General features: G+C 37.6%; 3 protein-coding genes across 3 annotated transcripts; 2 read left to right on the top strand and 1 right to left on the bottom strand.

The window, feature by feature from the left end:
- Nucleotides 1–5335: 5335 nt before the first annotated feature.
- On the top strand, nucleotides 5336–19430 carry LOC139730586 (3-hydroxyisobutyrate dehydrogenase, mitochondrial-like). The gene is made up of 7 exons (XM_071641442.1): nucleotides 5336–5345; nucleotides 12225–12507; nucleotides 13636–13757; nucleotides 14640–14773; nucleotides 15433–15509; nucleotides 16737–16893; nucleotides 19272–19430. Exons 1-7 carry the CDS (start codon nucleotides 5336–5338, stop codon nucleotides 19428–19430), a joined length of 942 nt encoding a protein of 313 aa, XP_071497543.1.
- Nucleotides 19431–22221: 2791 nt separating this feature from the next.
- Nucleotides 22222–30381, bottom strand: LOC139730585 (immunoglobulin-binding protein 1-like). Its single transcript, XM_071641441.1, has 8 exons — nucleotides 30316–30381; nucleotides 28873–28985; nucleotides 27312–27450; nucleotides 26259–26456; nucleotides 25387–25569; nucleotides 24005–24144; nucleotides 23202–23326; nucleotides 22222–22656 (listed from the first exon to the last, which is right to left on the bottom strand). Exons 1-8 carry the CDS (start codon nucleotides 30379–30381, stop codon nucleotides 22616–22618), a joined length of 1005 nt encoding a protein of 334 aa, XP_071497542.1. The 3' UTR covers nucleotides 22222–22615.
- Nucleotides 30382–30965: 584 nt separating this feature from the next.
- Nucleotides 30966–67188, top strand: LOC139730570 (uncharacterized). Its single transcript, XM_071641421.1, has 15 exons — nucleotides 30966–30969; nucleotides 31691–31809; nucleotides 34014–34202; nucleotides 34932–35072; nucleotides 36706–36854; nucleotides 40216–40314; nucleotides 41801–41916; nucleotides 42382–42565; nucleotides 43435–43555; nucleotides 44552–44593; nucleotides 58405–58530; nucleotides 60051–60119; nucleotides 62780–62939; nucleotides 64269–65173; nucleotides 66101–67188. The coding sequence occupies exons 1-15, from the start codon at nucleotides 30966–30968 to the stop codon at nucleotides 66125–66127; spliced, it is 2451 nt and encodes an 816-aa protein (XP_071497522.1). The 3' UTR covers nucleotides 66128–67188.
- The last annotated feature ends 4901 nt before the right edge of the window (nucleotides 67189–72089 follow it).

Here is a 72089-nt window from a genome sequence, read left to right as displayed (position 1 = left end):
TTTTCCATTTTGGGATTGACGAACATTCGGAAGAACGAACGAAAAATTGAAACCGGAATAATGAACCTTCGGAAAACGTATAAACCTTTTTTTCCTTTATTTTCGGACTATAAGCACGAACATTATTTCATTTTCGGAATATCGAACCTTCGGAATAACGAACCCTATTTCATTTTCGGATTAACGAACCTTCTGAATAACGAACCTTATTGCATTTTCAGACTAACGAACCTTATTCATTTTTCTGATGAACGAACCTTGTGAATAACGAACCTTATTTCATTTTCGGATTTACAATCCGTCGTCATAACGAACCTTCGGAATAACGAACCTTTTTTTTTCATTCATTTTCGGACTTAGAACGAACCTTATTTCATTTGCGGACTATAGAACCTTCGGAATAACAAACCTTATTTCATTTCAGGTTCGTTTGTACGCACCTTTTTTCCATTTTGGGATTGACGAACCTTTGGAATAACGAACCTTCGGAACAACGAACTGTAACGGGAATAACAAACCTTCGGAAAACAAAACCTTTTTTTTTTCATTTTCGGATTAAGAACGAACATTATTTCATTTTCAGAACATCGAACCCTCGGAATCACGAACCCTATATCATTTTCGGATTAACGAACCTTCAACGAACCTTGTTGCATTTTCAGACTAACGAACCATACTTAATTTTCTGATCAACGAACCTTGCGAATAACGAACCTTGTGAATAACGAACCTTATCATTTTCGGATTTACAACCCGTCGAAATAACGAACCTTCGGAAGAACGAACCGTTTTTCAAATTCATTTTCGGACTTAGAACGAACCTTATTTCATTTGCTGACTATGGAACCTTCGGAATAACAAAACTTATTTCATGTTGGGATGAACGAATTATCGGAATCATGAAACTTTCTATATTTAGACTAACGAACCTTTTTTTCATTTTTGTACTAACGAAACTGATTTCACTTTCGGACAATCGAACCTTCGGAATAATGAATCTTATTTTATTTTAGGATAAACGAACCTCAGGAATGACGAACCTGATTTAATTTTCGGATGAACGAACCTGCGGAATAACGAACCTTATTTCATTTTCGGACTAACGAAACTTGAGAATAAGGCCACAAAATTAACGTTTAGATAAACGAACCCTATTGAAATCGTTTTCGGATCAGCAAACATATAGGTATGTATATACGTGTATATACGGAATCTGTTTGTGTCGGACTAACGAACCTTCGGAACGACGAACCTATTTCATTTTCGGATTAGAATTAAGAATAACGAACATCACCCGCAGAAAGCAAGAGACACATTCCACGTTGAGTTGCAAGGCCATGAAAAGCATTTCCCAACAGGCACCTTATCATACTCTGATTGTTTCGCTCTGCCCATCATGATATTGTGTGTTGCTCTTTGCATGTTTGAGGTGCAAATTAATTTGTATGGAGATGAATATGTAAAAGAGATACAGTGTATATGGTTAGATGACAATAAAGTGATACAACATTGCAGGGTTAAGTGTAATACACTGTGAACATCACATCTGATATTTGGAACTCCCTGGAAAAAGATCATGTTTAGATCTCAGTAAATATGAACTGTGAAGTTCTAATATTCTCATTTAGAATAATTTGGTCATGCTTGGTTCAAAGTTTCTTTAGACTGTTCCAATATCATATACCAGATATTTTTGATACATCATGAACATCAAAGCTTGCGATAAGTCACCTGTTGGAAAGCTTAGATCCATAGGTTTCTGGGGATTTTTAGATGAGATAGTGAGAATGGTAGTATTGCTGAAGTTTACTGAAATTACATGACATGTATGTAATTATTAAAATCAACAAAAGACATGTAATAAATTCTTCGTTCTTTTACTTTCGTCATAAAGGACAAATTTCCAATGACTTAATTACCAAAATGTTTGTTTTCAGATAGGGATTTTTCCTATATATAATAATTATTCATGGAACTGTTCCATCATGTCCAATGTCATATTCATTTTAACTGAGACATTAGGTTTAAGCATTTCAATTGTTATTTGTCTTTAAAAAGTGCTATTGCTTATATTTGAGAAAGTTTGGTTTGTGGTATCTCTATCAGCATTTGTGATCTTCCATGATGAAATATCAAATATCATGAGCTATAGTGTTGGGAATCCAGATTTAGTGGCAGACTGATATGGTGTAATTATCTTGTCATATTATCAAATTAACTGCAAGTTCAATATTTTTGTTATTGCAGTGACTTTTGATGTTATTGTCGACATGATGTTACATATGTATATATACATGTGTATATATATCTATATATCTATATATATATATATGTATATATGTTACATATGTATATATACATATGTATATATATCTATATATATATATATATGTTACATATGTATATATACATATGTATATATATATATATATATATATATGGGTGAAAACGTTGAACGATGTACAATTGGGCAAATCAGGGGTCAAAATTAAAACATGTGACTCATTGATATAGATACATCTCAGTGAAATGTCATTATTGTCAGCTTTCTTGCAAACCCAATTATACTGGGATATCTCCAAGGGTGTTGTTTTTATTCAAGGTTAAATAGAACTGTGACATAATGGCGAACGTCTCTCTTTCGACGACTGTGTTAATTTGTTCCTAAAATATTGTTTACCTCCTGTGAAGTTTACAAAAGCTAATACACATGGAAGTTAAAGAAAAAGTGGAGTTTTTGTCATTTAAGCAGAGATTTTCATATTCTTATCTTCACTTTCATCTCATTTGAACAAAATATGTAGCAGGGGTCTCATTTGTTTAAATGTTAATGTTCAGTAGATACTATTAATGAATTTAGTGCATTTCGTTTGATCAAATCACCATAAAAGCCCTATACAGACGCTGGAAGTAAGCCATGTTTTGATCAGAGACGTTCTGGTTTCACTCATAGACGTTCCTCAGGCATAGGCAACACAAATGATGTCCTTTGATCCATATTTAAGAGTCTTGTGAGCAAACAACATTTTCCTTTATTAAACACCTGTTAATCTTTTGTCAACAATTCAGAATGGTAATTTCAACTTGAATTATTTTTCATACTAACTGATTGTAACTACGAATCTCCAAATTGTAAGAGGAATTTCGATTTCTGCACCAAAAATCAACAACAAGCCTGTTCTTGATATATCATTCAGATCTTACAACACCTTTTAATGACAGACAACAAAATTACATGAAAAATTTGCAATTTCAACTACTTTACCTAATTACTCATTTATATCAGAGACATTTGCTTTTCCATCAGGGACGTTTCGGCTGTAAGTTATCACTAAAATTAAACATCAAACTCCCTATTTTAAAAGATGCTCGCAACTGGATATTCCACATTCATTGAGAAATCATTTACCTAGGCCTAAATGTCGAGAATTGTTTTTGTTTATGATGACCACTACTTTGCATTTTACCTTCAGGTGTAAATGCAGGTGTGCCCACACGCTATCAATTTTGTATATGTTTGCTTTCAATTGTAGTCCAAATCTATAACAAAGGTAAACACAAATTTATTGATACTAATTTAATATGACCCCTTAGTCTAAAATATGATTGTATGAGTATAAGCCAGTTTGGATTTTCATTAGGGACCGTACCTGGGCCACTGTTATGATGTCGTCTCAGAAAGCTGTAATAAACCTTTGCTTATCCAAGAAGCATCAAATTTCGCTGCGCATTTTTTTTTCATACTATGGCAGATATAAATTGTAAACAATGTAATGCACTTGCCACAACACCAAACTCAAAAGAATATCGACAGTATGGTATAGCAACTGTTTGTTGACCAAAAGTGAACTGAAAACCTCTTTAAAGAGGTTGACAATGATAACATAACAATATCACATTTTATCTGTCACATCGTTAGGGGATTATTAATCCTTCCTTCAACTCAAAGGCGATGCATTATAGTGTTCATAGTGGAAACTAGGTAAGGGACATTCTTAATAGACGTTTTCTTGTTTCATCACAGACGTTAGTATTTTTCCTTTTCTCATGTATTTGGCTTACAAACCTCAAAAATATCACTAGAATATTTCACCTTACTTCCAAAGGAAAAAGCTTCATTAAAGGGGAAATTCAGCCCAATAAAGTTATTCGCTGATAAGAAAGAAAATCATACGGGCTCCACAAAAATGAGAAGGTTGTGACATTTTGAAGTTTCGCTAGTTCTTCCAGAAATTTCCAGTTTTTCATTCAAACATAATTATGCCCCAGGCTTAAATCCGGGTATATTATGTAACTGATCACTTTTCCGAAGGTAATCAACCAGGAATAGCATTATGTTTCAGATTTCAATGCCAGAAACATTAAATTTTCGTTATTTTTTGTACACGATCAATGGAAAATGGAGAGGTTATGACATGGTTAGCTCACTCATTTGCATATTCTTATCCACTGTACAAAAACCTTATTTGTAGAAAGTGGCAAAAATTCAAAAAGGCAGTTAAGTAAGGGTGCAATTAAACATAATTAAGGGTTCAAGTGTGTCCTGCCATTGTTTCAAATTGGGTGCAAATTATTTGAACCTTTACTTCTTAGCGTATAAGCCTCAAATTTCACAGGCTCAAAAGCAAACGTAGTGACGTGCATTAAAAACGGAGTCGGCATTATAACATTGAACTGAATTTCTCCTTCATTTGGTATTCAATGTCCTCAATCAGTGCATAGTATCGACTGTGTCGCTTGCGACACCTGAAACCGGGGTTGGGAAAGTCATTATTGTGTAAACAGATGGCACCTCCAAGATATCCGTCCGGTCTTGCCAGTAAAACGGCCGTGGTCTGGAACTTGTAGGCTCCATGAACATGACTGCTCAGACTAAAGATCCTAAACAGGATACTCGGAGTGTTTACAATCCATCCGGTCTTCCCATCTTGCTGTAAGAAAAAAAAAATAGAATAAAAATGATATTAAAGTTAACTTGACATGCACTGGAGCAATGTACGCACAAAATGAACGTCTCTGATCAAAATTATAAAATCAACATTGTTTTTAGATTGCGCAAATTACCTTGAACAATGTATGTATACGAGGGCCATCTACTGTGGAATAATGAAAGATCTACTCCCAATTGTAGTACAGTTGAACCTCTCGTATCCGGACAAGTCGGGACCGGGGCTCATCCGGATAAGGGATTTGGCCGGATACGGGAGACTCAATGCTTTATACATGTACATATACATACACATGTACTGATGTAGCCCATTGTAGTACCACATGTAGTAATGTGTATACTGCAACCTTTTCATTGTTACATTTGGGGATGTTTGAGGATGTTAAAATGTGTGAAGGTAAGCAATTTGGAAGGAAATTTGATGTAATGTATGTTAATCATGTTGGAAGCAATATGTAATTCATGTGTGTTTGTGTAGGAGTTCTCAAGGAGTTGGGAATCCCCCTTTCCTCCCATAATTATAAAAAAAAAATCACGGCGAGATTGCGTCCGTATAATAGAGAGATCCGGATAAAGGGAGGCCGGATAAGAGAGGTTCAACTGTAGTTGAAAATATGTAAAACGTCCCGTATAACGTCTCTGACGTAAACATCTTTGCTTATCAGCACTTAATGGGTTTGATTTTTACAAGATATTAGCATTATATTTGGATTGAGGAACCTATGTGCTTCAAACGTAGGCAGCAATTCGCCATGATGGGTCATTCATATTGGTTTGAGAACAGATCTTATTTGTTCAGAGAACGTCCCTGACCTAAACCTGTTTTTCTTACATTTCTGCTTCTCTCACGAAAAAATACGTAATTCAAAGTGACTACTACATTATAATTATAGACTACTGACCTATTACTAGTCATAAAACACAGTTTCTGTCCAGGCAATGTGTTTACACTTGCTCAATCAACAGAAAACCTTAAATTTGAAACTCTTCTACATATTTTCAACATCTTTCAGGAAGCTTCATTTTTCTTAATATTATAACACGCCCGTGTAAACTTTGTTCTTCTTGTTCCTATAATACTAACCGCACCCATCCAGACCTAATTTTATTTTAATGTTCTCATAATTTGTAGAATGGATGTCTTTATTTCATGAAACAGTAATTATCAGAGACGTTTTTCATTTTGCTCAGAGACGTGCGGTCTTTGATCTTCATGTAGAATCTTACATATTTACTGTCTATCCTTCTTTAATTTATTTCTAATCCAAAGGTTAAAATACATAATTTCACAGATGATACTAATTGGCAAATCTACGGAATGATAACCGTTATAAATCGGCACAAACACCTGGAAAGTTTTTGTTATTACTCACATTTTCAGGATTTGTGGGCATTTCCGTTGTTGAATTATGCCGACTCGATTCCAGGATGGCGCGTCAGTGCGTAATATAAGCGCGCAAATAAAGTATCATGCAGTATGTAAGTGTCAGATGAGGGAATATCCCTTTAGAGGTTTTCAATCAGAGACATTCGCTTTGATCAGAGACGTTTGCCAATTTGGATTTTCAACCAGAACTCATTTTTATGGACAGTATGTTGCTTTTGTTGCCAATCATCATAATCACCCATATATATATATATGGGTGAAAACGTTGAACGATGTACAATTGGCCATTTTCGGGCTTTGCGATATTCAAACCCTTGTAAAATTGTCACCTGTGGGTGTTTTTCATAGTTTTATGTATCATTTGGTAGGGGAGGGTTGTGCCTTTCAGAAAATATACACTTTGTATTGTTGTTACCGCATTTCCTTAAAAAATAATGCCTTAAAGCTGAAAAAATTGACAAAAATACATATTTTATGAAAAAAAACCAGAATCAGACGTCTCAATTTTTGTTCTTATCCAATTCTACAGCTTTGTTTTTCCTTGTGAGTGAGCCCACATACTCCAACTATTTAATCAAGTACTTCTGCCATGAACGTGTTTATTATTTATCTTATCAGGAACTTTTGAATTCACTCATGTCTGAAAAAGAACGTCTCTGAATGAATTATCTTTTCCTTGACGCAAAAACTCCAGGATGAATATGAAAACATGTAAGGCCATATTCATTTAGCGTCTTATCCATACTACCATTCCATCAAAATTTGTGAGTCAGCTGTATAAAATAATCGCGTGGTGGCTCATTAAAGAAAATTATACTGAATAACCATCAGAGATGTTCGATTGGTTAATGATGTCATTAATGAAAGTTGATTATGCTTGAGATAAAAACTGGTGATCAGTACGTCAGTGTGAGCCAGGCGATTATGATGATTGGCAACAAAAGCAACATACTGTCCATAAAAATGAGTTCTGGTTGAAAATCCAAATTGGCAAACGTCTCTGATCAAAGCGAATGTCTCTGATTGAAAACCTCTAAAGGGATATTCCCTCATCTGACACTTACATACTGCATGATACTTTATTTGCGCGCTTATTATTACGCACTGACGCGAGATCCTGGAATCGAGTCGGCATAATTCAACAACGGAAATGCCCACAAATCCTGAAAATGTGAGTAATAACAAAAACTTTCCTGGTGTTTGTGCCGATTTATAACTGTTATCATTCCGTAGATTTGCCAATTAGTATCATCTGTGAAATTATGTATTTTAACCTTTGGATTAGAAATAAATTAAAGAAGGATAGACAGTAAATATGTAAGATTCTACATGAAGATCAAAGACCGCACGTCTCTGAGCAAAATGAAAAACGTCTCTGATAATTACTGTTTCATGAAATAAAGACATCCATACTACAATGAGAACATTAAAATAAAATTAGGTCTGGATGGGTGCGGTTAGTATTATAGGAACAAGAAGAACAAAGTTTACACGGGCGTGTTATAATATTAAGAAAAATGAAGCTTCCTGAAAGATGTTGAAAATATGTAGAAGAGTTTCAAATTTAAGGTTTTCTGTTGATTGAGCAAGTGTAAACACATTGCCTGAACAGAAACTGTGTTTTATGACTAGTAATAGGTCAGTAGTCTATAATTATAATGTAGTAGTCACTTTGAATTACGTATTTTTTCGTGAGAGAAGCAGAAATGTAAGAAAAACAGGTTTAGGTCAGGGACGTTCTCTGAACAAATAAGATCTGTTCTCAAACCAATATTAATGACCCATCATGGCGAATTGCTGCCTACGTTTGAAGCACATAGGTTCCTCAATCCAAATATAATGCTAATATCTTGTAAAAATCAAACCCATTAAGTGCTGATAAGCAAAGATGTTTACGTCAGAGACGTTATACGGGACGTTTTACATATTTTCAACTACAGTTGAACCTCTCTTATCCGGCCTCCCTTTATCCGGATCTCTCTATTATACGGACGCAATCTCGCCGTGATTTTTTTTTTATAATTATGGGAGGAAAGGGGGATTCCCAACTCCTTGAGAACTCCTACACAAACACACATGAATTACATATTGCTTCCAACATGATTAACATACATTACATCAAATTTCCTTCCAAATTGCTTACCTTCACACATTTTAACATCCTCAAACATCCCCAAATGTAACAATGAAAAGGTTGCAGTATACACATTACTACATGTGGTACTACAATGGGCTACATCAGTACATGTGTATGTATATGTACATGTATAAAGCATTGAGTCTCCCGTATCCGGCCAAATCCCTTATCCGGATGAGCCCCGGTCCCGACTTGTCCGGATACGAGAGGTTCAACTGTACTACAATTGGGAGTAGATCTTTCATTATTCCACAGTAGATGGCCCTCGTATACATACATTGTTCTAGGTAATTTGCGCAATCTAAAAACAATGTTGATTTTATAATTTTGATCAGAGACGTTCATTTTGTGCGTACATTGCTCCAGTGCATGTCAAGTTAACTTTAATATCATTTTTATTCTATTTTTTTTTCTTACAGCAAGATGGGAAGACCGGATGGATTGTAAACACTCCGAGTATCCTGTTTAGGATCTTTAGTCTCAGTCATGTTCATGGAGCCTACAAGTTCCAGACCACGGCCGTTTTACTGGCAAGACCGGACGGATATCTTGGAGGTGCCATCTGTTTACACAATAATGACTTTCCCAACCCCGGTTTCAGGTGTCGCAAGCGACACAGTCGATACTATGCACTGATTGAGGACATTGAATACCAAATGAAGGAGAAATTCAGTTCAATGTTATAATGCCGACTCCGTTTTTAATGCACGTCACTACGTTTGCTTTTGAGCCTGTGAAATTTGAGGCTTATACGCTAAGAAGTAAAGGTTCAAATAATTTGCACCCAATTTGAAACAATGGCAGGACACACTTGAACCCTTAATTATGTTTAATTGCACCCTTACTTAACTGCCTTTTTGAATTTTTGCCACTTTCTGCAAATAAGGTTTTTGTACAGTGGATAAGAATATGCAAATGAGTGAGCTAACCATGTCATAACCTCTCCATTTTCCATTGATCGTGTACAAAAAATAACGAAAATTTAATGTTTCTGGCATTGAAATCTGAAACATAATGCTATTCCTGGTTGATTACCTTCGGAAAAGTGATCAGTTACATAATATACCCGGATTTAAGCCTGGGGCATAATTATGTTTGAATGAAAAACTGGACATTTCTGGAAGAACTAGCGAAACTTCAAAATGTCACAACCTTCTCATTTTTGTGGAGCCCGTATGATTTTCTGTCTTATCAGCGAATAACTTTATTGGGCTGAATTTCCCCTTTAATGAAGCTTTTTCCTTTGGAAGTAAGGTGAAATATTCTAGTGATATTTTTGAGGTTTGTAAGCCAAATACATGAGAAAAGGAAAAATACTAACGTCTGTGATGAAACAAGAAAACGTCTATTAAGAATGTCCCTTACCTAGTTTCCACTATGAACACTATAATGCATCGCCTTTGAGTTGAAGGAAGGATTAATAATCCCCTAACGATGTGACAGATAAAATGTGATATTGTTATGTTATCATTGTCAACCTCTTTAAAGAGGTTTTCAGTTCACTTTTGGTCAACAAACAGTTGCTATACCATACTGTCGATATTCTTTTGAGTTTGGTGTTGTGGCAAGTGCATTACATTGTTTACAATTTATATCTGCCATAGTATGAAAAAAAAATGCGCAGCGAAATTTGATGCTTCTTGGATAAGCAAAGGTTAATTACAGCTTTCTGAGACGACATCATAACAGTGGCCCAGGTACGGTCCCTAATGAAAATCCAAACTGGCTTATACTCATACAATCATATTTTAGACTAAGGGGTCATATTAAATTAGTATCAATAAATTTGTGTTTACCTTTGTTATAGATTTGGACTACAATTGAAAGCAAACATATACAAAATTGATAGCGTGTGGGCACACCTGCATTTACACCTGAAGGTAAAATGCAAAGTAGTGGTCATCATAAACAAAAACAATTCTCGACATTTAGGCCTAGGTAAATGATTTCTCAATGAATGTGGAATATCCAGTTGCGAGCATCTTTTAAAATAGGGAGTTTGATGTTTAATTTTAGTGATAACTTACAGCCGAAACGTCCCTGATGGAAAAGCAAATGTCTCTGATATAAATGAGTAATTAGGTAAAGTAGTTGAAATTGCAAATTTTTCATGTAATTTTGTTGTCTGTCATTAAAAGGTGTTGTAAGATCTGAATGATATATCAAGAACAGGCTTGTTGTTGATTTTTGGTGCAGAAATCGAAATTCCTCTTACAATTTGGAGATTCGTAGTTACAATCAGTTAGTATGAAAAATAATTCAAGTTGAAATTACCATTCTGAATTGTTGACAAAAGATTAACATGTGTTTAATAAAGGAAAATGTTGTTTGCTCACAAGACTCTTAAATATGGATCAAAGGACATCATTTGTATTGCCTATGCCTGAGGAACGTCTATGAGTGAAACCAGAACGTCTCTGATCAAAACATGGCTTACTTCCAGCGTCTGTATAGGGCTTTTATGGTGATTTGATCAAACGAAATGCACTAAATTCATTAATAGTATCTACTGAACATTAACATTTAAACAAATGAGACCCCTGCTACATATTTTGTTCAAATGAGATGAAAGTGAAGATAAGAATATGAAAATCTCTGCTTAAATGACAAAAACTCCACTTTTTCTTTAACTTCCATGTGTATTAGCTTTTGTAAACTTCACAGGAGGTAAACAATATTTTAGGAACAAATTAACACAGTCGTCGAAAGTATGAACAAGATTAAACTAACTTCATTTGAATGTTTTTTCACCCTTCATTTGAATTTTCACTAAAACGATGTTTATTTTAGTCAGAGACGTTCGCCATTATGTCACAGTTCTATTTAACCTTGAATAAAAACAACACCCTTGGAGATATCCCAGTATAATTGGGTTTGCAAGAAAGCTGACAATAATGACATTTCACTGAGATGTATCTATATCAATGAGTCACATGTTTTAATTTTGACCCCTGATTTGCCCAATTGTACATCGTTCAACGTTTTCACCCATATATATATATATATATATATATATATATGTATATATATATATGTATATATATATATATATATATATATATATATATATATATATATATATGTGAGAGGAAGGCTGAGACGATAGACGTAGCTTGAATCCTCACAGTTTGATTTTTATTTTCAAGCTTTCGGGCCCTGCCTTTTATCAAGACTGAAGATCAAAGACATCGGACAAAATAATGATAATGGATACAGAACATGATACTGTATAAATATTGTATACAAAAAATAATGACCAAGACAATAGTGAAAAAAATAACGATAATGACTGAAAACACACCTTTCACACTATAAATGAATATACCTGTATATACAATGTATATATATATATATATATATATATATATATATATATATACATTATTATTATTATTTTTTTTTAATGAACTGACTGATCTAATTTGTTTTCTTTCATGCTGTCTCCTTTGGATCATTACTGCGCAACCTCTGGTATTCAGTGCGAGGAACGGTAAGCCTATATCTGGGTAACATTATGATTATGGAAAAGAGGAGGGAAATATATAGAGAAGGGCAAAACAGTGGAAGATTTAACTTACCAAATGACTGTATATCAGTGTTTACTCTGCTGCTCATGCTTCAGCTCCTAATTTTGCAAAGACGTACAGATGTCTGTCACGCAGCACTCTCCATCTCTTGCTTCAGTTCTAAAAATTATTTGTCTCCACAATTATGGAGAAGAACACACATTCTAACAGCCCTACATAAAACAGCATCTGCCTGCTTCTCTCGGCCCTTACAGGCCTCCAAGACCCCCGTGGGTTTCATTGGTCTGGGCAACATGGGCAGTCACATGGCCAGGAATCTCCTGGACAAGGGCTACTCCCTGGTGGTCTGTGATGTTTACCCTGGGGCGGTGGCCAGCCTGGCCCAGCTAGGGGCCGATGTGGCCGACACTCCGGCTGAGGTGGCGGAAAAGGCTGACCGAATCATCACCATGTTGCCTTCAAGCCCGAATGTCTTGGAAGTCTATACAGGGGAGAATGGCGTGTTATCGTAAGATATACTCTCTGCAAGCTCGCTATAGCTACTCCACCCTTAGTTATCTTTACAGTTTTGTCCTGCCTTCCTGTCTTTCATTTTTCTTTCTGGTTTCTTGCTTGTTTCTTTTTTCCTACTTGCTGTCTTTCTTTTTCTCTCATTTTCTTTCTTGCTGATCTTCTATATTATGTCTTTCTTTCCAAGAAGTCAGTGATATACTGAGTACCTTAAAGGACAAGTTCACCTTCATAAACATAAGGATTGAGAAAATGCAACAATATTAGTAGAACACATCAGTGAAAGTTTGAGGAAAATTGGACAATCGATGCAAAAGTTATGAATTTTTAAAATTTTTGTGTTGGAACCGCTGGATGAGGAGACTACTACAGCTTGTGAGTCATATGCGTACAACAGTATAAAGAAAATGTAAAAGAAAATTCAACATATTTTCACTTTTTTCGCATAATAAAAGAGCACTTGACTTGCCTCTTTCTAAAGGCAGGGGGAATAATATTACCCATGACATTTGTCGGTAACAAGTCAGGGGAATGTGTACTTTTTTCAAAAGATGGAATTTTGTGAAATTCTCTTTATATTTTCCTTATATTGTTGTACGCATGTGACATCTAAGTTATTCATACACTGCAGTAGTCTTCTCATCCAGCGGGTACTGCACAAAAACTTCAAAAATTCATAACTTTTGAACGGATTGTCTGATTTTCCTCAAACTTTCAATGATGTGTTCTACTAATATTGTTACATTCTCTCAATCCTTATCTTTATGAAGGTGAACTTGTCCTTTAATGATGTAGTGATGAAGCAATAATGTGGCAGGTTGCATTTACTGTATTTCTGTCACAGAAGTATGAGGCCAGTCAGCCTCGTTACAGAGCTCAATTTCATAAGAGTTTCCGCATTTATACAGCCTTGTAAGTTATCTGATTGGATATAATTATGTTTGCATTTTAGTTTCAAATACCAGACAGTTTTGAGAATGTTTGGACCATTGGAATTTTGACAAAGCTAACAAAAAGAATGGTGCACTTTTAAAAGAAGTGACATCTGATCGATGTTTAACTGTACAGGTATCATGAATAACATTGATTGGGTCACTATTTTTTTTCTCACTAATACTGTCTTCAGGAGAGTGCAGTCGGGTAGCTCTCTCATAGACAGTAGTACCATAGACCCAGCTGTGACAAAGGATGTAGCTGCTCTTGCCGAAGAGAAAGGCGCCACATTCATGGATGCACCGGTGTCAGGAGGTAATGGAAGTCAATCCATGAGATCAAATAATGAGAAACCTTACGATTCCAGTGATTCCTCACACAGATGATGAGGAAAATGATGTTCATTTCTGTTTTTGCAGTGTCCTTGTTTCTGCTCCTGTATACATTCCAAGAGATGATAAACGTCTGTTCTGGCCACAAATTAGTGTTCAAATAAATTATCCAGATATAGTTCCTGTGCGTGTGCGGGGGGTATTTTGTAATGAGACATTTGACATTTGATAATATACATTTTGAGAAGGTCTTGGCATGTATCATGAATGTGCAGCATAAGCAGATAAGCGGATGGGGGGGGGGGGGGTCTCCCCGGGAAAGCGCCCCTATATATGTTGTTAAAACAAAAGAAAAAAAAATGAAATGGGTTGTTGTGGGAGCAGAAAACCCCTTCCCCCCCCCCCCCTTTTTTTTTTTTTTTTTTTTTTTTTTTTGCTTGTCAGCTGGTGAAACCAGAAGTGGCACGAGAAACGGAAAAATTGCGCGCTGAAACGTTTTCCCCCCTTTTTTTGCTTGTCAGCCGATGAAACCCGGAAGTGGCACCAGAAATATTTTTGGCGCCCCCCCCCCCCCCCTTTACGGCGTGAATTCCTGGATCCGCCCCTGTGCAGAGTTCTGCATGAGCAAAGTTGGTTCCGGATAGCAATAGAATAATGCAGTGTGAATGGAAATGGAAATTGGCAAAAAAACATGTTAGTATATACACAGTCATGAAGGATGAAGTCATGTGACTTGCTGGGAGAGTAAACAATATACCACATCACTGTTTACCAGATGTATTTTTCTTCTTCAACTTTTTGATTTCTTCTACTGATCTATCTTTCTTTTTTCATCACACCCTTTGATTTATCGTCCTTTGCCAAGGTGTAAACGCTGCCAGGGACGGAATACTCACATTCATGGTTGGTGGGAAGTCAGAGGAGTTCAAAGCTGTGGAGGAACTGCTCCGGAACATGGGGAAGAATGTGGTCCACACAGGACCAGTGGGCACTGGGGAGGTAGATAGTGCTTCAGTTGTCATGGTTACACACATCAATGGTATCAGTGACACTTCCATAACGTATTCCTTAGCCATGAAGTTAGTAGCATATATGATAAAGAACTGTTGCATGACTCAACTTTATGGCTAATTTAATGGTTACAGTTTGGTAAAAGGTTAAAAAGTTCGTTATTCCGAAGATTCGTTATTCCGAGTGTTCGTTAATCTGAAAATCAAATAAGGTTCGTTATTCTGAAGGTTCGTTAATCCGAAAATGAAATAAGGTTCGTAATTCCGATGGTTTGTTATTGTACGCACCTTTCTTCATTTTCGGATTAACGAACCTTCGGAATAACGATCATCATCCCATTTAGTGACTGTCATATACTGGATGTTGGATTATGATATTATGTTCATTTCTGTGAGAGTGGACTTTTTTTTTTAAACCTTTAAGTTTTCTGCAAGCAGTCAAGTGATTTTTCCCAAGACTGTATACACATGACACAAGCAAAAGTATTGTGAATTAAGTATCATTATATTTATTTTTGTGCTGGGACAATTTATCACCATATCGCTATGGGAAAAAAAAACAATCCAACCTATGAAATAGTCCATTTTCAGGTTAGTCAACTCATGCAGGGGTAATTGATAGTTTTTGATCTCGCTTTCTTCTTACAGGCAGCGAAAATTTGTAATAACATGATGGCGGCAATTTCAATGATTGGCACGTCAGAGGTCATTCATCTTGGCATAAGGTAAGTCCTCAATACCTCGGCATCATAACCAGGGGCGGATCCAGGAATTCTGTACTCTCTAAAAAAATCGAGTGAAAATATTCACTCTTAAAAGAGTGAATACAAAAAAGAGTGAATTTCGAGTGAAATTGGAGTGAATTTTGAGTGAAAATATTCATTTTCACTCATTTTGGAGTGACGTCAGGGATCACTCGAAGATTTTGGAGTGATCCCTGAAAATCCACTCCAATTTCACTCGAAATTCACTCTTTTTTGTATTCACTCTTTTAAGAGTGAATATTTTCACTCGATTTTTTTTTAGAGAGTAGGGGGGGGGTGACTAATATTTCTGGTGCCACTTCCGGGTTTCATTTCATATTTTTTCTTTTTATTTCTTTTGTTTTTAACGAAAAATAAAGGGGGGGGGGGGCGTGCGCCGGTTGCGCCCCCCTCTGGATCCGCCACTGATAACCTATATTTTGCTTGTGCCTTTTACACCTGGACATGGGTAGGACTGTTTGCAGCAGAGGCAGTTCGCCCCTTTTCTTAAAGAGTAATTGACGAATACTGTAAACACTGATATTATTGCGTAGGCCCCTACACCCCCTTACGCGAATGGCAGTTGATCAGACATCACCAGTTTTCACGAGTTGTTAAGTCTGCGCTGTGGTCTTCTCATTGTGATAACAATGCAACAAAAAACAAAAACAAAAACACAAGCGTTTGGAAGAAAGTATGACTTCTAAAAACCAACCGTCTTGTTAAAACATTGCTTGAAATGAAATCAAATTTCTCAGAAAAGAGTACCAGTGGGCCTAGAATCGTAGTCACTTTATATTGCAATGCTAGCCTGCTTGCCTTTATTGGACAGTACTGCGTGCGTGGCAAATTTTGTTTTCCATCTTAGAAATTTGACATTTTTGTGCGCTGTTGTTGTCACGATGGAGAGCCTATTCACGAAAATAAAACCACCGCAAAAATGCCCTGTACAGTATCATTCAACTTTCACAGAAATGGAATCAAAATAAATGAAATTACCCATAAAAAGTAACAAAAGTATACCGTGGGGAAAAACACGGACAAAGAAGCAAGCCAAAGCACTGAAACTGTCCCCTCCTATGAAAAATGAAAAATTCCTATGTATGGCCTTGGATGTGGATAGCATTACAGTATTAGGCCTATGTACAGTGCACTTTGAATCCAGGAAGATGACCCTGTGTGGTTTTACACATTTTTTTTTTTTTTCAGGCTTGGTTTGGACAAGAAGGTTCTGGCAGACATTATGAGCACAAGCTCAGGGCGATCCTGGTCCTGCGACACCTACAACCCGGTCCCAGGTGTGATGGAGGGGGTGCCCTCAAGCAACAACTACCAGGGCGGGTTTGGCACTGCGCTCATGGCAAAGGTATGTGTATAGGCCTACATCTATAGGCTGTGTGCACCCCTGACTGTGTTCATTTATTTGTCTCTCTTCAAGATATATCAATAAAGAATACACATATTCTTGCAAAAGAAATCAACACACAGTACAGAAATTAGACAAAGAATGTGGCATAGTAGAGTTTGAGAGGAAAGAAAGACGAGGTAGCCTTGGTTGAAGCAGAGCTTGTATTGTAAGGCTCCTCTCAAAAATACAAGGTATGTGATTTTAAATTAAACCTTAAGTGGTTTAATTAGCAACTGAGAAAAAAAACGAACTTAAAAATATAAATACATAAAGAATACTGCTTATCACAGTACATACAATTTAAATAGGCAAGAATTTAAAACTGGCTTAAATAAGCATCTACACTACAAACACTTAAACATAAAACATACCAGTATATATATATATATATATATATATATATATATATATATATATATATATAATATATATATAATATATATATATATACATATATATATATAATATATATATATATATAATATATATATATATAATATATATATATATACAAAAGCAAGAGTATAAGAAAGCTAAAAAAGAAAATATAGATAGTGAAAAGAAGAAGAGATTAAATAGAGATTACAAAGGAGTAATATATGAAAATATTTACAGAGGTCATATATGAGCGTAAGAGATACTTTATGTATGAATTATAAGCATTATCCCTCGTTTACATGCATGTAGACTTTATAAATTCATATAAAGTCCTGCATAAATGAAATCAGGAGAGATTCGTCAGGTTAAACATACACAATGAGAATATCATGACTCAACACAATATTTATTTAAAAGATAATACTTTAGTTTACGTTTGAATACTGACAGACTGCCTGCCTCTCTAAGTACAGAATCAAGAGAATTCCAAAATTTTGGACCAGTAAAAATTAAAGAATTAGAAGCAACCTTCGTTCTGACAGAAGGCAAATGGTAAGAAGATGCTTGTCTGGGTGACCTGAGCTGTGTGTATATACCCTTGCATTGTGTGCATCCACCCAAATGCTGGGTATAAGTGCACCCTACAAAGTCTCACACATTCGTTGTGACAGTTGCAGGCTCAGTGCTCTCATGCCTGGCAGCCATTTTCTCAAGCATGAAATCCAGATTGGTGAAAAAAAAAAGACAAATAAACAAACAACAGAAGATTACGAGTTTATAACATTGACAACTGGCGCCAAGCTAGAAGTTAAATTAGGCAATGAAGTATGCACAAGCTCTAGATCTCATGACTCTAAGCTAAAACTAGAAATGTCGCGATGGCAACTGGTATGCCTCCGCCAGACTTGCACTATTCACACAATATGTCTACAGTACATCTTTCCAATGTGAGACAGCAGTTTTATATATGATTGGCAAAAATCATTATTTAGTATACTCCTATTGTCATGACAATACTTTGAGCCATTTTCAAAAATTGGAAAAAATCGAGAAGTTTTTGCATTTTCACTTGACCTTTGACCCCATGGCCCAAATCTTTCCCTGCAGAATCATTGTGCAATAATGTGTGCTGTACATTCAGTAATTTCCAAGGTATGGAGAAATAAAGAGTGTAATTTCAGCACCAATTCTTAGTGTATTTTCAGCATTTTAACCTCACTTTTATTGACCCTTGACCTTCGACCCCCTAACCAAAATCTTTCCCTACAGAATCATTGTGCAGTTGTGCATGTATATACAAAATTTGATTAAGCGGAAGCATTCAGTCATTTCCAAGGTATGGAGAAAATGGTATCATTAACTTGAGCATTATAGTGTAATTCTAGCATTCTAACCTGACTTTTAATCCTTGACCTTTGACCCAATGACTCAAATTTTCAAAGAGAATCATTGTCAGGCATTGTTATATACAACGTTTTATGAAGATACTTTGAGCCATTTAAATAATTCTGAGATATGGAGGGAAAAGTGGAATTTTAGCATTTCCATTTGACCTTGACCTCATGGCTTAAAACTTTCCCTAGAGAATCTTTATCTGGTAATACATATATATTGGTATACACTAAATTTCATGAAAATACCTTCTGGCATTGTGGAGATATGGGGGAAATAGTGAAGTTTTAGAATTTGACCTTCATCTTATGACCTTTGACCTTATCAGGTGAGCACTATAACTGCAATTGTCATAGCAACAGGAGAAATATGGCAACCGAAACTGACTTTTGCATGACATGGTAATATTCATCTTTCCTGCCGTGTCAGCGGTTACTGAATTCCAAATCATCTATAATCTGTGTAAAAATGTTGTTAGAACAATGTGTCAGAGGCCTGCAGAGGGAACTCTGCTCTACTCTACAGCTGATTAAAGATGCGCCGTGTGCCTGTATCACACCTGATAGGATTTGGGGCTGTCCAGCGCAGCATCTGTGGCCACCAAGACACCAACCCCCCTGGGATCCCTCAGCTGCCAAATCTACCGCCTCATGTGCAACCAGGGATACTCCCTCAAGGACTTCTCCTCCGTCTACCAGTTTCTGAAGGAGAGCACAGACTCGTGAAGAACTTCATTCTCTCTGCACCCCCCTCTTTCCCTGTCCTGCCTCCTTCCTCCATCCCTCCCTTGACCCCTCCTTTGCTGCCACCAAAATGCCAACGAAATGTTATTTTGAAAATCAAGTCATTGTAGAACAGAAGCAGGCTAAAAGAAAATTTGAAATGAAGTAAATTGTGAAAAAAAATCCCCAGATTATAGCTGCTCATGCAAACTTATTTGCCGATTGTTTTTTTTTTTTAAGAACATGGGTTATTTTATGCTATTATACAACGCATGTGTTGAAATTCAAAATGGCAACCAACCTGTCTACAGTGGCCACCTGTTTATAGTGGCCACTTTAGTCATTTCCCTTGGGTTTGACTGTATATAGCTTATTGTATACTTTATGATCCTTATATTATGTATTTCTTACAAAATGGTAAAACAAGAATTGTTTAATGTATGCTTTGTATTTTGTTTCAATTTTTGTTGGATGGAAATAAATGAGAAATTGAATTGAATTGAATTTTATAGAACTTTACGAACTGAATAGTAATGAACACATTTCTTTTCAATGATACTGAAAGAAATCATGAATGATGAATAAAAAATGAGAATGGTGAAAGAGATGGACTGTTTGTCTTAATTTTTTTTTTGTCATATCGTATTGCATAATTGGAAGCATTTTGTTTGTTTCATAAATATCACACACACACACACACACACACACACACACACATACACACACATAATGGGGTTTGGTACATAATGTAATGCCTAATACAAATTTTAAATGCAGATTGTCATCAAGGAGCAATCTCTGAAGGTGTACTTTAATGTTGAATGAAGGAAATCCTGCAACATTTGAGGCAGATGCTATAACAACAATTTTATTTGTGAATTCTAACTATGACGATAACAACTACACAGGAACTGACCACTGTAGAAATTGTATGCATGGCCTCATACAATTTCTCCTTGCATCACAAAACCAATTAAAAAGTTGCCAGATAAGATTTACTTTGGTGTAGGCCAGATTTGAAAGAAGAGATTTTCAACTTTTTAATTACCAGTATGTACAAATTCATCAGAATTGAATGTCGTTCAGCAACTGAAATTATAGAGAGAAAATCTAAACTCAGGGTATTGCTACCTCTGAGTTATGGGTCTATTGAAGTGCTCACTCTAATACTCTCCATTGTGCATGCAAAAACAAGTGACTAAAGAGCAATATCTGCTTTGAAGGGAGAATCAGATTTTTCCTGAAACTTCTCACACTTACCAAGTACATTTTTTTTTTTCTGTCTATTTTATATAACATAAATTAGCTTTTTCTTCAGGTCAAATGTGACCCTAAGCCGTGTGACTCTTGGGTGGGTTTTTTGAAGCAAGGTCACTAATGGCTTAACATGTCTCTCAACACTACTATCAAGAGTATCCTATAAAGTGGCAAAGGCATGCTCTTTCTCTCTAAACAACCACAATATTGCACAATTCCTTGTGTTACAATACAAAGTCAGTGTCCTGATTCCCACTGCACTGAAAATTTGTGTTCTTACTTGCTCTTCAACGTAAAGAATCAAATATCATGTCATGTTTGATATTTGTGTTTGAGATCAAATGTCATTCTATTGTGCATCAGGGCCTGTAGAAGGGGTTCGATATTTTCCTGACATTTCTTTTTACATTGAGCTGTCCTTGCTCACTTTTTAAGAGCAGATTTGTTTTAAAGTCATTTACCCACTTTGGCACCAGACAGTGATGAGGACATCACACACTAATAAATGATCACTAAGCTCTCAAATCTACGAAAAGTACATAAACCACATGTTTCAAGACTCCAAAACATTTTCAAGTGTATGAACTGAAATGCAAGCAATTTACCATTATTTAGGTCTTAATATGCCTCATACTTTGTAGGTAAACATAAGAATGATAAATATTTCTTACACTCTCAATTTCGGGTATAACTTGACATTTAGGTGAACTGAAATGCAAGCAATTTACCATTATTTAGGTCTTAATATGCCTCGTACTTTGTAGGTAAACATAAGAATGATAAATATTTCTTACACTCTCAATTTCGGGTATAACTTGACATTTAGGTTTGAAAACAGCCAGTTCATATGACACAAGAATGCAGAAATTTTATGCATATCTCACTAAAGCATTCTGGATTGCAGCCACACATGTCAGTTTGAATTCTTGTTGGAAAAATGTTTAGCTAATTCCATCACAAAGTAACAAGCATGGGAAAAGCAAAGGCGACGGCAATGTTTCTTAGACCATTACAATAAGAGACCTCTCATTTCATTTCCTTCCCTTCAGTGTCCATAAAATTATATGAAATACCATATTATTTCATATTATTTCATATACATTTTCCTGTACTTCCTTATTTTTTAAAGGACTTTCAGTCCTGGGATCTTTCTATTTGTTTCTTCTTTTCTCTTCCTTTTTTTTTTGGGGGGGGGGGGTGGGATAATTCTTAATAATTCTCTGCCATAAAGTTACTTTTCAGAGAAATGTGAAAAGAAATGACAGTTCATGAACAAGGATGAGAAAGAGCAAGTGATACGCAACACTATTCCTGATGATTCCCTGATGTTCCAGTTGTAAAAATTGCCATGATGATATCTATTGGCTTCCTGATTCACACTCACAAATCCCATGTGTTTGCGCAATGAGATAAATATTCCTTATGAAACGCTGGTGCGATGTTGCATATATGACTCATCTTTGTAGTTCCACGATACTCCAGTATCCGCTGCTGTCAAATAATACATCACAACGTGGCCTCCATATATTACATAGTTTTCTTCTGGTCTAAACAGCAAATAGTTTTAGGTCCACGAGGAACAAACAATCATAAACTACATCCAAGTATGATCTCAATACAGCGGAAGAGCAAGAGGTCGAACACATTCCACGATCCACTTCCATCTCATATTTGACTGATGAGGAGAATTAAGACATAGCACCGCTAGTATTTGCCTGCAGATCAAATGTCATGCCTCTGGCGATGGTTTAGGCCCTAATCTTCCAGAATGCCAATGCACACACAGAGAGGGTTGCTCCTCTTCCTCCATTATGGTGCAGTTTCTGTCCACTCACTCAGGAGATACATTCTCAAATGTTTAGGACTCATCGCCTCAAAGAGCACTCCTGCACCCAAGGGATGACGCGGGGAAAGCATCCTTAGGCCGGTACTCAGCTTCGGTTCTCTCTATTTCCCCAACCTCGCTTGTGATCTGTGGAAGCGAACATAATTTTCACAATTCAAAACTGAGCAGAGTCAAAAGCCCTCTTTTCCTGATCTATCACTCTCTCTTTCTGTCTGTCTGTCTGTCTCTCAGTCTCTCTCTCTGTGTCTATCTTTAGATCTCTCTCTCTCTCTTTCTGATGCACAAATAATATTCAATATGCATTTTTTTTTTCAGGTTTCTTTTCTATCTTGATCTGATTAACTGGGAGATAGAAATGTGCAGATTGTTTTTCAAAGAGAGGTGATTTTCTCTACAAAAAAAGTAAGTAAGTCTAAGCTGTCTGAAGAAAAACAATCCCTTTGTGCCAACCATCCATAAAAAACAGCCCCCCCCCCCCAACCTTCCTTGTGATTGTCCATGGATGATTGCCTTGGGGTAATTGATACCAAATAAGTCTGATGAAATATCAATATGTAAATGATACCAAATAAGTCTGATGACATATCAATATGCTCATGGGTTGAATGCCCTTGTACAGGTTTGACAAAGGAATTTAAAGTGTACATCATGAAATATGAAGCTTTACTTACCGTCTTTCCATTCATCCCACTCTCGTGCTTTCCTCAGGGCTTCTGGGTCATCTGTCTCTATCTCCATCTCTTTCTTGATGTCTCGGGCCTCTGCCGCCTCACGTTCACTCTGCTGGCTTGGATTCCTGCTCACGATACAAAGCCAGAATTCACCAACTCTCAGAACCTCATGAGAAATAGTTCTAATATTGTCAACAAATTTCCTTAGCAGCTTTGCGCTAAATGAGGAGGAAAAAATCATGAACATTCTGAAAAGATTACATTTGCTTTTGTGTTTTTGAATATCAAATATATTGAGAAATTAGGCAATGCAATTCATCTGGAGGCTCAATGATCTACATAGGGCGCCTACTGCTTGCACACACAGTTATGTACAGGTGGGACTATAACACACCTTCCATACCGTTACATGTACATCACTTCTGGACAATAAAGCTACAAATCTTCTTTCACTTTTCTACAGCATGGTACTTTACAACAACATCAACCCAAAATAACTTCTAGCCACACTATATTCAAAAAGTATCAGTCCTGCGAGCAAGGGGCTTCTTTTACATTAAACTTATTCATAACTTTTGTGAAACCAGGTTGACGCACAGCAGATGTTTTGCTCTTCTCCTTGCTCACGACTCACAGAGAAGCATAGCCACCAAAATATGAAGAAAGTTATGTCTTGGGGTAAGTGTCTTTGTGATATCATTGAGAAAGGTGGAAATGTTATTGCCCATGTAGCTATCAACATCCACTCTGAAGTAATTGTTCTTGAAATAGTTGTTTAGAAGTGGAAAAAAAGAGGCACTTACTGAGAGTCAAGTTTGATCTTGCCTTCCCGGATCTCCTTCTCGTAGAACTCATCCAGAGTCATGGTGGGAATGCTGGGATAGCCCGCACCAAAGACTTGGGCTTGGAGTGCGTCCTTGGTCAGAATGAACGGCTTCATTGGCTGATATGTGATGACATCATTACAAAAGCATGAATAGCAAATGATAAAGAAAACAAAATCAAACCATAGCAAACAAATCCTGAACTTGGAGCATCTCGAACATTATGGGAAAATTTATCCCTGCAAGAAAGCTGTTTCAAGCAATTACTTTGTAATGAGGTTAGTGAGATGAGTATTAGAGGAGCAGCTCAGTCCAGTGAAATAATGAGTTTATTTGACCTGCTGTAATGCATTATACAATATACAATACAGCTTTCTCCTTGGGGGTACATTCTCCATTGAATCATATCAAGCAAAATTAAAACTTGGCTCTGTTTACACTGACATTTAATTTCGCACAAATGGGATCTATCGCCTGCTTGCTGGGTATCTGTACAGTGGACTCCCGTTACAACGAAGTCCTCAGGACCAGCAGTTTTCTTTCATTATATCGAAATTTCTTCATAACTGAACAAATAAACAATGAAAACACATAGAGTGGATAATGTTACAGCCTGAATTTTTATTTTGTTGTAACCGGAATTTCGTTATAACTGCGTTTGTTATAGTGGGAGTGCACTGTAATCGGAAATCCCAAGGCTTCACTAGAAAGCAAATATGCCTCACTGAACAGGTACAAATTCAATGACTTCTCTTGCTGGGAAATGCATGGGCTGGTAGTTAACAAATAATTGATTTTATCACAAAGTAAGGCATGCAACATGGCATAATTATATCCTTCTAACCTACTGTTGTTTGTTTGTTCGTTTGTGTGGACGAGCAAGGGGTACATTGTGGGGGTATTCATCTTATGTTTTGCTCTATTTAGTCAGCAATGTGGGGGTAAAAACTGACATTGTGGGAGTATTAGTCTATGGTATAATGAAGCTTTTGTTAGTTTGTGTGTGTGTGTGTGTGTGTGTGTGTGTGTGTGTACAACAAGCAGTAACAAGTTTTACTAACACTTGTAAAAAGTGACATTCAAATGGGTATTGGGACAAAGTAAACATCACAATAGAGTTCACTCCTCTTGCTACAAATTTGACCAAGGTGAATGCATTAATATTTTGGTGTATAAAGGTTTCCATTTTTGTTACACCTTACACGCAAACTCCAATCCACTGAAAATAAATTACCTGACAGTGCAAGTTGATTATAAACCCTTTGTGTGCTTTAAGTGCCAATAGGCACCGAAAACCATATTGCACTGTACACATTGTACAAAGTCCCTAGCACTGAAAGGGTTAATCTGTCTTTACCCACCTTCCTCTGTGGCTGCTGTTGAGGAGTATCTCTCCTCGAGTCCCCATCCCCGTTGCCACGGTTACCAGAGCTCTTCTTCATCTTTGCCATGTGCTGTAGAATCTCTCTCTCTTGCTGGATGCTGCTGAGTTGTTCCAGGGCTGTCCCCACCCACTTCTTCAACACCAGAAGATAGAATTCTCTCTGAACATGGGAAGAAAATAAGAAAACCTTTGCTTAAACTGGAGGCCACTGCAAACTTTGATAAATTTCAGCATCACGTATTGTCAAGATGTCATCACTAACACAAGCAAACTATCTTTGAAAACACATCTAAGTCATGTAAGGTTGAAGATTTTCTGTGACAAAATAAATTCATTTGATGTTATGACATCTCTTCAATCAGACATATAACATGTATTTAATTACTAAACTCTGAAAGAGAGTGTAGAAACTTTTTCCTCTCATAGATTACTTCACAGCTGCCTCAATGGCTTTAACATACACTGTAATATATTAATTTTGACAAGCATTGTAATTTTGCACTTCACAAAGGTAAGACAGAATTTATCATGTGACAATACATTGACATCAAATGTTGAAGACTGTTGGAACAAGATTTGTGTTGTAAAAAAGAAAATAGTTTACAGGAATTTGAATGATTGTTGTAAATGCCTGTGATTCTTACAGCTTTGTGAATCTACATACTGCATAGTTTTTAATATGATGGAGGAAATAAGAACACAAAATCAATTCACAGATTTAACCAAGCACTCTGGAGTGTGTGGTGATGCCATTAAACATCTGTTATACTGACAAATACGCTAAATATGAATTATATACATGTATATATTTTTTTAAATCAGGATACTGCCGGAAATATCACAATCCACCTGCACATCTTCATCCCGCTTTGCAACCTCCTCCCAGGTTCCCAAAGCATTGAGTTTCTGCTCCCTCTCCTTAGCCTCCTTGTAGCGCCGAATCTTGTCTTCCCTGTTGCACTGCATAGCCATGAGGTTGGGCCGTGCCCCACCCATGCCGGGGGCACTCTGGGGCAGTGCATCTGGGGAGGGGTCCTCGGGAACCTCCTGAGATATTGGTTACACAATATTGTCCATTTTATATGTAGTCTATTAAACTTTCACAACAATCATTTATCAAACTGGAATTCAAAATTTTTTGAAATGTGCTCTTCATGTTTGTAATACTTGAACTAAAAAGAAAATTTGCAAGACAGTTGTTAGTCACAATAATAGTATATGATATTTTCATTTTTTCTTTTGAAAAAAAAACCAGACCCTCAAAATGCTGACTTGCTCTAAACATTTGTTAATGAACTTACACTGTATTAACATCAACTGCATACAGCTATAATCTTACCATGATAGATCATTCACAGATTTTTCTTTGTCTTACTTGTCGTAATAAAGTTCTCTTCTCCTTTCCCTACCCCACCTGTTTTTCTGCAGTAAATTCACCAAAATACACCAAACAACACAAAAGTGGACAGTGAAATGATACCTCCTTAGTGATGACATACTGTAAAAGTGGAAATTCTTGCGGTGTGGAAATTTTTGGGCATTTCACGTGACCAAAAACCAGCGTGAAAAGAAAAACATGCAAATATTTTTGCAGGTCATATGTTCAACTAATAAATGTCTTGATTCCATGTAATCAAAAACATGCAAAATTCATCTCACCCAGCAGAGCGTGAAAAATTACTCGCACGAAAATAACCAATTTTACAGTAATCTTTAATCTCTACAAACATACAATGAATGTACAACTGCTGTCTTACCATCAGATCATATCATGTAAGAAAAATTTTTCTCTGTTTTACTTGGTGTAAGTTCCCCTTTCGCTTCCCCCTCATCCTGTTTTTCTTCACTAAATTCATAAAAGAATAATATCCAACAACACAGAAGTGGAGAGGGAAACAATACCTCCTTAGTGATGCCGTAATCTCTACATCTCCTGATGTAGTCTACAAAGTAAGCTTTGCTCCTCTCTACAACATCCAATCTCTCCTCCCCCATCAACCGGAGTGAGAGGTCTCCCAACAGGGCAGGCAAGAGGAGATATCTAACATGGGGAGGTGAGAGATACAAAATGGGAGATAGGGAATTGAAAAGTGGCACGCAAGTGGAAAGCTAGGTTCAAACGACATTTCTAATCATAAAGACTATGACAAAGTTTTAAAATTCAGTGATTAGCTTGTAAGTTAGCACCATGTGGATGCACTTGAAGGTTAGCAATATGAAAGACTAGTCAATGCTTCAAACCATAAGTCATCTTCTAGGATTTACGCTCTATCCACAAGCCACGAGGGGTCTCCACTTATAGTTTAGCATTGTGTGGACAAGAGAGTTTTAATAAGAACTCAAAAGTTAGCGTGATCTCTCCCGGAACCCTATTCCCCCTTAGTTTCCGAGTCAACCTCCAGTGTATTTTGTACACTATTGTATCGTGGAACGAAATTGGATTTATCGCCAGCTCTGCATGCATGCATTTCTTCCAGTTCTGTGGTTTAATCATAGAGTATGACTCTCTTTCTAAAAACGTTAGGTGTCATGTTGATGCGCATCGTTTTAATACTACAAGCTAATCGTCGAAGTTTAAAACCTCCAAGATACAGATTAGAAACGTCATATGAACGTAACTACAATATTTTGATAGTCTTTTCATATCTAAGAAAAGCAGAGAGCCCCAATGGCTATTGTTGCTATCTGCCATCTGGGGTATTTGTGCACTTGTGTACTGCTGTACTTGAATTGTTTACATGCCAACACTTTCATGGCACAAAATCTATGACCATGCACCAAAGTTTTGGTAACAATACACAGCTTTTTTTAATTTCACTACTATAACACTATAAGTGTATGTTTCCCTGCCCCCCCCCCCCCCTATTTTTAGGATAAGTTGCTGCATGTTGGGGTGGGAGTTTGGGTGAGGATAGAGTCAACATATTACATTCTTTAGTCAACAAGGTTAAATCTGAATATACATGGACATGTTGCCAAAAGGCAAGGAGTAGTCTGTTCATTTCTGGATTCAACAGATTCTGCTGATGCATTAGCTCTCCAAGTGCCTGATACTGCAAAGTGCACATCAAACGAACATCCACATGTACTTGATTTTTTTCTTTTTGTGTAAAGAGCAAGTGAGTCTTTCTGCAGAGAGAATATCACGAGAAGATTAAAGACAACTGTACAAAAGGCCTACAGGACAGCTTGAGGCACGGGGTGAATGTGCTATTGATATTGAGCGATCTTTCAATATTGGACCGTGGACTGGTGACCGTAGATGGTGGCTGTTAGGACTGGATTCATGATATTTGTGATTGCATGAAAAGGATAAATTTCAGGAGGATAACCCCCCCCCCCCCAAAAAAAAAAAAAAAGAAAAAAAAAGAAAAAGAAAAAGAGAGAGTCATCAACATGTATCCTTCAAAAACTGATAGACATTACTAATTCTGAAAAATACCAAAAAACTATGAAAGAATACCTTATGTGAGCTGTTGGGAGTTCCTCAATATCTTCGTTCCGACTGAAGAGGCTAAGTTCGTTGACCCTGTGAGTGGCCTCTTCTAAGTGAGAAATAGCTTCTTTTAACTTTCCCTGCAACCATAAAACATGAAGAAAAATAGACTGCCAGTCCTGCTATATAGATGATAGACACTTGTATGCTTATATAGTGTACTATGAAAATGTAGGGGGGAAATAAATGAAAAAATATACAGATAACAGTCATCAGCACTCGGACAACTGGTGTGTCAAAGAGATAATACATACATTGTATGAATAACCCAACTGCGTAGTCAAACTGAGTGATGAATTGACTAGACTATTAACTCATTTTCTTTTTTTTAATCAAATGATGAATTCATCCATTTATTCAGTAACTCATTAGGGTATTCAATTATCTATTTCATTAAGCCACATTAAAAAAAAAGTAACTTCTCATCTGGATTTTGGTGAAAGGGGGATGGTCCAAAACCCACAAAATAGGGAATCTCTCAAACAATCTTCTTCAAAATCAGAAATGATATATGTAAGTATGTTTGTTTGTGATTGCAGGCCAATTTTCACATTTTTCTCTTCTTGAAATTACATGGTCATATTTGTCTTCACACTAGGAAGGCATTATCACTGGCATGACAGAACAAACATACTTGAACAAATGAGCACAGTGCCCCCCCCCCCAAAAAAAAAAAAAAAAAAAAAAAATTGAGGGCCAATTTTCATTTATGATCTTCTTTCTTTTCTTTTTTTTCAAATGCATGGTCAAATTTTCTACAATATAAAATGATAAAATGGACAATATCCCCCCCCTCCCACCCCAAAAGCTAAGTTTTTAAGATTGCTATGCTCTTCCTAGGTAATACAGTACTCTGTAAGAATGCTCAGAAGGTGAGCTTGCAATACTCAGATGAGTGCTAGAACCACTGCATCTCTTTTTTCTTTATAATATCATTGAATCGTTAACCGCCTCTGCAAAAAGACAGACAAAGTTACAATGAGTAATGTGAAATTCAGAAATTCTTGCCTCTGGGTTAGGGATATGACTATTTCCAATTTTGCCACACTTCACAATGTATGTTGCCCATGACTGATAGTGCTTGACTACCGGTATGCAAACAATCATATGTAGCAAAAGAAGAACGAGAGGAAATAGCGCTGCAAAGAGAGGTTGTTGACCAAACCACGTTCTGGTTGCAAACATGAAACCAATGAATGAATGCAACCACGCATAATATATCTTGCAGTTCTCATCAATAGAGCAGCAGACAGACAGACAGACAGACAGACAGACAGACATGCATAATATACAGACACAAACACAAAAATCATTCATTAGGGGAAGTGGCAAGGGTCATTTTTAAAAGACAGCCACAGAGAATAATGAAAACTCGCCAGTATACCATTCAAAACATGTCAGTAACATTACAGGATCGTAGTCCTTAGAAGGTGCTGCAGTAACGGACTTTGTGCTCTGTTTCACATGAATGCACATTTTAATGTATAAACAACACTCCACATACAAGCTTATAAAGTAATGGATCAAAACAATAACAATAGAGTCCACTTTTTCTAAAGTGCATCAACAGAAAAACAATCATCAACACAGGCTTTTGTGCTTGCCAGTAATAAACAAGCAGCTGTCTGCAATTGAACCAAAGCCTCCCTTTCTTTTTTTTTTAAACTCTAATCAATGTATGCTGGAAACCTTGTATGCTGCTACAGTTTAATAACATTTTTTTTTATTACCACCGATGAGTTCAATTGTGTTTTATGAAAGACAAACTGAAAGCACTCTGGGAATGTTTCTGAAGATAACTTTCATGGTAAGCTCAGCTCCTTTCTTTCTCCACTACATAGATCTCCTTGTGAGCATCAAGGGTGTTTGATAGATCAAGCAATATCACACCTTCTTATGAATTGAATAATATCAGCTAATGAAAGTAATTGCTGTCATAGCCTACCCAGCGATACTACACTCTTATGCAAACTGGTCTGACACCCTCCTGACCTTTGTGCAAGGCATTTGATTCTTTCTGATTTCAAGTTTTTGCATACATTTTCTAATTCAGGTAACAAATGTGTAAGATGTGAGAAATTACCAGTATGAGTTTTACTAGCACTTGATTTTAATGTTTTTGACCAGTGTATTTAAGTTCTTCTGAAATCCGACTGAATTTCAGATATTCTCCTTATTTACACAGTAAGAATGACTTCCTGGAAATTGGTTCTCATTTTAACTTTTCACTTTTTAGATTCACACTTGTCCTCTCCAGGTGGCTTGTTTGACATGATAAAATCACTTAGTCTGACTCCATGTAATATGGTAGACATATATATCACTTTGAAGCATCATAGTTGTTAGTGTCCTGAGTTTGCCCAGACTTTTATTACTCGGTGTGCTGGCTTCGGCACTATTTCTAAAATTAGTTTTGGAATGAACATGGACCATATGTAATTTGATTTAGGAGAATCTAACTTTATTGAGCTTCTGTGACAGGTCTCATTTTATGTATGAGTAGTGTATCCTAGGATTGCCAATGAAATAAGAATTTCTGAGTTGACTTTAAGAAGTGATTTTGATATCATTTACACCTGTGATGAGCTGAGCTTAACCCACTGAGAACAAACTGATTTTACTATTTACATGCATTTTCCATAGACACCCTCCCGAGTATACTCAGAACTAGTCTTCAACAGGTTAAATGAAGCGGGCTAATGCTGACATTGGTCAATCTCAGAATTGTGTTATATAGGTGATGCTGATCAGTGTTTGCTATATATTTCCTGCCAAACCTCTGTAGATCAGCAAGCCAAGAAGGGAGTGGTCGTGACAGCCAGGGTTCATCCAGGAGAAACCAATGCCAGCTGGATGATGAAGGGTCTGCTGGATTTCATCACCAGTTCAGATCCTGTAGCCAAGGTGAGACAACATATACTCATTTCTTTGGTTTGTTTTTAGCTCACCTGAGCCAAAGGCTCAAGTGAGCTATTGCGATCGCCCTTCGTCCGGCGTCCGTCGTCCGTCGTCCGTCGTCCGTCGTCCGTCGTCCGTCGTCCGTCGTGCGTCGTGCGTAAACTTTTTACATTTTCATCTTCTTCTTGAAAACCCCAAGACCGATTTTCATCAAACTTGGCAGGTAGCATCCCTAGGGGGTTAGGAACTCAATTTGTTAAAATGGGCACCATGCCCCACCCAGGGGGCCCCAAGGGGGGCCCAAACCCCCCAAAATTAAGGAATCTGTAAAAATCTTCTTCTCTAGAACCAGAAGTGATAGAGCTATTAAGTTAATACTATGAGTTAGTACATTGATGACTGTAGTTTCAAGTTTGTTCATGGCAAAATTAGGGGTGCCCCCCTTGGGACCCAGGGGAGGGGGGTGGGGAGGGGTTCTAATGGGGCCTAAATTGTACATTTTCATCTTCTTCTTGAGAACCCCATTACCCATTTTCACCAAACTTGGCAGGTAGCATCCCTAGGGGGTTAGGAACTCAATTTGTGAAAATGGGCACCATGCCCCACCCAGGGGGCCCCCAGGGGGCCCAAACGCCCCAAACTTAAGGAATCTGTAAAAATCTTCTTCTCCAGAACCAGAAGTGATAGAGCTAAGTTAATACTATGAGTTTGTACATTGATAACTGTAGTTTCAAGTTTGTTCATGGCAGAATCAGGGGTGCCCCCCTTGGGACCCAGGGGAGGGGGGTGAGGAGGGGTCCTAATGGGGCCTAAATTGTACATTTTTATCTTCTTCTTGAGAACCCCATGACCCATTTTCACCAAACTTGGCAGGTAGCATCCCTAGGGAGTTAGGATTTTACTTTCTTAAAATGGGCACCATTCCCCACCCAGGGGGCCCCCAGGGGGGCCCCAAACCCCCAAAATGAAGGAATCTTTAAAAATCTTCTCTAGAATCAGAAGTTATAGAGGTAAGATAATACTATGAGTGAGTACATTAATGACTGTATTTTCAAGTTTGTTCATAGGAGATCAAGGGGTGCCCCTCTTGGGGGCAGGGGGGGGGGGGGGGGGGTTGGTTGGGAAGGTCCAAATGGGGACCTGAATTGTACATTTTCATCTTCTTCCTGAAAACCTCATGATGTATTTTCATCAAACTTGGCAGGTAGCATCCCTAGGGGGTCAGGATCTCAATTTATAAAAATGGGCACCATGCCCCACCCAGAGGGCCCCAGGGGGCCCCAATCCCCCCCCCCCCCCCCAAATTAAGGAATCTTAAAAAATTTGGGCCCTTATTGTACAGTTTCATCTTCTACTTGAGAATGCCTGGTCAAATTTTGGTAGAGCTGTGAATAATTTAGATTAGTGACTGCGTGAAAGGTGAACTTGCGATACTCAGGTGAGCGCTAGACCCGCGGGTCTCTTGTTTCTTCCCATTATCATCATCTTTTGTCTTTTCTTTTTTTTTCTTTTTTTCTTTTTTCTTTTTTTTTTGGGGGGGGGGGTATAAGCTCATTGAAATCAGTGACCACAAAGCAAGCCATAGAGCAAAGCAGCTACCAACTATATACATGTATGTGGTTTATGTACTTGACACTATAATTGGTAAGTAGTGTGTGCAGGCAAGGCACAGAAATTATGTGAAGAGTCTTTGTGTTCAAGTTACCTGACATAAAATGTACAAAACATTAGTGTAACCATAGGTCTGTTAGTTCTCATGTGATGATTGCATCATCATCATTGAAAAGGTATCGGTTGCAAGTCAACATCTTGCAGGTTATCTTATGCAGCGTATGATGTAAGAAAGGAATCTTACATTAAACAATTTTCTCTGTTTTTTTTTTACCATAATGGCATTCCTGATATTCATTTTGTATTTCTAATGTTTAGGTGCTAAAATGTAGGTAGAAGACTGAATTTGCAGAAGTCTCCTTTATACAGTGTATCCATGGGGACTTTTCTGATGAAAAGAAGACAGGCTTTAATAGTTTCAACTATATTTTGTATCAAAAGCATTGATGACTTCATGATTTTAATCAATGAGCTGTTGAAAGCGATCAATTTTAAGCAAGTATCTGCTCATAGATGAAGGTATAATCCAGCTTTGCATGAATTTGCATAAATGTCATTCATTCAACAAGTGTCTGTTCCAACTGTTTCTTGGTTTACAGGAGCTAAGAAAGTGCTATATTTTCAAGATCATCCCAATGCTGAATCCAGACGGTGTTATCGTTGGTAACTATCGTTGCTCTCTGGCTGGGCGTGACCTGAACCGGAACTATCGGCACCCAAAGAAGGAGTCCTTCCCCACTATCTGGAACACCAAGCAAATGCTAACAGAGTTCTCCCAAGAGTGTGGGGTGAGACACAGTCTTACTTTACCTCATTTCTTGACTCCACACACCAATAAGGCCTGAATTTCATGTCAATATTATGTGATTGAGGATGTAATGTTGTAAAAGACATACATTGTGTGGTGTCAAGATATTCTTGTCATATTCCAAGCAGGGTCATAGAAAAACAATCTGTTTGATTGTTTGATTGTATGACTATTTATCAGTTTGTACAGAGCTGCAGAGTCTCATTAATTCTGCATAATGAACACTGAATAAAACAACAACAACAACAGCAGCAGCAACAACAACAACAACCACACATCCACACCCGCAAAACTGAGCTAGAAGCAGATTTGTGCTAACTTGTGGCTGAGATTAACTCATGAAACACCAATAGACTGTCATATGAAATTATCTGTTGATATAATTATTCTGATAGTCATTTGAGTATTTGTGCCATGCCCACTCACTGGTGATAATAGTTAACCTGTTGAGGACTGTTTGATTTTGCTACAATACGCATTTCCAATAGACACATGCCCAAGTATACTCGGGACTTGTCCTCAATAGGTTAATGAGTGATACTGTAAAACATTATGTTTTAACGGCATGAAATTTTCCCGAATTGGAGCCGACGGCCTTTTTCACGGCATGAAATTTTCACTAAGTGCCTCTGTCATTCAGTGCATATAGTGTAGACAAGAGTCTTCGCGTGCATTGTAATATCGTTTTGTGTTTGTTTTTTTGACACAGGAAGTACTTGTGTACTGTGACATGCATGGCCACAGTCGCAAGCACAATGTCTTCATCTATGGATGTGACCCAGAGAGCCAGGAGGTAGATATGGCTGCCTTTCTCTGTCAAAGGTTGTTTCCATGGTTACTCTCTCAAAAGGTAGGTGCTATTCTATTTATGAGATTTTTACATAGCATTTTCCCCTGTTTATTGCTGATCTGAGAAAAAGCCTCAATTGAGTTTTTTATCAATTGCTTTATGTCCATCTTCAGATGTCCCACATTCATCTTCTGCAAATTGTTGACATTTTCATCCTCTTGGTTAAAACCCATGGTAAGATTGAGACTGAACTTTAAGAACATCTGCATTATGAGAAGTAAGGGGGAGAAATTACAGTCAAGCCATAAATGTTTGTAAGCAGGCAACCATGGGACCAATTACTGTAATCCTTATTGCACTTTGTTCACCAGTTGGCATGCACCCTGGTGTGCTTTCTGGGCTGATTGACACAGATGTCTGGAAACTAATTGTCAATGAATAGAGATTACCTAATCCCCCTAATCCTTATTGTGTCACCATGGCTTTCTTGTTGGACCAAGGAACATTGCTATGAGTGGAGTACATAACTTTACAATTAGGTCACAAATGGAGGAATTACTGAATGGTGGTGAAAAGCATGGCAAGTAAAGTTTAGTGCATGGGCAGTTAAAGGGTCCCTCTGAAGAACTAGACAATGAGGATAAAAGTACCTTGTCTCTGGCACACTGCTGCCCCAAACAGACTGAAACCAGGGACCTGGAAATTTATTGTCTGTGATGAAGTCCACTGAACCACAACAGCTCATTATGTATTGTTCTCTCTTCAGCTAGTTCAACTCTTCTCTATAATTCAGGAAGAGCCTTTTGTGATAACTTGAGAGGAATGAAAAATCATCATCATGGATGTCATTGTCAGTAACAGAACTTGTGAAATATGACCCTGTATCACAACACCCACCAAAAGTTGCCAGACATGGATTTTTAGTTAAGGGCAGATTCTTGAAGAGCAGATTAAAAATGATGTATAACTCAATTCAAATGGAATCTCCTGACCTATCTAAATAGGAAAGAAAGCACACACTCTGTAAGTGTGTCCTGAGGAAAGAGGCACTGAAGTACAGGGTCTATTCAAGTTGTGCTCTGTGCAATGAAAGGGACAAAAAGCAGGATGTAAAACTCCTTAGCAACAACAATGAGGGATTATCAGATTAAGCTGATATTGAGCATCCTCTATCAACACATTCTATCCATGACTCACAGCAACATTCAAAGCAGTAGCATACCAGGTAATCCTTTTTAAAGTTACTAGGGTTAAAAGTGAAGAGTGTGTATAGGGCTTTAATAGGAAATGAAAAGGGGCCTCTATTACAGTCATACCTAATGACACTATTCCTCAAAAAAAAATTATTCTAGAAAAAATGCTGAAAAACAATTTCTTATTTGTTTTGTGATCAAAACTGTTGAATAATGTAGAAGAACTGCTATTTCAGAAAACATGAAATACTCAAGATTAACTAGGTTGACCTATTTCACCTATTTTGAGTCCTCATGTAAAATCAGGATGTGTCACTTTTTGTTGGTTTTGTGATGCACGATCACAAATAAAACATTATTCAGAATTTTGATTTGTTGATAGGCTTAGATGTAAATCGAGATTTTATTCTGAAATGATGAGGTCAGTCATTATTGATTGACAGCTTCCTAATAAGCTGAATTCTAGACGTGATTTGATATCTTTTCATATCTCTTTGCAGGCACCAGACAAGTTTTCCTTCCGAGGCTGCAAGTTTCGTGTGAAGCGCTGCAAGGAGGCCACTGGGCGTGTTGTCATGTGGCGGCAGATGGGCATTAACAACAGCTTTACGTTAGAGGCAACATTCTGCGGCAGCAAGAACATCACAGTGTAAGCAGTCTCCCAACAATGACTAAAATTCAAGTCCACCCCATGTGCAGAGTAGCTTTAAAAGATGGATTAAAATGGGATAAACAGAGTATTAGAGTCAAAATCAGCCCTAATACACAATATTGTGGGATATTAAAGTTGCACACAAAACAGTGATATTACTAACAACAATTTATTCAACTAGTATGAGGTCTGTGCAAGGCATGGCAAAATTATAAGTAAAGTATGTAAAGGAAGTCATTCAAAGTAAAAGAAAGTACATCACTATGACAAGCAGGGTAGTACCCTGACATGATAAATGGATATCAAGTGTATCAGCTTCTACTACAAGAGAGGTAAGACTACTGTAGCCTTTGTTTGTATGGGGAAAGAAGATGTAGGAGGTAAATCATGAGTTGTATAATAGTTTGTGTACAAACCCATGGGAGGGTTGTGAGGTAATGACTTCATAGCTTCTTCTAGTTTGCTTGTGTGGTTGAAACCAATGCTGCATTCAGGTAAAATCAATCTTCAAAGCAGTTTATTTTGTGTCCATGAATATTTTGCTTTCAATAATAATTGATTGATCACTTATATACATTTTCCATTTTTCATTTGTTATTTCCGTATGCAATCAATGTAAGTTTGATATTATCATTTTTTGAGGCGCTATAATACCAGTTTACTTGTTATAATTACATATTGGATCCATTCTTAGTGAAATTTATACCATGTTATTTGTATGATTTTAGTATTCCTTTTAAGGTAAACTTGAATATGGTGTGGAGAAGCAGATTGCATGATTGACTTTAAACTCAATCCAGATATCATGCCTCCATCAATCCCATTTAGTTTCTTAAATTTAGTTTGCCTCTGTCATAGAGTTAGTTGAAATTCTACATTAATCCATCTGTCAGGTCAGAGGATACAGAAGCATTCTTGAAATGTCCTTCTTTCAGCTCATAAATTATTTTAGATATGAAGTCTTCATGAGGTTGTGAAGATGTTGACCATTGCGATGAATACTATGACGATAGGGGAACAAATTAATCACTTGTCTCGTGAAGAAAATCGTATTGAGGTGTACGACGTTTCGCTCGCTACTGCTGAGCTTCGTCAGGTACAATAAGACACGGTGGTGCGTGCACGCAGGTTATAGCGTGTATGCGGATGTGGTAGTGGGCACACCACTACTGGGGCCGGGTCGGGCAGTGCGCCATCCTGTGTCCGCTGTTTGCTGTGTTCATGCGGACCTAGTTGGCAGCACGCCGCCTCCTGCAGCGGGGCGGGCAGTGCGCCATCCTGTGACCGCTGTTCACAGCGTTCATGCGGACCTAGTTGGCAGCACGCCGTCCCCCGGGATGGGCCGGGTAGTGCGCCATCCTGCGTCCATTGGTTGCCGTCGCGATTCGGCGGTTTCGATTTGTGCGCTGTGTGTTGGTGAGTGCAAATGCAACGCATCCATGACTCAGGTAACTCAGTGCCGACATCTCTGTTTAGGTTGTCCTTACTGAGTCGTATATGGATGGCTTCCTTCACTCTACGAGTGTACCAGTGTCGCGCTGTGTCCATGCATTTCACGCCTGCCCAGTCCGGTTGGTGCTGGGCATTCCATGCATGTTCCGCTACTGCAGATGCCTCTGTTTTGTAGTTTGTGACGTCTCAGCGGTGTTCAGCTAACCTTTCCCCTGCAGGTCTGCTGGTCTCTCCGATGTAGCTCATCCCACAGTCTCTGCAGGGTATTCGGTAGACTACTCCATCTTTCCTGAGGGGGGGGGGGGGGGGGGGGTACCGGGTCTTTGGCCCGAACCAGAAGATTCCTAATAGTGGCGTCGGCTTTGTAGACGACATGAATGTTGTGTTTCGCCAGCCAGCGTCTGAGAACGGGAGCGATTGACTCCACGTAAGGGAGGACAATCGTGGACTTGTACTCCTCCTTGTTCTGCTCACGTGGACTTTTTGCCACTCGTGCCTTGTCGATGAAACATCTAGGATAGCCATTGGCCAACAATGCTGACCGTAAATGACGTTTCTCAGTTGAGGTGCCAGAGGGCTGAATGATGATCTTGTTGGCTTGATCGTAGAGGCATCTGACTACTCCTCGTTTGGCGGAAATAGGGTGGTGTGAGTTGAAGGCCAGATATTGGTCTGTGTGGGTAGGCTTTCTGTATATGGTGGTGCTCAGCTTCTCCCCTGCGCCCCTGTGGACTAGGGTATCCAGGAAAGCGAGGCTCCCTTTCATTTCATGCTCTGAGGTGAACTTGATAGAAGGCTCCCTCCTTTTCATGAATTGGAGCAGTTCATCAGCGTGTTCCCTGTCGGCGACGATGAAAGTATCATTGACGTACCGCTTCCAGATCCTTGGTGCGGTCTCGGTGGGACACCTATCCAGCGCTTGCTCCTCGAAGGCCTCCATATACATGTTGGCAACTACGGCGGACACAGGACTGCCCATGGCAGTGCCCTCTAACTGTTCAAAGTATCTGTCGTAGTAGAGAAAGTAGGTGGATCTCAGAACGAAGTTGAGAAGCTCCGTGACCTCATCCGGACTGAGGCTGGTTCTAGTTGACAAATCTTTGTCTGCCAAGAGCCATGTGTGTGCGACACTGCAAGTACCTTCAATAGCAACGTCAAATGAAAGCATCAACTCATCAGAGCATATTGTTTGTGTGCTGATGATTTTGCGAAGTCGATGGAATTGTGCACGGTGTGGTGCGTTCATCCCATGAGCGGGGAAAGGATTTGAGCAAGGAATTGGACAGATCATATGCAAATGATCCTATGCATGACACAATAGGGCGGAGCGGGATAGACTGCTTATGGATCTTGGGGAGGCCGTAGATTCTTGGTGGCTGCTTGTGTTTGGGACGCAACCTGTGATAAGTGTTGTCGTCCAAGCTCCCTTTCTTTCGTAGTTGAGTTTTTGGGAGAGGGAGTCGGTGGGGTTCCTCTTGATCTCCCGGTATGAATCCGTGGAGAGGAGGTCCGCCATTTTCCCTTTGTAGTCGCTAGTGTTCATTATCACAGAGGCTCAGCCTTTGTCGGCAGGCAGCACTATGATATCTCGGTCCTTCTTGAGTGCTTCCAGGGCTCTGTGCATCTCCCCGGTGATGTTGGGTTTCGGAGGTTTGGCCTGTTGTAGGACGGTGCTTATGAGGTTACGTGACCAATGGGACATTACCCAATTTTGTTTCAAGACTCCCTTCACACAGAAAACAAAGGACACCTTCTTTCACAAATCAGAGTTATATTGAGAAATGAAAAGATGTGGAGTGAGATATATTGAAATAGAACTTCATGTTTTTCATGTGAAGCCAAGTTCAGACTGCATGTATGGACGTAGTTGTGCTTGACTGGCATGCTTTTATTCTCTTGACACCAGTGAGGCACCAAGGCACTTCAATCTACAAGACTTCCAAGACTTGGGACGACATTTCTGTGAGGCTCTCCTCGTCTACCACCAAGCTCAGGAAAATTCAAGGTGAGTGGTATTGTTTAGTGCTCGTAAGGGTGTCTATTTTTATTACTATTACTTTTACTGTTACTGTTGCTGTTTGTGTTGTCATGGTAAGAATGAGTGTACAAGTGTTTATGTGCAGTGTTAAAGGGACCGTATAGTTTTGGTTGAGACCTAATTTCAGGTTTCTAACATTTCTGGTGAGATAATGCAAAACCTCTTAATATATAAAATATGAAAGAGCATGTAATTCCATGAGAAATTCAACGTTTATTTGATGAAAATTGGTTTTGAAATGGCCGAGATATCCCAAACAGAGCAATTCTAATAAAGTGTGGGACCCACCTTTTACTGCAATCACTTTGTTTTACTTTGTTTTTTGTCGAGCCCACCGGAGGTGAGGGGAGACCAAGGGATCGCCTGCGGCGTCCGTCCGTCCGTCGTCTGTCCGTAACGCTATAAAAACTTGAATAACTCTGTACTCTGGGCTTCAATTTGAATCAAACTTGGAGGGAAGAGTGGTCATACAAAGTTTCACCTTTTACCAAGTATGAAGGTCACCTCAAGGTTAAAGGTCACACGCAGGGGTCAATGAACTTTTAGGGCCCAATGTCAAGTTTTTAGGGCGCATTTCGATTATGGGCCATAACTTTTGATCCATAAGTGTATTTGTGACCAAACTTGGATGGTAGATGTACCTTGGGGAGTTGATGGTCACCACAAGGTCAAAGGTCACAGACGGGGGTCAATTAACTTTTTAGGGCCCAATGTTAAGTTTTTAGGGCGCGTTTTGATTATGGGTCATAACTTTTGATCCGTAAGTCTATTCGTGACCGAACTTTGATGGTAGATGTACCTTGGGGAGTTGATGGTCACCACAAGGTCAAAGGTCACAGGCAGGGCTCAATGAACTTTTAGGGCCCAATGTACTGTGCATTTAATTATGACTCCAAACTTTTAATCCATAGGTCCATTTGTGAACAAAATAAAAAAAGGTGTTGTACGTTTGTGGGCGAGACACATTACGGCAACTTGCCTTGTGGGATGTTTCAGTCATTCCAAACCCGATTTTCATCAAATAAACTTTGAATTCCTCTTAAAATGGTATGCTCTGTACTATTTCATAAGTGTTTTCTTGGTATCTCACAAAAAGTTAAAAGCCCAATTCTCATCTCCACCAATACTGTACCATCCCTTTAAGTGTAGATGTACAGTTGATAGTGAGTTTAAAAATGGTGCCAGCAAATGAAGAAAATCATTAGTATCAGCGTTTGTCAAACAAGCATTGATGCTACAATGGTAGTTGTCAGTGAAATATTTTTCAAAATAAGCTGATTTTATATTTATGGTATATAAGTGGTTTTTGTTGTTGTCTTTTAAGAGGTGCTTGTTCAGTCATGTTCAGTTTGTCTTCAGTGGTAATGTAATTAATATATTTCATATTAATTTGTATACAGCCTGTTAAAAAAGCGAATTTCTGCTCAGAACTGTTGTTGCTTCCTTCTTTCAGCCTTCACTCTGAGTTGATCCTTGAGCTGACTAAGGAGATAACTCATCACATTCTTCGCAGCAGAGGTCTTCTCCCTCCTGACATGCCTCTCCCAGACTTGACAACCCAGGGACTTGGTAGGTCCAGGGTACCAGTACTGCAGAAATCCCAAATGTCCAGAGGACATAGGCATTAACAAGATGTTATTAAAATGACAAAAATATGCACATATTTCATTTGAATACCAGACAAAAAAAAAATGAATTTTGCAGTTTCTTTTGTGGAACTATTGTGGATTTGTTAGTTCTGGCAGAAGAGGACTACAAACTCAAAGAACTTCTTAGAATTTCACAGTTTCAAAGATGTCCAGCAGTTTGCTGATTCAATCACAATGTGTAAGGCAAGTGTGGTTTTGAACACTAAGACAATATTTGCTTTAATGTGTTTTTTCAAATGAGTATACTTATTCCCAGAGATTGATGAAATTGAAGGTACAAATTTGTACCACAGAAGTACCACAGGAGTACCACAGGGATACCACAGAAGTATCACATGCTTTACATCATGTACATGATAAAATAGATTCAACTTTGTACCAACAGATGACAAGCTTGCAGCCCCAACCATCAGCAGGCATAGTGACAAGGAGTGGGCGGGACTTGACAAGAGGACCAGGTCCAAGCTGGCAGCGTTAAAGATGATTGACACCCTGAGCTCAGAGACCATCCAGGGTTGTGTTGACCTGCTAGCTGACCTCCATGTGCAGAAGGAATTTGCAGAGTCAGAGTAAGAGATGGTCATCATACATAGTGCAGATCAGATTGATGGTAGTGCAGTAGCATCACGTGACAGCACTTGATTTATTTGATGCTAGTTTTAATAATGATAATAGTAGACATTTTTAGAGCGCCTTTTCCACTGGATACAAAGCGCTATGAGATGTCATCCCTGGTCTCCACATGAAATAAGATATATACAAATTACCAGGCAGTGACAGTACAAGTCCAGTTTTGACAATCATGTCAGCCTATATTACCAGGATGAAATTGTAGATAGTGCAAATATCTTTGGTTGTAATACTTGAAACATGTGCTGCTTGAAACATTCTACATCATGACTAGGTATGTGGCACAATGATAATGACACCAATCGTTATAGTCCTGTATGCTCTGTAGTGATAAAATGCAAGATAACTGTGATGATGCTGACTGCTTGATTGAGATTTCACTTAATAGCTGAAGTCAAAACACTGATAACAGTTGCTGGCCAGAAGTCTTGCCATGCAGAAGTAGATTTCAATTGTGTGAATTGAGTTTTCGTATTTAGCTTATGACAGTGCAACTGTGAAGCTATAGAACCATTTTTTTTTTTTTTTGTGATGGAGGATTCAATCAATGGCTACATCCTGACTCAGTATTGTGATCACATGTGAGGGATTTAGAAAAGAATTAGTGTGATTTTGGGTCAGGATGACAAAAGTAAAGTTGAATGTAACTACATCTACCAAATAACTGCACAACATTTATGATGATGATCCATTATAGACATATATGTAAAAGAAAGCAAAAAGGAGAAGAAAATAATGCATGCAGTTTTGTGTCAGATGGAAAGAATGTTCTAACTCTGCCCTACTGACTGATTTGTGTGATACATAGGACAAGTGACAGTGACAGTGCATCAGAGTCTGAAGTAGCCAAAGATGTCAGTGCTGATGATGACAAGAATCGCAAGAAGAAGAAGAAGAAGAAACCCAGAGGCCGTTTAAAAAGTGATCAGGTGAGTGCTGGATGAAGGGATTGACAATGAATTAACCTCCGTGGTAAATATGTAAGTTTATTGAATGTCCGGATTACTTCCGCAAGGTATAACATGCACCAACCAGAGGTGTTAGTATTAATATCTCTGTACAACTGCTGATATACACTTTCATACACACTGCACTAATGTCATTGTAGATATTTCAACAGTGATTATTTCATCACATCCATTGTCATGCTGTGATCTAATTTTCCAGGGCCCTGTTGCACAAAATTTTCCTTGCAATCAAACTTTTTAAGTAATATCAAACAGAAATATCAAACATAAATTCCATTTCTTTAAAGGTGTTTTGATCAAGTATAAAATCCAGGATAGTCGTGGACAAGCCCAATCCAATAGTTATTTTAACGTGATCGCTCACTCGCGCTAGCACTTCCATGAGGGCAGCGCAGATATCTAGACCAATTTGCTGGTCGTGCTAGCCTTCCGGAAACTTTAGATATATGCTGCAAGAGATTCTTCTACTGTCACTGGACAGTTTATGAATATTGAGTGCAAAGTAAGATTACAATTTTGATGCTTTTTGTATTCACCTGTGACCTTCATCACCCTTTTTTGTGAGAATCCATGTTTCTTAAAGATCTGTACATCAGTGCTAACATCTAGTGGGTGAAATCTGTCTCTGAAGACTCATCCACATTCCAAATTCTTGTTGGAAGCTCCAGACCAGCCAGGTTGGAAAACAAATACTGTAGTCACAATGTCATTCTGATTGATGTCTTATCAAGGGGTCAAATTATACTTGATTTAGGATACTTACATTTGATCTTTATGTTTGAAATCAAGTGTAACTTTTTGATGCAATGGATTTTAAATCAAATGTAAAGTTATGTTTGATTTCTTTGATTTTGCTTTGATTGTGGAAATTTTATGCAATGGGGCCCAGGAATTATTCTAGGTATGTCTGTAATATTTAGACCCTGAATGTGTGTTGTTACTTTACTACTCAACTAGGCTCAACGGGATGCTGAGAATGAAGAGAGAGCCAAGAAGAAGGTACGACAGCCTTTTGTTTTGGGTGTGAAGTGGTCAGATGGGTTTCTTTCCCTTACACTCCAATTCCGCTCTTGAATTGATAATGGCTCCTTGTATATGGCAGTGCTTTATTCTCTTCAAATTGAGATTGTCAGTTTCAGTGTTTGTTTGAGGAAGCAACATCAATTTCTGTTCTCTTTCATATTACAAGTGATTTATTTTACCCTTCATGTTTTGAATTGCATTCTTTCCTCAGTATTGGAAAACTTTTTCTACAAGCTTGTTTTTGAAGTATTTTGGTTGTTATCTTTGTGTAGTTTTACACTTCAATCTGCTGGAAAGCTGTATGTCACGCTCCTTCGCAGCACGGCTTGAGTTTCAGCATAGACTATGTTTCCGCAGTTTAGTGCTTTAGGTTGTCAACTTACCATTGGTCACCTTTCGTGCCATTCAATAGTAATTGTGTGTATATAAAACCATGTTGCATTGTATAGTACCAATATATATTTCATATCACTTTAAGTGTATGAAGTAAGCACTCAAAAAAGAATACACAGGGTAATGTTAATTATCAGTACATTTTACTGGAAATGAAATAATAGTTAACTAATAGTTTACCTTAGCAGACACTTAGCAGATACAAACACTTTGTATTACCTTGTACACACAAGGTTGCTGGTTAACATGCCATAAACTCACTATTTCACTTTCAAAGCAAGAAGAGCATTATCTCCACATAATATGCTTCTTTTGTTCCCAACTGACACAAGTAGAAATGATTACTTGCATTAATCTTATTACTGGCAGTAATTATTTTTCTCCAAGGACTGGTATGGAGAGTTGTAGAATTGCTTGAAATATACAATATGACAAGTAATCTTTATCAAACTATTTGAAACATATGCAGAAAGTAGGTAATATTTACCATATAAGGAAAGTGGTGCGTAGAAAAATATACACTCTCTATGTTGTTGGTATTTACATTGTATAATTTGTATTAAGTCTTGGTGGTTTTGTAAGAGGACCCATTACTCTCAGTTGAGACTGTACTAGATTAATTCAAAGATCTCTACCAGAAGTCTCCTTCATTCAGCAAATGATGGAGACTGCTCACCAGAATTTTCAACATGGATACCGGCTTATTAACCATTCACAGTTAACCCAGGGAAATGATGATACACTAACGATTACTCATTAAATTTGTGATATGGAAATAAGAGAGCAGGTCATATTTTTTTTTTTTTTATTGGGGGGGGGGGGGGGGGTTTATAACTTTCTTAGGAAACTTACACCTAAGTGGGTATGAAAATCTTGATATACCGTATTGGAAAGTTGTTTTCTGTGGTGCAAGTGGACACGTGTTGTTACAAGTGAAGACCACAGCACCAATAAATACAAGGACAAAGTTGTGTAAGTCCATGGCAAGAAGTGGTAATTGAAAGATTATTCATATTTATGAACAAACCACACACACACATACTCACACACACTGTAAAAATCACTTTCAAAAAATGTGCAGCAAGGTGATTTGAGAATATAGAATCCATAGTATTCCTTCATTTACTGATGATCTTACTTAAATGCTGTGAGGCTAAGCGAAAATGAGATGGTTTTGTCTCACTGGTTCACAATTACTGCTTGCGGGGCAGCGAGGTGTCCAAAGCCTCGACCGGACACCAGCTACAAAACGGAAGACTGTGCTGAAACTGGTGCCTGTGGAAGAGGTGAAATGTGAAAAGATTAGAGAGGATGTGAGAAGTGGAGAGGAGTGGGTCTCAGAGTCACTAGCTCACCATCCTCAGGGCTGGGGCAGCCCACAGGTGTGTGTTCTACACAGCTCCTCCTACTGCAGTTACTGAAGAGGGTGCACTAAGTTTCAAGGCACCACATTATAACAGTCAAGATCAGTGTTCTACTAGATTTGCTTCCAAAATGTGCATGTAAATGAGCGGCCTGCCTCTTTTATCATATTGAGCAAGCCAAGATTTTCCCCATCAAAAGATACAACAGACATATCTGACAAATTAGAGCTAGACTTGGACTGCTCACCACAATAGAAAAACAAACAAATAAACTTTATAGCAAGAGAAGAGAAAGTCTATTCCAGCAGAAGTCTGTTTTAAGCTTTTACCGAAGTTCATTACATGCATCCAAAAAAATCACTATAATTCACGTATGTGATTCTTTCCTTGAATGATGAGGACTAGACAGACCCTGATTTCATTTATACCTGTCAAAATCTGCAGCAATTGAGGTCTAGGAATCAGTGAACAGTTACAAACTCTGATCGGGGCTCTTCTCCCAACAAGCTGTTTGTGATTTGGGTTTTGTTTGTTTCTTTGTTTTGTACAGCTTGTTAGGTATGTAGCAGTCTGCATCTAGTAGAACACTAATCTTCAGTAGTGATGGTCCATGAGCTAAATAGATGCTGAAAACTCCTACCTGTGTTTGTTTCCTGGTATCTCTCTGTGACACTTGGTGCTGGTGTTTGTTTCCTTCTAATGTTGGGCTTGCTATCAGGCTTCACTTGGCTTTCCTGAGTCTTGGACTATACTTGTCTTCTGTATGCTATGAAGAACATTAAACTTTCAAGTTACCTTTCTGCCTACTCTTCTTTCTTTCTTTCCTTCTTTTTTTTTTTTCTCTCTCTCTCTCTAGAGACTATACTTACTCTGGCTGTTTTGGTAAACTAGAAACCGGGAAGAGGTTGCTGTACTACTTTTTCATCTTCTATTTAATGTTATTTTTTCTTTTGAAAATTTCAATAGACTTGGATTGTGTAATTATAACAAAGCAATCAAACTTTTTTTTTTGTTGAAGAAGTTCTTGTAAAGCGTAGTATTACTTTGTATTGTGAATATTCTGTGTTCACCTAAATAAAGAAGTATTACTGACTTGAAAGTATAAATCTTTGCAAAGATGATATTGATCAGTGGTCAGTGAAAATTTGGGTAAAATCAAATGAGAAAAAGGGTATGCCCTCTTGAATGTTGTAAATTACCTATCACATTGATCTACAGGCATTGCGAGTATCTATCCTGAGTCACATTACCTTGTCCATCATTAAATATTCATAAATTTCTGATGAAAATGCATGGAAGAATTTTCTTTGTGCATAGGTTGTGTGAGAGTTATATGCTTTTAAAATGCAGGGTACAGCTTTAGCAGAATGGGAAAATATTTGATATGATACAGTCTAGACATTTGTTACAGATATATTTCATGAAACTTTTCCTGATATTGATTTCTTTGCATCAAAGCACATAAATTTTTATCATTTTGTGTTGCCAATTTCCTCAACATTTATGGTATCTTTTCAGTTTATTTGTGTAGCTTTGTTAAACTTGTGTAAAACATTTAAGCAAGAGATTTGTTCTCTTGCTTAATTCAAATTTTCTTTAGATTTTGTCAACAGAATATACAAAGGACATGCATTTGAATGATACAAAACACAGTTATCTTTATGTTCATTTGTATCTGTCAAATATAAAAGGGCACACACACTGATATTCTGGGGAATATGGAGTTTCCCACTCAAAAGACTGTGCATGTAGTGTGTGGGTTCCTTGGAAAGAAAAAAAACAAAAAAAAAAACCTACTAAGATTGCAGAAGAGAAAGGAAGGAAAAAGAAAACAAAATAGAAATAAAAAGGAAGGTGTAAAATGAAGAAGGAAGAAAAGAAAGAAGAAAATAAGTGAGCATTTCATGTCATGAAACAAAATTCTAGTAAATCACTGGTCAAATGAGATGAAATTTTACTGATGAATTACATAACATCTAGATCATCAATGAGATATGATAACAGCAATATTTCAAAGAAAGGATAAAGTAATATACAATAGTTTACTATGTTCTCCTTTCCTTTGAGTGCCTCACTGTAACTGTTTAATGCATAACTGAGAGAAATACTAAAGAGTGATTGTCAATGTCGTTAGTCCTTTTTTAACTTTCGTGATTATTGTGAAGGAGAGAAATAAGGTGAATTGTGTACTGATTGTTTGTATTTGATAACCAAACAAACCTCGATTGACGGCTGACGAACAATAGAAATATTATCTAACATGGTTTATGATTTGCGATAATATCTAATAGAATTTTTTGATTGTATACATTCATGTGAGAAAAGGTAAGGTCAAATATGTTAGCATAGCATGAATTTGTTCAACTATAGATCAAGTTGTTCATAAAAACTTTATCAGGAATATCAGAAGAAATTGCCCCAATTCATATGCAGTTGATGATTATGCAGTATACCATTGTAGATGAATTTTGATGCTCAGCCAAAAGATAATGAAAAGAGTAAAACTTTCCAAAGACCATATATTACAAAATAAATAATACAGATATGAATGTCAATATACTGTATATTTTTGTTTCCTTAAGAAAAAAAACTTTTATCTTTGTCACAAAATTGTAAGGAAAAATTTGGTCTTGAAATAATACTTTTCTTTTAAATGTCACCTACTTTTAAGAACATATTATTTTGCCTTCGTAGCATATTTGTATTAAAAGTGACCATTAAGATTCCACAATGTTGTAGAATTGTTTTCCTAGAAATGTAGGGAAGTCCAAAAGCATTACTACAGTTTGATAGCAAGAATTCATATTTATAGATATGGGCTATAAGCTGCTCACAATAGTTTGTGATGCATGCTCCAACAAAATTCATGAATTTGTAAAGATTCAAGCCAAAGAGTATCATCCCCTGGATATGAACAGAAAGTTTGCAATTTGCTTATACAAAGTATCAACTGTCAGGAATTCAGTTTCAAAAGCTCTGGCTTTGTTTTTTTGTTTGTTTTTTCTTTTTTAAAACTCATATTACACATTGTCCTCTTCACATAACTGACCAAAATGAGTAGATTTTCATAATATTCAAATGTCTTGCAGGGGCTCTAGAGTTGCACAAAATGTTAGAAGGTTTATCTTTCTCATTCGATGTAAAGCAAAATATGTCATTGTATCTTTTCACTCTGTCTATTCTTAGGGTTTGTAGCTAGACATCCTATCATCTTATTCAAAGCTGATATCATTTCTATTCTAGCTCCACACAGCAATAGTACAGGGTCCTTTTGTTTCTTCACTCTCTGAAATGGCTTTTAGTCACTTTAGAAATCGCAAACATCTGTCACAGACTTTTTATGCTGTACAAATCAGACTGAATTCTTGGTATAATGAGGTTGCATGCAATTGCCAAGATTTCTGAGATCTGGGGGGTGTTTCATCAGTTTAGACAGCGCAGCTGACAAGTCGTCAGTCTCTGACAATTTCAGCAAAATCCTTGGTTTTGATTGGCTGAGATGCTCTGGTCACTGACTGTTACTATGGTTATTGTCAGAGACTGACAACTTGTCAGTGCTGACAACTTTCATAAAACGGTACCCAGCATTATACAACCAAATAATTCAAAAGTTTTACTGTTTCCTGGCAGATTCATACATTCAACTTCAAGTCACTTTCCATCCTGTATATATTATATTCATTGTAGTTTATACTACATTGGTAGTAAGTTTGAAACATTTTCAATACAGTATGTGTCTTTAAAAAGCGGATGGGTCCATCCAGGAATGTTCAGTGTGTACTGAAAACTGTCAATAGAATTTCATTTTACATCAATTACAATGAAAAAAAAAATGATGCAGTGAATGCAGTGGTTTTCAAACTCTTCTTTTTCATTTGCTTTCATTCTAGTTCAGATTTTCATTTTGATTAAATGTTTTTCATTCATGTTGCAAACATTTGGAAAACAAACATTTAGCAGCAAAAGCCGAAAGTGACAAAACGACGATTGTGGCAAAACCCTACCTACGTTCACACGTGGGTTTCTGACACAATTGAAGAAAATGCTGAACAAAGTGAGAGGGTAATGCAAGAGGAGCTGGACTCTCCAAGATCAGCACAAACCAAGGTTTGCAGCCCTCAAGTCTATCTCTGTGTTGCTTGGAGAGGGATAAGCTACCATAACATGAACAAAAAGGAAAAAAAAAGCACATTGTTATGGAAAGCCAAGTCTTGCAGTGTTGAACAGTGTATTTTTTGCTTGGTTTTTGTGTGTTTTCAAGGACAGTGATTACCTACATGCTATGCAAAAAGTGGAGTCAATGCTTCAAAATGTGCCATCTGTCCATCTGCATTGCTTTGCTTGCATGTGTGCTTCTACACACCATCTTATTTGTTTCCTCTCCACAGGGAAATGTTCACTTATCTTGCTTCTGCTTGTGTGTTTGTTGGCAACTGTCTTGGTATATTTTGGGAATGGCAATATCATACTTATGCAGCTTATTGCCTTTTCCCCACAGGTGTTATGCATTTTCTCATGCACACACAGATGCATTATTTTCTAGTGCGGCAGTGATAATGCTTCCATTTTGTTATCACATGATCCATGATTTGTTGTGCTTTTTATGATTTATTTGCAAAATTCTATCAATGTTTTGCAATATCCTCACTGCTTTTTCTACTAACACTTGATTATTGTCTGATTTCAATTATTCCAGCCATTTTTCCTGTTATTCTGTTTATTTCTCTTTTTTCAAGTTTGGGATTCTACATTAAAGACTTTTTATTTATTTATTTTTTTTTTTGGGGGGGGGGGTGTTACAATCTTGTGTTGTAAGTGCTTCTGAGCTTAGATGGATATTGATATAAGGATTTACTGTTTGATTGCAAACAAAGAACTTCAATTTTCCTTGATATTAGTGAAGACTTACTCATAATGTCTTCATCTCCTAGTAGCCTGACTTCAAATAAAAGTCGACACTTCCATGATTTTCTTTGAAGTACCAACAGATATCGGCTTTGATACGACATACATGATTTAGATTGAACACTGTGTCTTTATTACAATCTATTCTGTTGTTGTTACAGGTGATCATTTAAAAGAACTAAAGAAAGCAATGGTCAATACATAAAATTTTGTCACATTTTCTGTGTTCCTGTATTTGGGTCTCTAAAGTTCAGGATAATTTGGCTCATTGTTTTTCCACATCCTGTGTATGGTGTGTTGCTAGACCTTACAGGGATCTGAAGGCAGCCTAGACCACATCTACAGTATACTTAATAATCTGTTAAGCAACCTAGATTACATGATCCTTACATTCTAATGGCAGTCCCATGAACATGTTGATTTGTCTCACGATAATAATAATGACGATGATAATATTCAATGAAAATTTTTTTATAAAGCATATATCACAATGCCAGAATCACATGAATCTATCCTCTGCTTCTAATCTGATCAGCGTGCACAAGAAGTAGTAACTTTCATTTTCAACCCGCCCCTAAATTTCAAATTTCATCTATTCTGTATCAACTGTTGTCAAAATGACACATGTCAAACAACAGATTCAACTGTCAACTTGATAGACTCCATGTCATTGAAAAATGTGTAAATCCCAAATATTGTGGTTGATACTCAGACATATTTTGATCCTACTTAATTGTTTTAAAATCAAAGTGTTCATTTGCCCATGAGTGTTCAATGCAGTAAAGATTCAAAAATTTGGACACATTCAGTATAAAAGTCTTCATGTTGAATGAACAGCATACGCTGTTCCCTTGAAGACTATCATATAGATTTGAGAATAAAGGTTGCTACCAATTGTGCCTTTGGTGATGGGTCATATCTAATCTTTTTCTTCAAGCTTGAAGTTGAAAAGCAGTTCAGAATGTTGTGACTTTTTATGGACATTGGAAGGGATTTTTTTTTTCATTTAACACTTTTCCACATTTGATTGTTGAGTTATGTCACTTGTATAGTATCAATTTTGGAGCAGAAGAAATGAAATCATGGGCTTTGTGTGCTGCCGGAGCCCTCTTCTAAACTGCAGATGTGTGTACTTTCAAAAACCCTTGTTTTATGAATTATGTCTATGACATCCAACCAATAAATTCACAGTTGACTTATGATATAAGAATTATACATAATATGGCATTGTTTATTTTACTGCAGTGTTGAGCTTCAACCCCATTCCAACTTGATGTGTTCCGTGACAAAAATCACATGCAGCAACATATACTGTAAAATCAGAAACATAAAACTTCAAGCATTACAAATAAAGCACAAAACTTTCCAGATTAGAGCCAACGGCCCTTTCTGTGGCATGAAACTTTTGCGAATTAGTAACTAGCTTTCAATGCATTGTGTAAAGAGAAAAATTTTGCATGCAGTTGTGTTTTTTTTTTCCAAATCTTGGTTCCTTGTGAAATTCACAAAAATTTTGTGCATGCAAAAATTTATGGTTTTACAGTATACAGCTTTGTGTGTATCATCAGTGTGATTAATGGTATGTCTATAGCTCAAATTGTTTACAGGCAGACTGAATGGGTTTGAAGCACAGAACACAAGACTTTATTTCCCTGAATACTATAAGATACCCTGAATTTACAAGACTATGTTATTGTACTCGTAGGGATGAAAACATGTTTGCTTTTGTGATTGTCAGACAGTTGGGATGTTCTGGCCTCTAGTGTGATAAAAGCAAGCTTTAGATTTATGACACTATTTAGGCTAATAAAAGTGGTGTTTTATACATATGTCATATGCGCAGAACACCATTTCTAGCCTATAAAATAGTGTCATCTTAGTGTTTGCGTCACAGATCTAAAGCTCGCTAATATTAGGGTGATAAGGATTTTGTACACAACAAAGGCAACAGATTAGTCAGAATCTGACTTGGCAGTTCCATTGCTTACTGTTTTCTGGTTTAGTGTTGAACTTACCTCACGTACCTGGAGACTTGCTTTAATATCAAAAACATTCTGCTCAGATTTTTTTCTTACATTATCATGAGTATAGTAATGAGTGGTGATATTGGAGTTCTCACTGTTTTCATCTTTATTATGAATGCTGATGTTATCATTGTAACCATGTTAATTGTATGACTTTGTGTTTTGTGTTATTTCCAATGCTATCCATGGAATGTATGTAAACAATTGAATACAAACAAACCAACAAACAAATAAACACTAGAAGGATGCCAAAACACAGCTGAACATCACACTCAAGAGTGAAGAGCTCAAGTCCCTCCACCATGTCCCATCGCCTGATGTCCGCACCACTCATTTCCCAATAGAGGCGCGGCAGTATGACCTGTTCCCCATCCAAGATGCACGGGTTGTCATGGCCCGTGCCGAGACCACTCAAAAGGGACATATGTACATGGATGTGCGGCCTTTCCGCAATACTTACCATGCTAAGAGCCGATCAGGATTCATGGGTGCCCGCAAACTGCCCCAACTGTATGGGCGTGAGGGAACGTCGACTCTGTACCGCCTTGTGGAGCCTAAAAACATGGAGGTTCCCAACGTTCTGAGCAGTGAGCCAGACAGAGAACTGGTGAAACAGGAACCCACTGATGCCAGCGATCAATATGTCGTCTATGGGCCTGAGAATCCCTATGACAATGTACATGTATTGACATTTTGTATCATTTTGCACACATACACACACAGAGACTCCAACTCTCCCATTTTTGACGGGAGATCTCCCGCCGAAAGCCCATTCTTGCAAAATCTCCCGTTCTCCCGCTTGAGATTCCATTTCTCCCGCCCTGGCTCTGTGTCTCCCGCTTGAAATGATTTCTCACTTAGTATCATCGTACGGCTGTATGTTGAAAAATAAGCCCTAGATAGCACGAGAGAGCATCTAGACCCCTATACAGCTGGACCCCGGCCACAAGGAACTTCGCACTCATGATGTGCGCTTCGCGCATATCAAGTTGGAGTCTCCCGTTTGCTAGGGGTTTCAGGCGGGAGAATCTCCAGATCAGAAGGTGCTTGGGGTTGGAGTCTCTGCACACAAACACACATTCATTGTACCTTTACACGGTCTAATACAGATTTCTGTTTTGGCACCCCTAATGATAATACAGTTTATCTGCAATGCTGTGAGATGTTAGATGAATAACCAAAGCTGATATGGGAGGGGTTCTGCCCAATGAAGAATGCTTTGTTTGTGCCCTTACTAGGAGTTATTGCTGTAGACTTCATGAACTTGTGTAATATTCCTGTTTTATGTTTAATACTTATATTGATGATGAAGAAACAAATTCAGGACATCAACAAACTTTTAAAGAAGTGAAAGAGTTTGAACTTGTGTTTGACACAGTCTTGTGTCAATTGTACTTTTGGGGGGTTTGTTATACAACCAACATCATTAAAAAAGCAATATCTATTAAATCCTAATTTGATTTATGTGAATTATAGAAAGATAAGTACTGTAAAATTTGTTTTTGGTATCTGTATAAGCTGGCGACAGTCACATTGATGACAGACTGGTGAAAAGCAACTGTTACATTGATATCTAAAGCTACTACAGTGAACTTTTTCTTTTGTTTCCAGATTAAGTACCATGACTGTATATAACATTAACCAAAATTTGACAGGTACTCAAAATTGCAAGAGACAGAAGTAGATTATGTTCACTCATTTGCAAAACCCGAGGATGAAAAAAGATAAGATTTTTGTGGCTGGGATAGGTTATATTTACCTGATAACGTAGTTGTCCTAGTTTAGATGGACTTCTGTTGTTAAAGAATAAAGACAGTCAGAGGTTATAATGCATGCAGCAATATCATCTGTATAAACACACACATATAGACATGCACATATAAACTTTACCCATCATGCACTTTCATTGGTGACTGGATAGCAAAGGTGTCATTCTGGATGATTTCATCTTTACCTCATTTCATGGTGTTTGATCTAGAGTTGTGCTGCACACCCTCATTTTAGAAGACTCTCATGCAGCAATCACACCATTAGACAGCACCTTGGATTGAAAGGGTCACGTGCCTGTAGGGATCTTTATGTACATGTGTATACCAAACTGGTATTCTACTCAACACACTCATAAACATGGCTGCAGAGTAACATCAGCACCATTGATAGGCAGGGTAGTGACCAGGTATATTGATAGAGTTACAGAGAGAACAACACGTTACTGGGCAATGCTAGGAGAGGGTGTCATTCATTTGCCAATATTAATGACATTCATTAACTAACTGATTAATGGTGTGAAGAAAACTAATAAATAAATAATTTTCACATGTATTGTTCATTAGCAATGAAGGCCAAGTACTGACTGTAATATTAAACATATCTCCTAATTAATAATTGCTTGACTTTTTCTCTGTAACTTGCAGTGTGCCAAAATAAAACGACGATTTTTGTCACTAAAGATAAGAAATACCCGGTAACTCATTTGTTTAAACGTTATGTAACCAGAATTTAACGACTTAAGGACAATCTGATTTGCTTCAACACCCATTTCCCATGTACACCTGCCTGAGTATACTTGAGAATAGTCTCTAATGTACTCTATATACCTTCTTTCAATCAGATTGTGCAAAGTTGGTTTCTAAATTGTCCATCATAAGCCTAAAATGTATCATGTATGAGTTTGTGTGACATTCTTGCTTACTGAATCAAAATTATATGTAGCAGCCATTTGTATTGCCAGGCTTAGCACAATATATACCTGTTGGTTGCCTTACATGTCACATTGTTTCTTGTGTTTGTTGCTCCAGTGATAGTATCAGTTGATTGTAACGCAAAATATAACAATGCTGTGGAAGTCATTACAGCACTGCAGCGTAGTGAATCCTTTGTCATTTTTACACCCACCTTGATTGTTTGCACTTTGTTTTCACCTAACATTAAAACCAATCCTAGTGAGTAATACAAATAACATTGTCAGCTTGTGTAACTTGCACACCCGCACAACTCTAATCTTTTGCATGAGACAAAAGCCAATTGATGTACGTTTGGAAATGTTATAGATGAAATAGACATACCATGTACTCATTTGAAAGAATGACATATGATCATGTGCTTCTTGATTGCTTTTACATGTACTGTATCTCTTATCTGACAGGAAAAAATAAAAGGTACATGACATAGAGAAAATTAATGATTTTCTACATAATGGTATAATGATAGGGATAAGTAATGTCGGCATTAGCATTTATTGACTTTTGTCATTATGTCAGGGATGTATTTTTTTTTTTACAATTTTTTTTTACAATTTGACCATCAATTCATGCAGCTCTCAAATTATGTGTATGTTCTTAATGTGAGCTATTAAGATGACGGACATCCTCAGGTGAGGAGAAAAAAAAAATACTTGAATTGAGGAGTCAGAATAGAACATGAATATCAGTCCTTGTGAAGCAAATCATTAGAATGTATGGATGGTGACTTGTCTGTACTGTTGAAATTTTATTTTAGGCCTTATATTTCAAAGTTTCAAAGTTTATATCTAACAATCTTTTACCCGCTTTTTGTGATTCCACCTACTGCATGCTACTCACTGGGTTTGGATTTGGTAAGCAATGTATTGATGCATACTTCAGTTTTACAGATGATTGTATATATCCAAAGTTGTGAAGAAATACGTGGAAATGTATTTTACCTTTTTTTTTTAGTTTTTTTTTTTTTTTTTTTTTTGTCCCTCCCTGAAATCTTAATGATGTAACTGCTATTAAAACAAGTGCTCTTCAGTGTATTTCCTGTGATCTTCATACATCTGATCAAGACTTCCATAAACCTTGGCATAACAGCCACTACATGCACCGTATCACTTCATATAAAAACTTGTAGATATGTTGTATGTATCCAAAATGAAGTCCATACATGTTTCACATATTTCTTGTTGTGAAAAGATAAGTATTGAGCTGAGGGAGCCAGTAACTCCCCACAGATTTCATATTTTTGTGCAGTTGGGAGGAGCATGTAAAACTGCATGTTTTTGTCTCACCAATTTATTATCTTAATGTGAGAGTAATATGAAATTGATGACATTTAATACCTGCATTCATTTTCTTAGAGTGTTTATGAATTAAAGGATTAACAGAGTGCATCCACAATATGCAGTACCAAATACTAACAAAAGGAAGACAATACCGATTGTAATGCACAAAATTTGCTGCGAGCATGAATTTAAATCTTACCACTGTTCTCTCATGATCGGCTGAAGTGAGCCGCTATCTGTAAGCAAAGAAAGCATTTATTCCATATTCTACCATTCCAACAAAAGTTGTATGAGAATGTGGTGATAGATACTCTTGGAAAATTTCAAAGCTTGGCACTAATCAAGGCTTGTATCGAAATATTTAGACTATGATACTTTTCCATGTGTCAAATTTACCCTTTCAAGGTACACCATACCAAGTGAGGTACCTGTACCTGTACTCTTTACGTCTGGTATTTTGCTAAAAGTTTGTGATGTGAATGATTGACTGAATTGTTCCTGAGTTGATACTGCTTTAATAGCAGCATTTTAATGCAGTGTATCTCTACTAGTCTTCTGAGGAGCTATTTTCAGCTCCACAAGAATCTCTTGATGTGACAGTAAAGTTGCCCTCTGAGATATTACAGTAATAAAACACATACATCAGATACAGACAGAAATCTGACTATAAAGATGTGGAAGGCTTAAGAGTAGGTATAGCCAGTTTATCCCCATTGTTTGTGTCCTTTTGATTGAAATGTCAATATTCAAACCATGCCTTGTCATCAGATTTGTTCTGTTAGCTCTGAAAATTATCACACTTAACTTGCTCGATATCTCAGTGCCAATAAATACACTTCTACACACATCCATTGGAAACCAGATTAGTTACAGGAAGAAACTATATTTTATTTTTCAATTATGCCAAGGTGTGTACATTCGTGTTATTTTACTATAATTATAGTTACTGCATATACAGACTTTAGGGAGAGTCGGTATTGTGTTAATTACTCTTCTCAACTTTTACATATTTGATTTCCTGGTACATAAGATGACTATACCTACAAATTTTTTGTTGATTTGTTGTCTTTTAACATGCAGGTATTTCAACTTGGCAAATGTCCACAGGCTGTGAAGAAGTATCCACCATTTGTAAACCGTTACACCAACCGCAGCAACAACGGCATCCCCATGTTTTCTCAGGAGCGTATTGAGGAAAGAGCCAAGGTATGCCAACTGACAACTTTCTTGTTTTCACACATAATCAAGCTACCTTTTGTAACTACAAATATATGTCAATCCTTTTCTGCAGCAAAGCCTTCAAGAATATAACTGCTTTCTAACATTTTAGTAGCTGCAAAAAACAATCAATCAAAAGTAATTTTGCAGATTGAGGTTTTGTAAATGGAGGGAGAATTGCTAAAGAGCAGCTTACATTCGAATGTGTGTGCTTGAATATGCATATTATAAGTGGAGGTGACAAAATGTGTACGTATTAAATTTGATTGTACCCTAAAGGGGAGTCTATAAGTGATAAAGGAATTGTTTTTCAAGATATACTATGAACCCCAGGCTTCCACATTAATTCAACACCTGTACATAGTCGTCTATAGTCTTTTTATTTGTATAAAATAGAGAAAATCAGACAGAGTATGTCATATGTGTGTCTTCATAGTGATCTGTCATATGTTACGTGTTTGTATGTTCAGTGGGCAGGTGATGGTATATGTGTAGTCATTTGGCCATGTTGTAACTCATCACTGTCTGTCTTGGCTTACTGATTGTGTTCTTTATTCTTTAGGGTCATTCAGTAGTTAATTCATTTTTCTTGCTTCATAGTATTTCAACAAAAACAAATATTTTTCTTCTTTTTTTCTACTTTATCTCTTATCTCCAGCGTAGATTTTATCTTTGTTCTAATGTAACTTTTGAAGAACAAGCTGTCTTTAATAGCAAATCCTCCCAATTTTCTTTGAATTTTGTGCATACTTTGTGTTCACATTAAAAAGAAAGTAATTCTTACCCTCAGCAATTAAAAAAAAAATGCATTTGCTGTGTTTGCTTTTCAACATCTTTTCAACAATATTACATGATTACATGTTAATATTTTATGTGTGTAGTATGTATAGTAACTGGGAATTTGATAAGACATTAATTTCAATGCTCCATCAATATTGTTGTGCAGCCGTTAGGAGGCACACAGCTTTTTCAAAACACTATGCCCAACCCTGTGTTTAAATATGTGCTAACATTTTGTTAGACTGTACAATCACCAGCTTGTGTATTTACCAAGGAATTAAAGTTAAATTTTATTGACAAAACTTCTCAAAATGTCAAATTCCAGATAAATTATAACAAGGACACTTATTTCATATGAGGTGATATTTGAAAATGATATGTGCATTTCAAATTGAAGTTGAGAGTTTCAATCATATAGTGGCCCTTTTATAATATACTGTTCCCTTGGATATTCTGAATTGCCACACTAGATTCCTGTGTATATGGAAGAACTTCAAACAGAATCTTTCAATCAGTCTTTTACACTTGTTAAAAATATCTATTAGTCATCATTCCACCATCCGTTGCCATTCATCATTTTTTCAAACCTGGAAATACCCCCTTGTCCATGTCTTTATCAACACTCACCTCTTTATACCTTGGGTTCACTACCGTCATCATCCATCTCACTACCACCATCACTGGCATTACTGGTGACTAACCTCTGTGTGCTGCCTACCACCCAGCAGCAGAGGATGTTGGGCACCAAGGGTAGTGATAAGGACATCGCTGACGGGGAAGATGAGACGGTGGATCAGGTAGGGTATTCCCCCTCCCCAGATTTCACACTTCCCTAGGGTATTCCCCCAAGAATTCCACATCTCCCTAGGGTATTCCCCCTCCCCAGATTCCACACCTCCCAGGTCACATTGAAATCTTGTGACCTGAAGTTCTTGTCACTCTGATCATAACCATACATTGTAGGACACATTATCACTTTTATCATAGGCTGAATGTTAAGTTAAAATCCTTTAAGAAGGAATGAAAATGTAAAGCTAAGTTAGTTCTAAAGAATTACCCAACAAACTTATTACTTAAATGTCATTATTGTTGAGCCACTGTTAAGTATTTGTTTATGAGTCCTTCACCTGTAATGCATATTATTCTATCATTTGACAATTTGTAGTCTATCAATTTATTGCTGCATCTAAATAGATTTGATGCAGAAGACATCATTGACATTCATTAACTGAAATTTAGTTTGTTTTGAAGGGGAAGGGGTACCTTAATACTGTTGAAATTTGAAATATAATTATTTTTGTGCAAATCTGTCAGAATTGATTTGTGTCAGATAAGTATATGAAATGGTCACACCATACTTAAACTTATCCCAAAGCAGGACATAGCATTCTAAATGCAAGATGTACTACTTTTCTGCACAGGACTACATTTTAGTGAAGCCTCTTCTGCAGCTGAGACTGATATTTAGGAGAAACTTACATCAAAGGGAGACACAGCCACACCAACAATATAAATAAACATTACATTTATTTACAAGCTTTACTCATGTCCATGTACAGCAAACATTTCAGAGCACCTTACAACTGAAGTATATGCATTAAAACCAGATGTGAGCTTGCAGGCAGAAGTCAGTTTTGGAACAGAACAAGAGTGCCGAGCCAAGGCAAAACCGCCTTGGCTCGAGAGCGCATGCGCAAGCAGAAGCTCCATCAAGTGGCTGTGTCTCCCAGACTACAGTTGATATCAGCTGCCATTGCAATCTCAAGACAACACTAGCCAGTAGTGTGCAGTTTAGATCATACTATTAGGTACCATCCAATAGTATCACATACAAGTTTTACAAGTTTAAGTAGGCCCCAGACTTATGAATAATACTTTCTTCTGAAATGGCTAAAGTTCTTTAATGCTTGCTTATGCTTTGCTTACAAGTATGCTTGCTTTATTAAAAAATAAAGAAAATATAATAAAAATTGATGTGAACTAACCTGTAGTTTTGCTGCAAAGTTGTAAAAACAAATATAGAAGCTTGCCTGTTTGTTTATCTGCAACAATATAATTGTGTATAAAGTGTACCGGTAATTGATTTTTATAGTTACACTGCTTTTCTGGCTAAGATTACCTTTTCTACTGCAGTCCAGAGGAAATGTTTGCTGTGTTTAATTGAAGCCCTGACTTTAAATGTACAGAAGTGATATAAGATGACAAGTGCCAGTGTAAATAATGATCAGTGTGCATGGCTGACAAAGACTGTATAGAGACTCCTTCTTTCTTTGATCTATGAGTGAAATTTTCATACATAATTATCAGATATACATCTGAAGTGTATATGGATAACTTCATTGTGTGTGTATGTAATATGGCCATGCTTAGAGGGAATAATGATATCTTGCATAGTGGTGTGATATTTCATGTTAAGCTAACTGTAATGACTAACTTGCTATTCTCAGACTAATTTGGTAAATACAAAATGTTCATCATGATGCTGATTGTCTTTTGTTTCAGCATGACTAATGCTTTAATGTGACAAAAACATTGCATTTGTGCCTGACCATTTAAATCTGAGTTTTATTTTGGTGACTAGAGAGCTGCCAAGTCTCCCTGATCCTTCAGGAGGCTTCATGAAAAAGTAGACATCTCTACTGTCAAACCAAAGAATGTAAAAGCCTGAGTCCCTGATTTGGAAATTATTCTGTCCTAGTGAGGTGCAAGTTTCAAACAAGTATCTTCCTGATAGCTCTTTGATTTGTCTCCAATTGTCATTGCTGAATACTGGCAGCCTCTGATTGGTAGCTCTGTCTTCAGTCTACCTAATATGCACGGGAAGTATGTAGTGTCATCATGAAACTAATCAAGATATGTCATTGTGTCATCTTTGCATTTTTGTATTCAAATGCTATTTGACAGTCTCAACATGCATAAATATGCTAACTGAATACATTACATTGAAATGACTATAACGCATGAGGACAATGTATGCATAAATGTGTTTACAGTAAAGCCTTGGCGGAAAACCAAAATTAGAGAAATTGTGAGATCAGTGGAAAATTGTACCTCTTAGTCAGTCATTCTAATGCTAGAGATTTGGTTGACTGTAGACACAATGATAAAGGCACATTTGGTATTGTGCCCACTCTCTTGTGATTTACCACAGTGAAATAAAATGAATACTCATTGTTGGACTATGATGTTACTACTGGAACAGACAGGACTTTCAGGAGGATTATCAACCATTGATATGGATATGGCTATAGGAAATTTTTACACATGCATTTGATTGTGTTGCTAACACTGAATTATGAAGTCAACATTTTTGTTTCTCATTGTTTTGAGCCCCTTAAAAGTCATGTGTTTAGAGCTACCATGTACTGCCTCACTTGTGCAGTCACCACAGTAATTAAGATGAAATGAATGTGTGTTGATCCTGTTTGTTAATACAATGACCTCTTGCTTTTTTAAGGTTGCTCATGACAACGAATATGCTAGGCTGATAGCCCTGAGCCGAGAGATGCATCGTCAGAGTGAAGAGGTCCGCTACAAGCTGATCAACCCGGCCACGGAGGGCTCACTCCAGAAAAGCCTGGCTGGAATGACCATCAAACATGGCTACACTCATGGCAGTAAGTCTTTTTCTGTGGGTATTACTGCAACCCATGTGCAGAATGGCCTACTACATCACAGGTACACAAGGCAAAGTACAGTGTATGATGTGGTCTGATGCCAGTGTAAAGCCAGCTGCATTTTTAGTCAGCTAAAGCTCCAGCTGTGCAAAACAAATTCTGGCTGTGGTATTTTATGCTGGTCATCTGTCAGTGTGAGATTTCCAATGTGCATTGATTAAAGAACATAAACTAATGTGTCGACCCCTACATTTGAATGTGCCATCATTCAAACTTGCTTAACCCATTGAGGATGGACTGACTTTGCTACAACACACATTTCCCACAGACACCTGCTCGAGTTAACTTGGGACTCGTCCTCAACAGGTTAAGATGGTAAACAGAACAGGTGTGTGACAGACTTATTTCTCCTTGGGTTGTTTTTCCCATCTGTGAATCATTTGTTCTCTCTCCCCCCCCCCCCCCCCCCCCCCCCCCCCCCATACATGATGATGCAGCTCCGTAGTGTACTGGATATAAGGCTATGGTGTAGTGGACAAGGCTGTGGTGTAGTCAATTAGGCTGTGATGTAGTGCAGAGGCTGTAGTGTAATGAAAAAGGTTGTAGTGTAGTGGATAAGGTTGTGGTGTAATGGATAAGGTTGTTGTGTAGTGGATAAGGCTGTGCATGACGTAGTGGAAAAGGCTGTAATGTGGTGGAGAAGGAAACAACACAATGTCCCTCTTGACCTAGGTTTACAAATGAGTTTCAGGCAATGCTGGAAAGAAGTGAGTGCTCCAGACAAATGGACTACCTTATACAGATAACACTGTGCTATTAAATAATTACAATTATAAATACTTTTATTATTGTTTTCATTACCATCTCTATTATGATTCTCATCTTCACCATCATCATTATTGTATTTATTATGAGCACAGGAAACATTTTAAACTTGCAGTAAATTTCCTTGAGCCCACTTTTCCTTTGGCCATTTTGGTGGCATATAAAATACTTTGTATGATGATATCAGCATAAGGAGTTATGTCTCTTCATATTGGAACAGCAGTTAGTGCACTTTGTTGCTCATATGCCCATTTAGTGCGCTAGTGGCTTCCACAGCAAGTTATTGATGATCATTCTGAGAAATTTTACATAAAAAAAGCAGGCATAAGTTATGAAAATTTAGTTGTTACATTTAGGCAGATATTTGGACCAACCAGTTTCAATACTGATGGTAGCACTGAGCCTTTGTCAAGTCTGAAAAGCGTGCATGGGGAAAAATTAAATATGAACACAAAATACTCTTGATTTATTCCTTGTAATTTCATTTCATGTTAATTCATACAGACTCTTTAAGAGGAGCTACTCAGTTCAACTTTGACCTTGAGAAGACTGACTCTGATGAGACTCCTGCTACAGGTATCCCGCCAAGAACACCCCCTCGGAAACTCAATCCTGTAAGGGGTGCAGTCACCAAAGGACCAGAAAAGAAATCGGCGTTCGCCAGCTATACCATCGGGCTACGTGTCAACAAAGTGAACAGCAACAATCTGGATGTCACACATGGCAATGACTCAGGCAGGCTGGACAGCAGCTATGCTATAAAGGATGGCATTCTGGTTGATGGGGGTATGAAACCAAAGAGCAAAGAGGAAATAGTCAGTGGGATTGTGAGGCACATGCAGAGTGTAGGGGATAAAGACCCCACTGATCACACTCATAGACACAGTATACCAGGATCTCTGCACAGCTCAAAGCTCGTAGACCAACAGGATGTCTTGTGCAATGGGGAACCTGGCAGTATGTTGCCCAACAGCAATACAGCAAAGCAAACTGCATCGACACTCAATACTACCTCCTCCTGGGCAACACGCTCAAAGTCAGACTTCTCTCAGCCAAGTGAGCCAAAGTTTCACTCCGCCAATGCAGTCCATGACAGTAGGCGGCACCTCCGAAATGCTCAAGCCCGTGAGAACACCATTGACTTCATCCAAAGACAGTATGGGCATTTTCTGACAGGTATCAACACAGGGTCAAAGGGTGCAACCCCTGCCACTGCTAAGTATCTAGAGAGTATTGCCAAGTCACTGCCAAGTGGGAATCAACTAACAGTGCCTGTGGATAGGGGAGGAGGTGGGGCAGTGACCCTGTCCAAGTCAGCCAGCTTCATCAATGAGGAGCGGAAAAAGAAGACACCCACTCAGAATAAGATGGGAGACAGTGCAGCCATCCTTAAACTTGCCGAGTCCAAGGTATTGATGTCCACTTTGTATTTGATGTACTAGATCCATATCCAACACTTAAACTTGTTCATTGTCCCCAGACATTGCCTTTTATGTAGTATGTGCAATTCTACAATTGTATATGCCTCATGAAGGATTTGTGGCCACATTCAATTGCAGCACACCCAAATATTTCTGATGACAGTTGTACTGTGAGTTAAACCTACTGCAAGGTTTAATATACTCTTTTTGTAGGCATCACCAGGTTCTACTTGTTTCTTGTTTTTTTAAATATACATACAGTTAATGCAGTTTCCAAGTTTAACATTGTAGACTGTTTCAAGTGCATGGCATGATTCACAAGTTCTATTTCCAGCTGAAGTGGTGCTTCTCTATGGTTTAACACTTATAAAGGCTGTAGCCCACTATGGTTTGATGCACTATGTACCACAGTACGTGGCATGTCATACCTCATATGTCATCTACAATTTGTCCTTGTATCACAATACATTTAGTTTCTACAGTACATTGTATGTCATTATCCTTTGTCGTGAAATGGCATATCACTTTTGCCATATATGCAATGTCCCGCAATGTTTCATCCCTTTTTTGAAAGCATACATTGCAATTGCCTTTAGTGTAAATACAGAAAATTGTGTGTCTTAATGAATTGTAGGACAGCATTCCTTTATAGTCTTTTATCACATCTAGACAATAGCTGGAAAACTTTGAAATGTTTTGAGAAAGCAGCCTCTTGTATAAAGGCAGTAGCACTCCATGTCTTCATATGAATACTTGGATGTTTTGAAAAAGCACCCTATCATAACCTCTTTTGTGTAGACAGGAGGTTGTGTGGGTTAAACCCATGTATGACAGCACCCAGCAATTATTCTTGCCTCAAAAAGTGCATCACAGTATATCTCAAAATGTTCAATTTTTGTTTGGTGTCTGTTGCAGAAGAAAAGCAGTCTTCACAGGACGTGACAGAGAGAGAGAGAGCCACTGCCAGAGAACTTGCTGAGGAATTTGCTACCAAATTGCTGTGTTGATGGATGCATTCTTTTCCACCAGAAATGTCTTTCCAGTTGTTATTGAAACCTTACTTCATCAATTTAACAGATTTTAAGAATCTATTGATAATAACAGAACAAAATACCATAATGTGCTTTTATCAGACAAAGAAAGAACAGAAACTACTGGCATATACATTTTTGACATTTTCTTTGTCTGTCCAAGGCTTTGCTAGTTCCAGTAATTGAGAAATTTGGGATAAATTATTAAGCTAATAAGCAGCTTATGAATCACTGTTTCTAGAGCAGTGTTCATTCTGAACAAACATTTGAAACCATGAAGTTGGTTGCAGTGAGCTCTGAAATCATTCCATGTTTCGCAGTATTTATCTTGAAATATGATGCATGAACAATCTTTGTACTTCTCAGTGTTGTCATTATATAGTAGGGTGCTCTAACTCCATGACTCCTCTGAGCATAGAGTGTCATATATCGTTGAATTATGTTGATTTTTGTCAAACCTAAGTACCAAAACAGGTACACGTAATAATCAGTCATGCAGACTTTACTGATGCACAGGAGATTAATGTTGATATAGGCCATGGATCAGCTGTAGGTATTCTGTCCCACAAATTTTTTTTAAATGTTTATTTTTCCAGCAAGAGCAAATTAAGTTTGTTCTTTGTCACAAACGACACTTTGATGCGTATGAATTTAGTATGTGCATATCCTGAATGCTAAAGGAATTATGGAATGATGTTGTTTTAGGCCTTGGAGAGGGATACATTTGTAGAGACTTGGAGTGGTGAACAGCATTAACATGATTAAACTAGGAATGGTTGATTTGGGGATTAATGGCATTCTAAGAATGATAACATAGTTTATCTACCTCCTGTATGCATGTAATGGTCAGAAGTGAGCCACAAAGATGTCATGCTTTTGTGATTACATTTCTAACGGAATGTTACGTTATGTGTTACACTTGCTGGGATAAAGCGAAGAATACATGTACATGTATATGTGACCCAAAATGATCCAAAAAGCCGAGAAAATCGAGTTTGAAGTCAGATCATCAAAATCGGACAAAACCATCAACTTGCTGTTTTTGACATAATTTTGTAGTCTAATGTTTTGTCTATCATCTGCCGAAATTTCAAAGCTAAATGATCAAACGAAAGGCAAGAAATTAGCGTTTTTCTGGGCCATGATTTTCCGACTTTCAACGGAACAGAAACATGTCCGAAAATTTAGATTTAGCGCCACAAATAGACTCCGCCCCTAGCAACGAGGGAGTGATCTTATTGGTCAGTGTGTGGCATCTAGATTACTGATTGGTCGTGCTACACTGCTGGGGCTAAGCTTCAATGAACATAGCGGAGGTTGCTATTAGCAGACCTATTGTCAAGAGGTGAAAACTGGAATACCTCCCCTTGATCATAATTGTGTTGGAAAGAAAACTTTGCAGGCGGTTTTCTCGAAACTCTGATTTCCAAGACCACTCGACATGGTCTCATAAACTCACGAACATCTTCGCAACCAAGTACTTTTATGAGTCATGTTATATATGAAATTAAGGCGGAAGAATAAAGGAATAATGTCGTTTCATTTTGAGAAAATCGCCCTCCCTTGACTTTCGGATCCTTTTGTTGTAGCAGTTCACACTTGCTGTCCTAACTCAGACACCCACCTGTAATTTTGACTGAGCTGACAGATATTTTCATCAGGCAGAATTAAAGAAGAATATGAATTTAAACAGCAAGTCAAATTAACACAAACCCTTCATACTGGTTGCTGTTTGAGTATGGTTCCATCTTTCATGCCATGCACAATGTGACTCAGACCAGGGAGGTGTTAAGAGGAGAAGAAACAAGAATCTCTCACAATTTGTACCCATACTACGTATATGCCATGGTGTATTTACTGTATGTGCTATGTTGCAGGTGTTCATATATTGCTCTGACAAAAGACAACATTTCTGTTAAATATGCACTATTTCCCAATCTCAACAAACCAAGCAAGCAGCAATTCACTGACCCTTTCCATGTTTTTGGTAGTAATCAGTGTGCAGAGAACAGGACACACAAACAAAAATCAGTTTAAAGAAAATGTTCTTCTTTGACAGTAAAATGCTATGAAACGTGCAGAAACACCCATTGGGCAGTTATTTAATATGAAAGATTTCACATTTAGGTACTAAACCTGGCAAACAAAATTATGCATTATGCAAGCTGGTTAGATGTTACCTTTTTGTGCAATACCAATATTCTTTTCTCTTTTTTTTTCAGTTGTAGGGTAATGATAACTAGAAGAAAGAAAACTGAAAGGATTTATTCATTAACATATTACCAAAAACTCCAGCAGGATTTCAACTTTTCCTCTGAAATACGGCTTAAAGTTTGTCAAATCAGGAACCTCTTCTTTGGTTGCCATATCCAATGTCAGTGGAAGAGGGGCTTGGAGCATGGAACATCAAAGCCAGTGGAATGCTAGGTATTTACGCATGGATTTACTTAAATTGGGAAGAGATTCCACCTTCTCTACTGTCCTCCATAGATCAGAGTAGTGACCATGGTGTCACATTTGAATTATCAAAAAGTGTACGACCCATTTTCTACCATTTCTTGATAACAGCTTCTGTAAGAATTGTGACTACTAAAAGATGTTCATGTTGATTTTATATATTATATAAGGCAAGTTGTGTATCATTTAAAACAAAGTGCCCACACAATAAAAGACTGGAAAAAAACAACAATAACAGACAATCACTTTTGGTGACTTGTTTGGCATTTTGTTATGTAGGATCAGAATGATATAGAATTATCTACAGTGGACTCCCGTTATAACGAAGTCCACGGGACCGGCAGTTTTCTTTCATTATGCTGAAATTTTGTTAAAACTGAACAAATGAACAGTAAAGAACAAAGAGCGGATAATTTTGCGGCCTGAATTTTTACTTCATTGTAACAGGAATTTCATTATAACCGTGTTCGTTACAACGGGAGTGTGCTGTATCATCAAAGAATAAGCATGAGTCATTGTTTCAAAAAGCCCGCACTTTTCCTTTTTTTTTCGTTGAATCAAACATAGATGTACACAGAAGAGCAACATCTCTTAGTTTGGTGTACTTTTTGGGGGGTTTTGATTGATGTTTGTAATGTGTGTTGCATCGATTTCATTCTGCATATGTGATTTTTTTTTAAAGGTTAAAAACAAGTGGCATAGACACTACACTATCAGACAAGTATGAAGCCTGCCAGAGGTTACATTAATGATATGCCTCTTGAAGATATAAACATGTGGGAATTTAATGACAAATTTGCCAAAATAGATTGTATAACTGAAGTTATAATAATGAAAGGGACAACACTAATAATGACTCGAGACCGCCAAAAATTCACCAATTCACCAATTTCAGGTAAATTCAACTTTTGTGTGGAACGTTTCAATGCTGGACCATAACTTTATCCTCTGAAGCATTTAACACACACACACTTTCTCTCTCTCTCTTGAAAATGCATTGCAAAGCATGGAACAAAAGTGATGTATTGATTGATGAATTGTAAGACTATTGGCAGGTATAGCTAAAATATTTTCTCTTTCAGACGTGATGTTAATCTATTAGATCTCAGTCTTGCTGAAGAAACATTTGATATCATTTTCTAAGGCCTATCACACATGTTCCAGAGTGTGTTAGTGTTAATAGTACTTCATTTTGTTTTTCTTCTTCATGCCTCTACATTCTTATAAATAGTATGAAACTTTCAACAACCACACAATACCTATGACATTCATTTCTTAACAACATGCAACAAGAAATGCTTGCAATCATGACAGAAGTAGATTTTCTCTGATCTGATGAGAACAGTGCAAAACGTCAAGGTAATGTCAGTATGACTATGTCATTTTGCCACTCCGGGTCAATTCACAAAGTACTGGTACATGCAAACATTCTTTATTATAGAATGGGTAGCGAGAATCCTGCGATCTCATTGGTCGAGAACTGTGTGTGGATTTTCTACTGGCCACACGCTGCCTCACAGTGGTGAACATGTTATTGCGCACTTGTAGAAAGAGTATGCGCACTTGTAACAAAGGTTTGCGCACTGAGCAAGCATTGGCACTCTCAGTATGAGACGCCTATTGGCTAAAAGTCATGTATCCAGTACTTTTTTCCATGCATCCACTAAATACTGAATGCATGGTTTGAAGTACTGGATGCATGATTTTTGGGCTCTCGTCTATGGCAATCCAAAAGGAAATGCATCCTGTAAATTTGCCATCAGGTAACATGACAGAAAAATGGATTTTTGGCAAGAAAATTACCCATTCTCTAACACAAATGATGCACATGTCTTTTTGTGTGTCAGCCGGAATAGTGTGCATGTGGTAACTATGAAATTTAGCCTAAACCCACTCGGCTTTACCTCGTAGGTTAAGCACTCCATAGTTACCTTATGCACACAAATCCGACTGATGCACTCAGACCTGTGCGTCATTTGTATATCATTAAAGTGATATCACTATGGTATCAGTGTGCACTGGGAACAAAACCTCGAGAGAGCAAAAAAATCAAATATTGGCTTCGTTTGATCAAGCTCATGATATCACATTACACTGACAAAACTACCAGTTTATATTGACTATCATAAAACATTACAGTGATGAAGGACTCATGACTCTTACAGAAAACAACAAAAAAATTATTGGTAAACACAATATAATATTTAGCCTACAGCAGTCCTTGATAGCAGTCTATCCAAAGGACTGGTATTTATTTGCTTTCCCTCTGTCTACTTTAATTCAGATTTTGCAAGGATGTTCTTTGTTGAATATATGTTTATTCAACTACAATGAAATACTAGTTAAAGTTGATACACAGACATGTCTTATAGTCGATTGTAAGACCTTTGTACCTTGAAAAAATACATTCGTGATGCAGTTTCAGTGTATGTCTTGCCCATTTCAAACAGCTATTAGTCTATAGCAAACAGGCATAAAATTAGGAACCATCAGTGTGAGGCTGGTGATTGGAGGAGAATCTTTCTGAAGGACACTGTAATTACATGTAGTGCAGCGTTTTTCACTGTACATAGGAAAGCTCCATTAATCATTCCACCCATCATGCTTGATATGACCCCTATGTTTCTCACCAAAGGATAAAGCTAGGTTATTTTTATTTATTTTGCTATATTTTGATTCTGTACACCCTATTTTACCTCTGGCCTAACTTGCTCTGCATACTTACAGTGTACCTTTGGATGTAGAATTACCCATTTTGCTTTTCAATTAAATTTATGAGTGTGATGTTCAGCAACTATTTTGTTGTGTTGCTTCCATATATTTGCAACATTCCTCAATATATACAATGTGTACAATGATGGTATATTGTCTTTTTGCTTTTCTCTCTCTCTTTCTCTCTCTGTTTCAAACATCGACAGATCAAATTTGTCAGCTAAGGCAGCCTTTTAATTCTATTACGTAATACTCGTATAAGTCTTCAGAGGTTAGCATTTCCCACATAATGAAATTCAAAGTACAATTGTAGGTAAAATTCCAGGCAGTCCCAGTTGGCTATAAATACCCGTGTCAGTGAGCAGTAAGCATCTTTTTCAAGTGTGACGGCAGTGAATTATACCAGGGAGGTGAGACACCTCCCTGATTGTACATCTCAAACTCCAATGTGATCGGGAAGACGACGCTACCTCTCAGCCCCCATCCCCGCGGGGAGATCAGGGCATGGAATGCCGCCTTGAAGCTCAACTAGAGAGACCGAGATACTCTCCCGCTTCATGGATAGGGCGGTCGGCACACCGTGGTAATGACAAACGGCATGCGAGCCATGCCAGCTGGTGCAGGAGAGCTTCTCCTCCCGGCGATTAGTCCGGACATGCGAGCCATGTCCGCGGGGACAGGGGCGCTGCCCCGCCCATCGAAGA

Source organism: Diadema antillarum, unplaced genomic scaffold, assembly GCF_040938485.1.
Source record: "Diadema antillarum isolate AM-2024a unplaced genomic scaffold, OU_Dant_1.0 seq00000321_RagTag, whole genome shotgun sequence".
Lineage (NCBI taxonomy): Eukaryota > Metazoa > Echinodermata > Echinoidea > Diadematoida > Diadematidae > Diadema > Diadema antillarum.
Note: the sequence above shows the minus strand (reverse complement) of the source record. Positions and strands in the feature narration are given on the sequence as shown.

Coding starts and splice junctions, on each gene's coding strand:
- LOC139730585 (XM_071641441.1), bottom strand. CDS start 30,381: ATGTGCATTCATGTGAAACAGAGCACAAAGTCCGTTACTGCAGCACCT. Junction 26,457..27,311: donor ATTACGGCATCACTAAGGAG/GTATTGTTTCCC, acceptor CCAATATCTCAG/GAGGTTCCCGAGGACCCCTC. Junction 24,145..25,386: donor AACAGCAGCCACAGAGGAAG/GTGGGTAAAGAC, acceptor ATCACATATCAG/CCAATGAAGCCGTTCATTCT.
- LOC139730586 (XM_071641442.1), top strand. Junction 13,758..14,639: donor GGATGCACCGGTGTCAGGAG/GTAATGGAAGTC, acceptor TCCTTTGCCAAG/GTGTAAACGCTGCCAGGGAC. Junction 14,774..15,432: donor GACCAGTGGGCACTGGGGAG/GTAGATAGTGCT, acceptor TTCTTCTTACAG/GCAGCGAAAATTTGTAATAA.
- LOC139730570 (XM_071641421.1), top strand. Junction 35,073..36,705: donor CATGGTTACTCTCTCAAAAG/GTAGGTGCTATT, acceptor ATCTCTTTGCAG/GCACCAGACAAGTTTTCCTT. Junction 44,594..58,404: donor AAGAGAGAGCCAAGAAGAAG/GTACGACAGCCT, acceptor TTTAACATGCAG/GTATTTCAACTTGGCAAATG.